The 71790-nt window shown below is 45.7% G+C and overlaps 4 protein-coding genes and 2 pseudogenes across 4 annotated transcripts in view; 4 read left to right on the top strand and 2 right to left on the bottom strand.

The window, feature by feature from the left end:
* Positions 1-17873: 17873 nt before the first annotated feature.
* LOC133898671 (uncharacterized) lies at positions 17874-19776 on the top strand (annotated as a pseudogene).
* A 5943-nt stretch (positions 19777-25719) lies between these two features.
* Positions 25720-27786, top strand: LOC133899585 (thaumatin-like protein 1). The gene is made up of 3 exons (XM_062340584.1): positions 25720-26070; positions 26189-26864; positions 27239-27786. The coding sequence occupies exons 1-3, from the start codon at positions 26001-26003 to the stop codon at positions 27441-27443; spliced, it is 951 nt and encodes a 316-aa protein (XP_062196568.1). The 5' UTR covers positions 25720-26000; the 3' UTR covers positions 27444-27786.
* Positions 27787-32400: 4614 nt separating this feature from the next.
* LOC133898669 (uncharacterized) lies at positions 32401-36633 on the top strand (annotated as a pseudogene).
* Positions 36634-46642: 10009 nt separating this feature from the next.
* Positions 46643-47812, bottom strand: LOC133899468 (myb-related protein Zm38-like). Its single transcript, XM_062340452.1, has 2 exons — positions 47420-47812; positions 46643-47332 (listed from the first exon to the last, which is right to left on the bottom strand). The coding sequence occupies exons 1-2, from the start codon at positions 47680-47682 to the stop codon at positions 46888-46890; spliced, it is 708 nt and encodes a 235-aa protein (XP_062196436.1). The 5' UTR covers positions 47683-47812; the 3' UTR covers positions 46643-46887.
* A 6084-nt stretch (positions 47813-53896) lies between these two features.
* LOC133898787 (probable L-ascorbate peroxidase 4, peroxisomal) lies at positions 53897-57856 on the bottom strand. The gene is made up of 9 exons (XM_062339522.1): positions 57583-57856; positions 56408-56532; positions 55720-55769; positions 55503-55568; positions 55378-55426; positions 54784-54866; positions 54624-54703; positions 54422-54524; positions 53897-54299 (listed from the first exon to the last, which is right to left on the bottom strand). The coding sequence occupies exons 1-9, from the start codon at positions 57693-57695 to the stop codon at positions 54093-54095; spliced, it is 876 nt and encodes a 291-aa protein (XP_062195506.1). The 5' UTR covers positions 57696-57856; the 3' UTR covers positions 53897-54092.
* Positions 57857-71513: 13657 nt separating this feature from the next.
* Positions 71514-71790, top strand: part of LOC133899471 (beta-galactosidase 11-like) — a 4415-nt gene continuing 4138 nt past the window's right edge. The window contains exon 1 of the mRNA XM_062340454.1: positions 71514-71790. This exon is cut by the window's right edge and continues 20 nt beyond it. Coding sequence (XP_062196438.1) covers positions 71514-71790 — 277 coding nt within the window.

The raw sequence follows: 71790 nt of genomic DNA, 5'->3' as shown, positions 1-71790 counted from the left end.
TGCAGATCACTAACTTGATGTCCTAGCACAGTTTTAAGTGAATCAAACCAAGACTAAACTTGAAAACAAGAAATTAATCTAGAAATAACACCGAACACACAAACGCAAAGATCAAGAATTGAACGAGATTGCCAACACATTGATTTGCAAACCTTGACCTTTATTGCGTAGATGTGCTTACAAGATGCTTCTCCAAAGCATCTAAAGTTTCCTCACGAAACCCTAATTTTTCTCTGTTATAATCTCTCTCTCAAAATTGTCTAGCGGCTGTTCTGTTCCGCTCAGTCCCGCACGCTACGGAACACGACTCTTTTTATAAGCCAGCCGACCGACTCCGGATCGAACTCAACTGGGCCAACACAGCAAACGCCTGCGAGCGCGTTGGACTACATCAGCCAGCCCAATCCCATCTTGTCCACGTGGTCTCCTCAGCACTACGCGCTAACCAACTGGCCTGCTACCACTGCAGCTGGGCTGCCCTGCCTCAGGTCGCAGCGCCTGGCCTCCAGCTCACCTGGCCGCAGTCTCCACTAGCGCGCCCGCACCTCCTTGTAGCAGCCTCCTCAGCCTGCCACGCTCGACAGCGTGCCTGTGACCGCTCCACGTGAGCCTCTCTAGTAGCCCACATGCAAGCATCAGCTGCCCACACATCATTGAGCCTCAGGATGCATGCCGTTCCCTGCACACACACAAATAACCACACGCGTACATGCACATGCACACAAAACAATTTTCTTTTTCTTTCACTAAAATTTATATTTCAATGTTCCAATATTTTTAAGCACAAAACCAATGTTCCAATATTTTAATCACACATGATCTCACAATCTCCCCCTTGATGAAAACATTGGCAACACCACATAAATAATGAACATTGGCATTCACATTCACAAGAAAATTGTTGTTGAATCAAAAAAAAAAAAATCTCCTGCTAGAAAAGAAGAAAAATAAAAACACAAATAATGTATGCGTGTGAATACCCAATGTGTGTACAATATTCTCCCCCTTTGACAATGGAGTCATCAAGATCATAAAAGAGAAAAAAAACTTTTTGTTGTTTTCTATGTTTATCAATTTTTATGTAATGAGCATCATAGATAATTCACATATGGGCAAGTTCGCACCCAAGCCATGCTAGAAAATATGTGCACCCTCACATCCATACATATATAATGTAATTTAAGCACAACTAGAAATCAAGTACAATTAACAATTTATTGCATGACATGGTCTCCCTTACTTGACTACCTCAATACATGAAATCATTGAATTTTTTTCACTTAATTGGTGCTGGAAAAACTGATGTATTGATTTATTGCAACGAGATAAAAATTGCAAGGAATTATATGCATCATCAGCCTTATTCTATCCGACCAAGCCAAGCCTATGTCAACAATTACACAATCAGAAGCTTAAGGACAAGGTCACAGTCATACACAACTTCTTCCAAGTTCATATCAAAGTGCAATGATAAGCCGTCTCAAAAGAAGAAGTGCGATAATGCATATTTCCTTGATCTTGTATCTATCATTTATCACTTTTGCACTTAACATTGATATTCAGTTAGCACTCATTTTAAAATAAGATCAAAGCAATCAAGTAAGTTCAACCATGACAAGATTTAATTCAAGTTGTCATTCTATTTAGACAGTTATGACATAAACGACACCATACATGCAAGATATGAAGTTGCATTTACCTTGTAGCATAAATATGGCTTCAAATGTCATATATGTATCACATACAATGCTCATTACTTTTTCACATTTTTCTACAAAAGAAAAATATTTTACAAGAACACAAAATCCCCTTCAAACCAATCCAGTTGGATGAATAACCCCAAGTTCTCCCCGAAGAAAAGCAAAACGAGAAGAATCCAAAGGTTTTGTGAAAATGTCTGCCAACTGATGTTCAGTATCTATATGATGAAGCACAATATTTCCTTTATCTACATGATCTCTAAGAAAATGAAATCTTATATCAATATGCTTAGTTCTAGAATGTTGCACTGGGTTCTTAGCAATACATATAGCACTAGTATTATCACAGAAAAGTGGAACACTATCCAAATTTACCCCATAATCTTTAAGTGTAGCTATTATCCAAAGAATTTGTGAACAACAACTAGCAGCAGCTACATATTCAGATTCAGCAGTAGATTGTGCAACAGAAGATTGTTTTCTAGATGACCATGTAATAAGTGAATTACCCAAAAAGTGACATGACCCAGATGTACTTTTTCTATCAATTCTACAACCTCCAAAATCAGCATCAGAAAAAGCTCTTAAGCTAATACATGAGGAAGCAAGAAGCCATATGCCAAAATTTTGAGTACCATGTAAATACCTGAGAATTCTTTTGACAGCTTGTCGATGTGAAGCACGTGGGGAAGCTTGAAAACGAGCACATAAACACACAGCAAATTGTATATCTGGCCTCGAAGCAGCAAGATATAAAAGTGAACCAATCATACTCCTATACTCCTTTTGATCAACAGGCTCACCATCTTCATCAAGATCAAGTGTCGAAGTAGCTCCCATAGGTGTCATAATAGGCTTGCAGTTTTCCATCCCAAAACGACGTAGAAGATCCTTTGTATACTTACTTTGATGCACAAAAGTACCCTCATTTGTTTGTTTGATTTGCAATCCCAAAAAGTAAGTCAACTCGCCCATCATACTCATCTCAAATTCTTTACTCATTGTAGCTGAAAACTCAGTCACCAAAGCATGAGAAGCACACCCAAAAATGATATCATCAACATAAATCTGAACGAATAATTGATCATTGCCTTGCTTAAGTACAAAGAGAGTTTTATCAACTTTTCCCATGGAAAACCCCTTTTCAATTAAAAAGTTTTTCAACCTATCATACCATGCTCTAGGGGCTTGTTTCAAACCATATAAAGCTTTTGACAATTTGTAAACATGATTAGGAAACTGTGGATTTTCAAAACCGGGCGGTTGCTTAACATAAACCTCCTCATTTATGTAACCGTTTAGAAATGCACTTTTTACATCCATTTGATATAATTTAAAACCTTTAGATGCAGCAAAGGCTAACAAAATTCTAATAGCTTCCAATCTAGCAACAGGAGCAAAAGTTTCATCAAAATCTAAACCTTCTATTTGTGTAAAACCTTGAGCAACCAACCTAGCTTTGTTTCTGACAACAACACCATCCTCACTTTGTTTGTTTTTAAAAACCCATTTAGTGCCAATTAAAGAATGACCAGGAGGAGGTGGAACAAGCTTCCAAACCTTATTACGTTCAAAATTCTCTAATTCCTCATGCATGGCATTGACCCAAGATTCATCAGTTAATGCATGAGATACATCTTTGGGTTCAAAAGAAGCAACAAAAGCTGAATGAGCATGAGAATCAAAATCATTAAACCTGGATCGTGTGACTCGCTCATGAAGATTTCCAATCATTTGTTTAGGTGGATGTCTTCTCTGAATGTGTAATGGAGCAGTAACCTCAGGAGCACTTTCTTGTTCATTTTCAGCAAGTGTAGATGATGCAGTAGGTTGAGGATGACCAGCTGTAGCCGAAGTAGTCGAAGGTGTCAAAGACGCTACAGGTGGTTGTGTAACAGGAGCCAAAACCTCATCGTCATCATCGTCGTCATCATCATCTACAAAGATGCTCTCCCCCTGAATATGTGCACTTGTACCTGCATCACATAGACTAGTGCAAGGACTAGTCTCATCAAAAGTAACTTCACAGGTTTCTATTATTTTGTTAGTCTCCAAAACAAGCACACGATAGCCACGTGAATGAGCAGGGTATCCAAGAAAAATACCATCAGTTGATCTCGCTTCAAATTTATCTAAGTTTCCAGATTTTAATACAAAGCATTTGCACCCAAAAACTCTGAAATGTGATATACTAGGCCTATGTCCAAACCGAAGCTCATATGGAGTTTTACAAAGTTTAGATCTCAAAAACACACGGTTTGAAATATAACATGCCGTAGATATAGCTTCAGCCCAAAACTTCCTAGGAGTATGATATTCATCAAGCATTGTCCTAGCCATCTCAACCAAAGTTCTATTTTTTCTCTCAACTACACCGTTTTGTTGTGGAACATATGGTGATGAAAATTGATGTTCAATTCCTTTTTCAGAACAAAAGTGATCAAAAAATGAATTTTTAAATTCAGTTCCATTATCACTTCTAATAGCTCTAAGAGATCCTGGGTGATCAAGAGATAATCTAAGAACAAGACTTCTAAAATGACTAAAAGCCTCATCTTTAGATGCCATAAAGTAAACCCAAGAATATCTAGAGAGATCATCAACAATCACAAGCACATACCATTTACCTCCAAAAGATTGAACACGAGAAGGTCCAATCGTGTCAAGGTGTAATAGTTGTCCCGGTGCATTTGTCATCACCATGGTAAGAGGTGGATGTGAACCTGCATGCATCTTACCATGTCTACAAGAAGAACATACCAACTCGCAATCACCCTTAAGCTTAGGCAACCCACGTATAAGATCTAAACCACTAACACGAGTGAGATGATCAAAACCAATATGACCAAGTCTACGATGCCAAAAATATAAAACTTTAGAAACATTTGCAACTAGACACCTATGCTTAGAAAAAGGTGATGCATCAAAATCAGCTTTAAAAACTCTTCCAAAGCGTGTAATCCTAAACACAAGATCACCTGAAGCATCTAACACTTTGCATTCATCTTTCTTAAAGCATACCTCAAGATCTTCATCAATCATTTGTGAGACAGAAAGCAAGTTATATTTCAAGTTCTCAACAAGAGCCACATCCTTGAACATAAACTTGTCATTTACCTTCACTATACCTTTTGCCACAATAATAGAAGTAGAAGCATCTCCAAATGTAACAGTTCCAGCACGAGATGCACGTGTGAGGGAGGAGAACCAATTTTTATTACCGGACATATGGCGTGAGCATCCGGAATCCACTAACCATATGTTCTCGTTCCTCGCTCTAGAAACCTACATAGAAACAAAAGATGTCGAGGTCTCAGTACTGGGGTTAGAAATAAAACATTTAGGAATCCAGTACTGAAACACACGACGAGCAACAGTAGGCACAACACGAGTATTCTTAAAAGCAAAATCAGATTTAGCATATCTCGTGTTTCTAGCAACAAAAGGTGTTTGCTTCACCCTAGGCACATAGTGAGAAGTCAAAAAATTATGAGGAATAACACGTGCCTTTTTCAAATTAGACAAAGCTTTAACCCTTTCTTTCCTTTGTTGCTTAGCTAGTCTAAAGCAAAAATCTACTAGATGTCCATCTCTACTACAATGAGTACAAGTGTACTTAACATGATGTTTAGATCTAGAAGTAGAAGCTACATTTGCATTCATAACAGTAGAAGATAAAGTTCCAGCAGACTTAAAAACAACCTTCTTAGGCTCATCAACAGTTTCAAATTTTCCACTACCAAGAGCCTTAACAACAGTGGGAGCATGTGTTTTATTATGAGCATAAGGATCAAAACCTAAACCTTTCTTATGTGTGCTAACCTTTGATTGATCTAAAATCATATTCAAGTTTTTCTTTCCTTTAGTGAAACGCACTAAAGCCCCATTCAAGTAGTCTACCTTTTGAGAAAGAACTAAACAATTATCACAAGTAGCATCTACTTTTCCCTTTTGTTTGCGACAATTAGAGCAAGAAAGAACCTCATGTGTGAGCAAAGCATTTGTCAATTGAGAAACTCTAGCATTAGCATCATGTAACTTCAATTCAAGAATTGAGCATTTATCACAAGAAGTTGAATCATGCAAATCAACAGTGGAGCAACTAGCATCTTTAATAAGTTTCTCATTTTTATCATGTGTAACTTTAACTTGCTCTAATAGGGAAACATGCTCTTTTCTAAGAGAAGTAAGCTCATCATAAATCAATTCACATGATTTACAAGCATCATCATCAGGAATCAATAATCTAAGTCTAGCAATTTCAGCATTCAAAGATTCAACAACAATATCATGTTTTTTGATTTTCTTATCACGTTTCTCAAGCAATGTACCAAGTTTAGCAACAGCTTTAGCTAAATCATCATAAGTAGGTTCTACCTCATTGTAGTCGCTGTCAAGATCATCCTCGGTGGAGCTTTCTTTGTTGCTTGCCATGAGACATAACCCCGTCAAGTCACGCACCGTCTTGCCCTTGGGAGTTGCATCATCCTCGCTGCTCTCTGAGTCCACATCGCTCATGTTGATTTGCTCAAGTGCCGAAAGTACACGATGCACAACCTTTCGGTTCACAAAGCTCTTCTTCTTTTTATTGTCCTTGAGTGTGCGTTTCTTACTTTCTTTTTTATTCTCTTCTTCATTCTCCTTCTTTGATGATTTACCTGAGAGCTTAGGACAATTATAACGAAAATGATTAGTTTCTCCACATTCATAGCATCTTTGAGGACCTCCACTTCCTCTCCTTCTCATTCTCACATTCTGCAGAGCTTTAGAAAAACGAGTAGAGAGTAGTGCCAAATTATCTTCTGGAATTTGCTCTAGCTGTTCATCAGTCAGTGAAGACAAAGAAGACAAAGTATAGCTAAATGAAGAAGTATCGTTATTAGACATGCTAGGTTGTGAGACTAAAGCAATTGATTTACCTCCATGCTTCCTAGCAAGAACATCTAATTCATGAGTTTTCAATTTAGAATAAAGCACATCTAAAGTAAGAGTACTCATGACAGTAGATTCTCTAATAGATGTTACTTTCATCTCCCAAATAGACATGTCTAAAGCTCCAAGTAATTGACGTGCATTTTCAGCATTAGTAAAATTAACATCAACAGCACGTAAATTGCTAAGGATTTTATTAAACCTAGCAAAAAATTCATCAATAGATTCACCAGATTTCATCTCAAATTTCATGTAATCTTTCTTATATAAATCCTGCCGTACTTCCTTAATAGTAGATGAACCTTCATGATAATCACAAAGAGCTTTCCATACCTGGTACGCTGATTTGAGATGAACAACCTTATCAAAGTCACTTCGTCCAAGACCTTGGATGATCAAGTTTCTCGCCTTGCTATTTAGCTCAACATCTGCCAAGTTTAAATTTGTTACTTGTACCGGTACCTCAAAAGGAGTGCACACCTTCTCCCAAATAGCATAGCCTTGTGCTTGAATGTAGGCCTCCATCTTAGCTTTCCAATACTGAAAATCAACACCATCGAAAACACAAGGTTTCGTAGAATAACGTTCCATTGCTGCTAAATCTAATCACCAGTTAAGATCAATTAGATTAAAAAACTAGCTCTGATACCACTTGTAGGATCGAATATGGTAAAAGACCCAATCAGAGGGGGGGTGAATGATTGCGGAAGCTAAATTCAAAATTTAAATTATCCTAAACAAATATTCGATTTATTCACGAAATTCAGTTCGGGACAGACTGGTATCATATCACTAAACGTGATGTACAGAAAGATCCAACCGTTGGATTGTCCTCAAATTTTTACTGTAGAAACTAGATAATCATACGAAACTATTTCCACAAGAATCAGGTCAATCGGACTTCTGGATCTAGAGATATTAACGAAACAAGATCGCTGTCACAGATGGTGACGCAAATTGATTAAGCCCTAATTTCGCGATTAAGCAAAAACCGTAAGGAATTAACCAACCAAACTTTGCAGATCACTAACTTGATGTCCTAGCACAGTTTTAAGTGAATCAAACCAAGACTAAACTTGAAAACAAGAAATTAATCTAGAAATAACACCGAACACACAAACGCAAAGATCAAGAATTGAACGAGATTGCCAACACATTGATTTGCAAACCTTGACCTTTATTGCGTAGATGTGCTTACAAGATGCTTCTCCAAAGCATCTAAAGTTTCCTCACGAAACCCTAATTTTTCTCTGTTATAATCTCTCTCTCAAAATTGTCTAGCGGCTGTTCTGTTCCGCTCAGTCCCGCACGCTACGGAACACGACTCTTTTTATAAGCCAGCCGACCGACTCCGGATCGAACTCAACTGGGCCAACACAGCAAACGCCTGCGAGCGCGTTGGACTACATCAGCCAGCCCAATCCCATCTTGTCCACGTGGTCTCCTCAGCACTACGCGCTAACCAACTGGCCTGCTACCACTGCAGCTGGGCTGCCCTGCCTCAGGTCGCAGCGCCTGGCCTCCAGCTCACCTGGCCGCAGTCTCCACTAGCGCGCCCGCACCTCCTTGTAGCAGCCTCCTCAGCCTGCCACGCTCGACAGCGTGCCTGTGACCGCTCCACGTGAGCCTCTCTAGTAGCCCACATGCAAGCATCAGCTGCCCACACATCATTGAGCCTCAGGATGCATGCCGTTCCCTGCACACACACAAATAACCACACGCGTACATGCACATGCACACAAAACAATTTTCTTTTTCTTTCACTAAAATTTATATTTCAATGTTCCAATATTTTTAAGCACAAAACCAATGTTCCAATATTTTAATCACACATGATCTCACAAACATCATTTTTGTCATATTTACATGAATACATACATATATACATGCATATCACTAGAGAGAGAGAGGAGGAGGAAAAGGACAAGTGGGTTCTCAGATTTCCAACAGGCTCATGTCTCCTTCGGCGTGCTTACGGCCAGCTCCCCATTTCTTCTCGGATCGCCTAACGCCCTCCTCTTTCCTTTTCTTTTCTCCCAGCCCACAGTCTTTCCCTCGGGCCCAAGCCATTGCTTCGCCTCTCAACGCCACAGGCCCAGCCAGCCCCTCCTTCCTCCCCTTACGCAGCAAGCCCAGCTGGCCCACGTTGGCCTTCTCCTTCCTCTAGCCGAGCAGCATAGAAGGTGCCCCCTCTATCTCCATGACCGAAACAAACTGAACGGCAAAATCTGCACGAATCCAGCTCGAGTACGCAGGGAGAACCATCTAGAAGCCTTCAAATGGAATAAATATCGAGTCCTAAACAGAGTCAATATCGAGTCCTAAACAGAATCCCCCTTTCAAATGGAATCAATATTGAGAGAACGATTTTGCTTCAGAAGATTGGAACAAGGTGAAGCCGAGGTACTGGTGGAGAAAGGAGAGAATGCATTCAAAGCCCCCCCCCCCCTTCCCGCGAAGCTGCTGTAATGCCAAAACAACGCCCGAAATCAGCCAGTTATTTAAGAAGAATGCATGGAAGATGTATCAATTGCCTCGCTTCAGATCACAAGGTTGCTTCCTGTCGGGACTCAACAATATGTTGGCTCTCTGATATTGTTGCTCAAGAATAAATATTTTTGGAAAGACACATATTTAAGATAATCCTACAGTTATGCTTATTAAGTCACTCTCTAATACTAAGTGCTTAGCAGCCCTTCGGGTTGTCAACACTAAACACCCAATCGAAATCAGAAATACCTTGGAGAGAGAGAGAAGCATCAGAAACAGTGTCGGTGCCAGCGTCCCTATTAGCAAGTATCAATGATGTCTATCATGAGGATATTTCTTTTCAAGGAGGAACGATTTTATCTTTAAATATGTCTAGTGAACTAACAAAATTCAATGAAACAGTTGCACACGTTTTGAAATGAAAAATTCAGGGTGCAAATTGCTGTCCTTCCCCATAAGGTGAGAGCAGAAGTTCGTAACCATATCTGCAAATTGCACTTGCACTAGAACAGAAGTTCGTAACCATAAGCACACAGTAAGATGAAGCTACATTCTTGACAGACCCAATAGCATTTGAACTTTGTTTCAAGGTAAGCACAGAAATAATCACATGGTTGCACCAATACGATCCATGAACACAGGAAGGATTGTAATATGAGGCCAACTCGCACAGGAACGGCACCGTACCAAGTCATTATCAGCATTCAACGGTGCCGAGAATTATTTGCCCACAGATACGAACTAATCAACAGCATGAGGTGACAGGTCAATCCGACGATGGAGGATGCGATGCATCATCAGTGCGCGTCAAGCGTCGTCGGCGTAGAGGAACTCGCGCACGGTGGCGAACAGCTCCTCGGCCTTCCCCGGCACGAAGAGCTCCACGGCGTGGAACCCAATGAACTCTGTCTTGGCGACGACCTCCACGCCGCGCTCCTGTAGCCACCGGATGAACTCCCTCTGTCTGTCGATTAGCGGGTCGGCGTCGTACCCGGTCACCAGGCACCGCGGCAGGCCACACGCCGCCTCCGGCGGCATCGCCTTCGCGGGGTTGCAGAACTCGTGGTCGCGGTCCGCGCCCACTGGCAGCGCGAGGCTCCAGAGCTTGTCGTTGGCCTCCAGTGGCAGCATGGAGTCGTTCTCCGACTTGGCCTCCGACGGCGTCCGCTCGACGCCGCCGAAGTAGGGTTGGTGCAGCAGGAGCCCAAGCACCACGGCGGGGGTCAGATCGAGGCCCTTGGTCCGGACTCCCGCGTACAACGCCATGTTGCCGCCGGAGCTGCTGCCCATGACGAAGCAACGGGACAGGTCGCCGTGCGCGGCGACCCAGGGGTCCGCGAGCGCCGCGTCGCGGAGCCACCGCACGGCCGCGACGGCGTCGTCGTAGGCGGCGGGCAGGCGGTGCTCGGGTGCGAGGCGGTACTCGAGGGAGGCCTCGAGGGAGGCGACCATGGCCTCGCAGTCGCAGTTGGCCTCGCAGTTAGCCTATGATTATGCGGCTACTCATTCTTGATGAAGACTTGTATGGTCACCACATCTAAACAATGACATACCTTCATAATGTCTTCTCTTCGTATTTTCTTTTGAAGCAACCTCTAGAAACCTAACCAATAAGTTCTCTGAAGATTCCCTTCATCTAGGTTGCGCTTCGCTGCAAGATGTTTCGTTTGGATCATCGAGAGCCCATCTCCTAAAGCTTGATGTCAGCTGCTATTAGGGCATCGAGCGACCATGGTAGCCCTCGGGACTTTGAAAATATCCCCCGGTGCTACCCTTTCTTGAACTGCAGTCTGTGTCTTGACAATAACCTCCTCGACACCAACCAACCTCGGTAGCGCCACCAAAGCCTCAATCATCTCAGTTTTTTATGTTGGTCCTGACCCCATTTTGCTTACAAAGATGTTGCAGCTGTTGTCTTGAGAAAGCCTCAAACACTACCCTCCTGTGATCAATGGTAGCACGCAAGCATGATAATGTAGGTGTTCCTGACTGAATCTCCAATGTTACACAATCACCATTTCCTTCAACTGCATTCTGCACAACCTGGAAATAAGCATCATTGTCAGCCTGGACACAGCATCACCGTGCTTAATCAATGGTGAGTCCTGGACTGCTAGGTAGCACAAATCAATCGGTGTCCCAGCATCCAGCACAACCACCTCGACAGCATCCACATTGCAAACCGCAGACTCACTGTGATCGAATTCAATGGCTACACCATTAGCACATGCAGTCGTCAACTCAACCACTTCTGTCGGCGCTACAACATCACCAACCAAAGCAGCATCAGACACAGATTCAACATCACCCTTTGTCATATGTTGTCGCTAAGTGCCTAGGACCGCCTCCGCATCTTCCATCTCTTGAGTAGAAAGGAGGCATGGAAGTAGCAAACTGCAGGCTACGATTTCCACTACCTGCGCACCGTGCACATCACTGGACAAAGTCACCAAACCACATGCGGCCACTTCCATTGCATCACCCGCAGCTGCAGACACCCCCTCAGGCATTGTTACTGGACAAACTGGCGCTACAAACACTATTGACAACATACACTCCAGCGCACAAGCCTCCTGTGGCATCGGGAAATCCTGCACCCCGCTTTCTTTTGGTTGTAAGCCCTCCTGCACCCATGGCGTGGCAAAGCTAGCTACCACCGCAGCACAGGACTTCGTGCCACACCACTCACGACCCCAAAAGTGGCACTGGACCTCGGCACCATGCCACGGGACAAGACACTAGTGGCAATAGACAAGGAAGCTCCCATGTCAACCTCATCTCCACCTGACCACCACAGAGAAACCTCGCACACCCTGGCAGCCCCATCTGTAGGCATTAAAGGAACGCCTACTGCATGATCAAAAATAGCAGGCATCTCCACCTCTAGTAGCACCAAAGAGCATACCGACAATGTCTGCTTAACCTCGAGACAAAAAATCGTATTAGAAGTGTTGATACCCAGTGAGTCCTTAACCTCCTCCATCTCGTCCTCAGTCTTGTCATCCTTGGCAATGACCTTGTGTACTATCTCCGATAAAAGATTATCCACAGCCAAGTTGATTGCCTCATCAACCAGTTCCTTTACACGATCCTCATCTTTAGTTGCAGGGTCATCAGCCTTAGGGTCTTGTTGCATTGCTTCAACCCTATGTGTATCATCAGATGGAGCATTATTGTCATCCAATGAATCACTTTTAGGTCTTTTAGAGGCTCTGCCTTCCATATCCTCCTCCTCTCCCTGATGGTGATCTTCCTCATCATTATCATTATCAAGGTTATCTTCCCATTTGCCATCACACAAAATCTTGTCAACCTTGAAAAAAAATTCATACATCGCGTCATATACCGCTATATCAGTAGCATCGGGAATGTCTTTGACATCCGGAACCACGACCAATAAATGGACTACCTTTGTTATCTTTGTATATATCATATCTACTTTCTGGGTAGAACCAAGAATGGATCCAACCGCACACAACAGTAGAAAAGATCTTATGTCGAGAGGAACCCCATACACATTAACCCACACCTTCTACAAGTATTGGTGTGGTTCAATCTTCTAATCCCACTCGTGGAAAGTCATGACCCCCTCTCCTTTGTCCGTTCTGACCTCACGGATAGCCACCATTCTTTGTAATTCCACTTTGCATGGAAATGGAACAATGAATCCATCTTCATGTTCCTGGACCAGCCATGTCCACTTCACAGGGATGAGACGAGCCAACTCAGTCTTGATTGATTCGACTAGAACCACACCCCACCTTGATACAAATCAAAGCGGTAGATGTCTCTTTCTTGAGTGTGTTGTTCACTATTTTTCCAGCATTAGGAATTTGGAAAAGGCCCAGATTATCACCTGCAAAACCGCAGAAGGTTGCAGCCGGCTTTGGAGCTCGCAAAAGCGGACATTCAGGGGTAAGATGTGCCTCCTCGCAAATGTGGCAGCACAACACTACTTGCTTCTTCTTTCTAGCCTCACCATGCACTCCGGAGCTTTCACCCTTCTCCACTTGACACTTCTTCGCATGAGTCACTGACAGCACGACCTGTGCAGCGGCTGGATCCGAGGACCCTGAATGATGAAGCCCTTAGTTAGCCATTTCATCTTGCATCAGAGGCGCCTTCTAGAAGCCACAGCCGGCTCCGCAACCACCACCATGTCCATGGCCACCACCGTGCCCCTGACCAACACCTTGTTCGTGAACACGTCCACCTTCATCGTTGCCACGACCCCATCCATTACGGCCATAGCCTCAACGCGCATCACAGCCCTTGCCATTGTTGTGCCCACCATAAACTCCCCGCCTGAAGGTACGTGGGTGCCGAAACCCCATGTTCCCCCGGCTGGAACCCCTGGTGCCAGTAGATCCGCCATGTCTTCCATCAGCATGTCCTCCACCGGCTATCCCGTTTATCGTAGCAGCCACGTATGAGCGATTAGAAGTCAAACGTCTATTGATCACAGTAGTCGCGTAAGAGCAATCAGGAGTCGAACGATGAGGAACAACTGTGTCTCATGGTGGAACAATAGCCCAGCATCGACTAGGGTTATACGAAAAAACCCCCAGTCAGGCTCAAAGGGAGGCCAGACTCGAGTACCACCTGGCCCAAGCTGAGCTCAGCCCATGAATAGGCCCTTCGGAATCACAGTTCAAAATTTGAACACCCGTAGAAACCAGATCGGACTTCAGAGCTAATCTTCGGCAATTGCGCAGATCGTCGTCTGAACAGCTCTGGCAGACAATCACCAAGCGTACGTTGGGGGAGGGGGAGATTCTAGGCCTCGTCAGCAGACCTTTCCAAGAACCAGACGATGGACACCACAACACCACAGAAGCCATGAATTTCTCAGCCACCGTCTCACCTGCATCATCAAAAGATGTGCGTACCTCGTGACCCATCTGAGTTTCCGCCAGGGCCAAGCAATTGACCGTTGAATCGATCTCCCATGTAGAGTAGCTCGCCATGACCACATCAGAGACAAGCTGCGATGTAGTCGGTGTAGGTGTAGAATTCTCCACCGGAACATCTCTGGTCGCCAGAATTGCCGAACGGAAAAATCTATCCTTAACCGCATGCTCTAGGTGCAAACGCGCCTGAAAACGACAATCATCCTCTTCCTTCAATTTGGCCAAGGTGAATTCGTGGATAGCTACGAAGTGATGCCGTCGAGCAGCCCGGATCGCTGGAAGCCATGAGAACTGCCTCATCCAATTTTTCATGGTATGATCTTTATAACTTTCTTAGATAAAAATCTGCAGGAAAGTTTTGGTGCTGGCTGTCCTCTTGGAAATAAGATCCCTGAATTCAATGAATTAGTTCATCAAAACCGATTACGAGATGCTTAGCAGCTGCATGGTTGGCATGATGGCATTGATTTGTTGCTTGAAATCTCAAGGCACCGGAATTGTTATAGATATTAAGATATAGACCAGTGTATGCCTTGAAGTAACTGGAACAACTGAACAATTGCAACCGTGTGCCTGACTTTCTGCATTGATGAGTGAAACAAGTTCACTGTGCAGACTGAAGAGGTGGAACGTATAAAAGTTTATCACTGTGGTTTGTCAGAACAACCTGTGTTTTTCATTTTTTCTTCCGGGAGGGAATTGATGTGGAATATTTGTTATACAGAATGATTTGGCAATGTCAGAGTGATTCATTCAGACTTCAGAGTTCAGAGAGCTGAGATCATGTGCTTGAAGAAACGGGTATAAAAGGTGCAGAGTCAACTTTGGGAGCAGTTAGTTCAAGTGTGCCTTTCGATGACAAAATACTGTACTAAAATAATCGTCATTGTACCGTAGAATACTACCAGTTCATAAAATTCAACGTACGAAGGTACTTCTGCATTCCAAAACCTAGATGACAGAAGGCACGAACACCATTGGTTCTATCAAGTAGTTTACGGTTGACACTTCACAAGTTCCAATATATGACATCGACCAGCTTATTTATCTGAATAACCACCCCATTGGACACTCTAATTAGGAAACATAATAACTACCCATAATCCTCTAATTATAACGGCAAGATATTTTCATACGGATTTATTTGTTTTACCTTAAGATTCTAAAAATCAGTTTTATATTTTAAAATTTGAAAAACTGAATTGTAAAAAACCATAGGTGTAAAAACCGAGGGATGTTTGACATCCTAGATTCTGAAATAGATTAGATATTTGTATTGATTGTGTAATATCTGTAATATTTAGTTTTTCTGAGTGCATATATCTCAAATGCATTGCTTCCATCTCAAATGCATTGCTTTGGTTTGTCTTGTTTATTTTGAGTCGATTAGTTTTAGAATCTCTAATTTCTTCTTATTATCGTGTCACTGGTCCTTAGAGATTTTCTAGATTTTAAAGTCTCCAAAACTTCATATTTTTATGAAAACACAACCTAAGTAGCAATGCCACCAAAATTTAGCTACAGGTTCCTGATCACACCAAGTATTTTAGGAAATTTTCATAGTATATTTTGGCATCATTTGGATGAACAAAAGAAATACAAAAGTTGAATAAAAAAATAAACACACTAGTACAAGTACAACTCTTAACCCGGCAACTCCATTCGTCTGTTCTTCCCAGTGCCCTGCTCCCAAACTTCTGTCGTATCTGCATCCTCTGACTCAAAGTCAGGAGCGCTACAGTAATTGTAGTTCAGGTATTTCAGCGGTGCAACACTGTTACAATACCCTTTTTCAACAGTAACTGATACAATATTTTTTGACACAGTACCAAACTGCATTTACTATTCATACGCTCGTGAATTACTGTAGCACAGGCAAAGTTAGAGGATGCGAATCCACTTCTGCTTACTCGCGCATGCGCGATGCCGTCACAGACATGTGCCCAGCCTTCCCTGTGCCGCCACCACCGCTAGTCTCGCAGCCACTCCCGCTCGCCGTGGTCGCAGCCGGCCTCATGCCGTCCTGCGTGCCAATGAGCCGTGTGCGGTGTGCCTCCGCTCGTCGTGGCGCGGCCGGCCTCCTGCGCTCCGCTGTGCCGCGAGCCTCCAATCGTCGCAAGTGCATTCAGCCTGCACGCCGCCCCTTGTTGTGGCCAAGGCCGGCCTCCTGCGTGCCTCGTCGGCACGTAACGGCTGAGGCTGGCATCCAGCGCGCCGAACCGCGTGCCTCTTCCAATCCCTTTCCGCCTGTGATTAGTCAGGACTCGGGAACAACGGATCGGACAAAAAAAAAAGAAAGACGTTGTGCGTCGAGGGCGGCAGGGATCTGGGCAGCATCGACGTCGCGTGCTGTGTGGGGAGGGGGTGCAGGAACTCACGAATAGAATAGAGGATAGGGAAAAGAAAAATAACGGTGGGGGGCATAGAATAATAACGGTTTGAGTATATTAATAAGTATTGGCAAGTAATTATAGAAGGTTCATGTGAGTATTTTATTTTACTTACAGTCATAATTTAGAAAAATTAGTCGGAGTTGCTCGTAGATTGTAGCTAGGGGTGATATTTTGAAAAATAGATTGTAAAAGTAGTTTATTTATTTTAGCTTCAATTTTTAAAAATTATTTTTTAAAATTTAAAGCTAAAATGAACAAGACAGTACAAGAACACATGTATGGAGCGCATGTCACGTATATGGGCCCTTGACGTTGGTCTCATAGCTATACAAGGAGGGCTGGCCTTTGGCCCAACTGACTAAGACGTGAAGGACTGAGCGAGATGGTAGTGCTAGGGATCAAGAATCACACAGAACATCTCCTTCTATCTCTGGCTCTGTTCCTCCCTTGTGCTTGCTTCATCTGTCCTCTCTCTATAAGTCTTCCCTATCTCATTCTATATTTCTCTATTCCTAACCCCAATTCTCTCAATTTCTACCTTGAGTACTTGTATATGATTTGGTTATTGGAGAGTTTACATGAATTTATGCTGATTTGGAGAGCCAATCAACTTTGAACGTGACATTTGGCATCAGAGTTGTTGCTATCCTAAGAGGTTCATGATTACAAGCACAAGAAAGTTAAGACGGAGAAGTAGATAGCGGAGATTACCAAGCTGTTGGCGGCGTTGCAAGCCTCCAACATGGTAGGTAAATCTCACTGGGTAAAGGATACAACTGCTACTTTGAAGACCCTAGGAGCTCCGACATCCTGTCTGACTTTCCGACGGCCTCTCTCGTCGTTGCTACGGACTGCACCGTGGGTGCTGCTGAGCTAAGTGTAGATAAAAGCTGTCCAGCCGACACTTGCGCATGGTGTTTGACTAAATGCCTTGGCGGCGAGCCGATGTCTATGGATGTTCCAGCCATGGCTCCGGCCTTTGCCATGCTCGCCTTGACACTCGACATCGTTGTCAACCATCCTACTTCGTCAGTTGTTGTTGTATCGGTGATCGTCGATGTCGGCGTTCCCATGGCGCCATCGCGGATCTTGTTGTTGCTATGGACTACACCATGGGTGCTGCTGAGCTAAGTGTAGATGAAAGCTACCCAACCGACACTTGCGCAAGGTGTTTGACTAAATGCCTCGGTAATGTGGAGAAGCAATGTATAGGCTGTGGTTTGTATGTTTCTAACCGAACCCTCGTTAAGTCGGGGAATTTGCCCAATTACTACTAATTTAACTGCGTTCTAATAAAATGCCATCTTTCTCCTTAACGCATAAAATTACCTACATCAATAAGATATGAGTCGTAATAATAAATCTCCAAAACGCAGCTAAATTAGCAATATAAGCAATTTTCTCTGTTTAGTGGCGGAGGGTTCCTCATTCCTCGCGGGAGCCATTGATGGATCCCGTCGACCGATCGGCAGGGTCTCGCGGGGGCGGGGATTGACGGCCTCAAGGCGAGACTCGCGCAGCCGATCCAGCTCGCGGAGCAGGTGATCAAGTGGGCGGAGGAGGTGCAGACGTGCCGGCAGGAGTGCCAGGACCTCAAGGCCAAGGTCGAGCGCCTCGCCACCCTGTTCCGCCAGGCCGCGCGCGCCGACCTCTACGAGCGTCCTGCGCGCCGCATCCTTGAGGACACGGACAGGGCGCTCGACAAGGCCGCCGCGCTCCACGAACGCTTCCGCGACCACGGCCTCGTCCGCCGCATCTTCACCATCATCCCCGCAGGCTCGTTCAAGAAGGCCTCCTGCTAGCTCAACAACTCCCTCGGAGACCTCACCTGGATCCTCCGCGTCTCCAACTACGCTGCCTCTGAGGACGATCTCGACGACCACATCGGCCTGCCCCCCATGGCGCAGAACGAGCCCATTCTCTTCCTCATATGGGAGCAGATCGCCGTGCTCCAGACCGGCGGCCTCGAGGCCCGCGCGGATGCCTCCGCCAGCGTCGTCTCTCTCGCACGCGACAACGACCGCTATGGCAGGCTCATTATCGAGGAGGACGGCATCCCGCCGCTGCTGCGGCTCATCAAGTAGGGCCGCGCCGACGCCCAGGAGAGCGCCGCGCTCGCCATCAGGCTCCTCGGACGCGACCCCGAGTGCGTCGACCTCATGATCCTCGCTGGGGTCTGCACCTCCTTCGCCAAGATCCTCAAGGACGCGCCCATGAAGGTGCAGGGCATGGTGGCGTGGGCCGTATCCGAGCTCGCCGCCAACCACCCCAAATGCCAGGACGCGTTCATGCAGCACAACATCATCCGCCTACTCGTCTCCCACCTCGTGCTCGAGACGGCGCAGGAGCACTCCAAGTACGCCATCCACTCCGTGGTCATGGACAAGAAGAACAGTGACAGCTCGCAGAACACGTCTGACGCGGGGGAGCAAGCCACCACCACCACCATGGCGGCGAGGCTCATCATAGGCGGTGTCGGTGGCGCCAGTTCGAGTGGGACAGGCGCCGGGACAAGGGGTGCTGCCAGTGTCGCCGGGACGAAGCAGCACAACGCATCCCTGTCCGGGAAGAGCACGAGAGGGAAGGAGTTCAAGGACCCGGAGATCAAAGCGTACCTGAAATCCCACGCCGCCAGGGCACTGTGCACGCTCGCCACGGGCAATGCCGCCATCTGCAAGAACATCACCGAGTCGAGGCCTCGAGGGCGCTGCTCTGCCTGTCCGTTCTCCTCGAGAAAAGCACGGGCGACGTGCAGTACAACTCCGTGATGGCTCTCATGGAGATCTGTCGTGCCGCCTAGCAGAACGCCGACCTCCGGCAGTCGGCGTTCAAGCCCACCTCCCTCGCGGCCCGCGCCGTGGTGGACCAGCTCCTCCCGTCGTGGAGAAGGCCGACTACGACGACCTTCTCATCACCTGCATCACCTGCTTGGGCTGCCTGTCAAGAACGTTCCGGGCGACGGAGACAAGAATCATCGGGCGCTCGTCAGGCTTCTCGACGAGCCGGAAGTGGCCGTGCTGACCAAGTTCGCGTGCACGGAGAACTACCTGCAAGTGGACCACTCCAAGGCGATCATCGACCACGGCGGCGCCAAGCACCTGGTCCAGCTCGTCTACTTCGGCGAGCAAGATGCCCAGACCGCAGCGCTGATCCTCGTGTGTTACCTCGCGCACAACGTCCCCGACAGCGAGGAGCTCGGGCAGGCCGAGATTCTGACGGTGCTTGAGTGGGCGTGGAAGCAAAGGCACAAGTCGCTCGACCCGTTGATCTAGAGCTTGCTGCCCGAGGCCAAGATTAGGATGGAACTCTACCAGTCCAAACTAGTTGGTCTATTTGTTGTGCTTTGCTAATTCTGGGAAGTCCAGATACCTTTTTTTTTATCAAATCAGGAACTTCTTACTTCTAGGAAGTCCATATATACTGTTCTATTATAATTCTATTGATTTTGTCATCCACATGATTAGTATGATATGGCCCTTGCTACTGCTGGAACAGACTGCCCTTTCTCAGTCCAGAAAGGCAGAAAGGTTTCAGGCTTGCACTAGTATGAATCTTGGAGCTAGCTCTGTTGTGTGCGTTATCTGTTACTATTAATCCTCCTCCTTGATTTCTTGGATGACATAAAATTCGTCACTTTCATGCTTTGACATAATCTCTCCTGCACATGCATCGTCCGAGTTGGATCCAATTCAGACATGCAATCAACATCTTATCTTCAAATCCACAGCAGATTCCGTCCATTCCTAGCAGTAGAAAATTGTTCCTACGAATTGATGAATCTGTCGTGTTAAATTGAAGTAGCTGAATTTTCTTTTTTCGCCATCCCTCGTTTTCTTTTCCATCTTCGTCTCTGAGCGACGATCTTTATACACTCTTCTTTTCAAGCAATGAGAAAATTCAGGTGGGAAACCCCCACCGTAGTTTCCTAAAAAAAAGATCTTGGGGCGAAAAAGGTCTCTGATCATCCGTGTTTAACAAAAATGGATTTTTGGACGTGCTGTATGTAGTGTAGCAGCCATGCTCGGTCGGTTTGCTACCTTGCGAAGAACAGAAGAATCGCCCAAAACCACGGGGCACCGACGAAAATGGCATTTGGATTTTTAAGCTGGCTGTTGCTGTCGCGTCTCACCCTCGGATTGCTCATTGGATACGATACATGAGCTCTTCCTGATAACACAGAAACACTGCACCGTAGGAGCAGCTTGCTCCGAACAAAGTCAAGTCAAACTAATAATCGCCTCCCATTCGTGTACCAACCATCCAATTAGGTACGTTGCTGGTACGTGACAGCACAAATGCACAAGCAAACGACAAGAGCGTCGAAATCAGGCAGCGTGGCGTATCACACGCAGCTAAATCTCTACTACTTAAAAAACACCTAAATCATCCTGTTTCGCTACATGCGTTCCACTCCCATTAAACTCGCGTGTTCCGCCACCTCATGGTCCCTCCCATCCGCCGATTCCGCTCCCATCCAAAATCGCTCGCGATTCACGTGCTGATCCACTCGTTCTGTCCCTCCCTCCCTGTGCGCGATCAAAGCCAGGCCGACGGATCGATCTCCCTCCCCCTGCAGCGGTCAATGGCCCATCTCCAGTCCCATCCCCGAATCCCCCCTACGGCAGACCGGCATCACACTCGGTGGCTCGGGCGGCGCACTCAGTGGCTCGAGCGCTCGACCGGCGGATCGATCCCCCCTTGCAGCGGCGTGCTCGTTGACGAGGTCACCGTCATCCATGACAGGGCCACCTGGGTCTCACGAGGTCCGGATCCACACACTCTCCCCCTTTCCTTATGCCCTCTTCGCGCGTCGAATTCCTGGTCCTCGTTGCAATGCAATGCGATGCCCACGTGGGAGCGGGAGCCTTAGGTTCTCTCGGTTCAGGATCTAGGTCGCTCGGGTCACTCTGAGGAGGGAAGATGGAGGCAGGCTCCCTGCTCCGTCCATCGCTGGGATGGTTTCATTGCTTTGGAGGGCTCGATTTCATGGGTTCTGAGCTTGGTTCCAGGCAATACCGCCGCCAAGCTCCAGTTGCCACCTTCCTGTTCTTGGGTGTTTCGGTGGGGTTGAAAGGTCTCATGCTTCGCTGGGAATTGATTTGCTTAACTAGCGATTCATGTGCAATGCGGTGGGGAATTTTGGTCTTCGTGGGTATTTTCGCGTATGTGCTGCGTGGGATTGGTGGTAGCTCTTGTTCTCTATGGAAGGAGCACACATACAGTGTTGTGATGCAAGCTCCATGCGGTGGGGGAAAGCTTTGAACTTTGTCAATTTTTTATCCAGACCGCCCCCAGTATTCATGAGTTTTTTTTATCTTATGGCCGTTGATATGTAAGAAGTTGTTGTTTCTGCTTGAAATTCTCTGGTTTACTGGGACTTAGGCTCAGGGCATGGCTCTCTTTGATATTTGTTTGGTTGAATTACTAGGGCTTGACCCAAAGCTGGGGTACGATATTGCATTATTCTGTGTGCTCATATTCAATATCCATCTTTTGATTTCTTTGTATGAATAGAATATGATCATTGATATGTAAGAAGTTGTTATTTTTGCTTGAAATTCTCTGGTTTACTGGGACTTGAGCTCAGGGCATGGCTCTCTTTCGTATTTGTTTGGTTGAATTACTAGGGCTTGACCCAAAGCTAGGGTATGATTTTGCATCATTCTGTGTGCTCATATTCAATGTATATCTTTTGATTTCTTTGTATGGTTAGAATTTGTGTGGAGGGACTGATTCAGTATGCTTCTGCCTTGTAGCTGTGTTTGTATTCTCCCATGAAGGAGTCGTATGTGGAAATGATAGTCAACGTTGTTCTTCATTACTTCATGTGCAAATTCAACTAGAATGCCCTTTGCCACAACCCGCAAAATTAGAAATTTGTTTATTTTCCTTAAAGATTCTTTGTTACTTTAGGTGTTTGTTTCCTTTTCTTTTTGGTTCAATAGTTGCTGGAATATAGTGTAAATATGTAATATATAGATGGGCTACATGCTACCCTTTTGTTCCATAATTTGATCTTTGATTTATGTGTATTGAACCTTTGTAGGCTGCTGCTTCCTGATCTGCCCATTAAGGGTGGAGGCTGACAAGGCAGTGACGGCATATCACAACAAGTGCACACTACCTGGGGTATGTGGATGGAACCTGCTTGTTTCACCTATATTTCCTTAGGTACAATATAGTGATTGATCCCTATGTAGGTTCTTTGGGATATCACAACAAGTGCAATATTTTGAATATTGCTTAATATATTAGGAGGTAGTATTGTCTACATTCAAAGTTGTCTCTAAATTATTTCACCGCTTGTATAGTAAGCTTAGAGATCTGATCTCAATACTAGCATTCATATATAATAAGCTTATGTGGTCTCTTAATTGTTTTTTCCTTTTTGCCATAAGTCTTTTAATTGTTGGAATAGAGCAATGTTTTCATTTAATGTTACATGCAATGTGCATCCAATTACTTTGTGTGTCGAAGGTCACTATCATAAGTTACATTTTAGATGGAGAAGAATATAATGAGTCCAATTACTAAGCCTTTTCATTCCATATGAAACAAGTGCGTGGATACGACTACCTTAAAGATGATTGATCGTTTTCGGGGGGACGAGATAGTGTATCATAGCATTGATTGTGCTGAAGATCATCACCACAACTACTACCTCTCGGAATTCCTTAACTCTTTAACCCCAAACGGGCTGCTTCCGCATGTGCTGAAGCTTAAGGTTAATTGTCCTGTAATACTGCTAAGAAATATTGACCCTGCCAATTGACTTTGCAATGGGACAAGGCTTGTAGTCCAGGGTTCCAAAGAAATACTATTGATGTAGAGAACATGATCGGACAACATGCTGGGAAGAGGATTTTCCTGCCTCGTATCCCTCTATGTCCCTCTGATGACGAGATGTTCCCTTTTTGGTTCAAGCGAAAGCAGTTTCCTATTAGGCTCAGTTGCCATGAAAATTAACAAGGTACAGGGACAAACCATCCCAAATGTCGGCGTATACCTCCCTCAGGTATTGTTCTCTCATGGCCAGCTATACATCGTGTTATCTAGAGCCACTGCTACAAGGAACATCAAGATCCTCGTCGTCCCGGATGACGATAAGAAAAAGGAGAAGCACTCAAAGCAGAGTGAGATGTGCACTAAGAACATCATCTACAGAGAGGTCCTCACACCATATTCAAGATATTTTATTGCTTATTTATCGATTTGTGGCTACTGGTTATACTTCGTTTATCTTTGATGTGATGCATATAATATTTTTTTTTCTTTTGAGTAGGTTCAATGGTATGAGGTGCCCAATTGATATGATGTAAAGAGGAAGGGTAAAAGCAAGAGTAACAACCCATGAAGTTAGTGTACAATGCGCAGGCTCAATGTACATGCATGTTATTCTTCTACTAAGCATGGGTTAATGTATTTTTACACATACATATCATAACTCAATAACGTATGATGATACAAAGTATGTAAACTTGAATGTATGTATTTTTTGCATTGTATTTTAGAACCGTAGCAACGCACGGGCACTCAACTAGTCAAACAGAAATGTCACCACCAGTTTCCCACCAACACCAGCTACAAGCCAACTACACTTAATCGATCAACCGTTGGTCCCACCGGATTCTGTCCCGTGCACCATGAAATAAGTTTTCAAAACACAACATCCTCTCCGCAACATGAAAAAAACCAAAAGTTTACTCCCACAACTGGAAAATCAATGCGTTATCTTCTCCGTAATCGGGAAAAATCGGAATTTTACTCCCACAACCGAAAAATCAACACACAATCTGCTCCGCATCTGGAAAAAACCAGAAATTTACTCCTGTAACTAGAAAAAGTCATCTCGTTAGCCTTTAAATAGAGATTATCTCTCTCCCTCTCTCTCCTGTAATCCCCTATGAACCGTCGAAGATCTTCAGATCCAGATTTATAGCTAATATTGGTGGGGCGATTTGAGAGGGACGTGAATCACTCTGTCTCATTGTGCTCGCTCTCTGACGCTCACTGATGAGCGAGACGCTGCCCATTGGTGCAAGCGTAGTTTTGCATGCAGAATCTCCATCAGCACATCTGTCCATTATTCATGCATCTCTAGTCTTCACCGTCGATTCAATCGACATACTCGGTGATGGTAGCGTGGGTTTTAGTCCAAGAATTGAGTTTCCTTTTGTGTAAATTTTGATCTTGAGTTATTGTGATTTGTTATGATATTTTGAAATTTTCTCTAGTGCAAAAAGAAATATGCTGAATCTATATTGTGACAATTATTTTCTCTTTGTTTGGTTCAATTTTATGTGCACAGATCATTCGGTCATGTACTCCTCGTATTTTTATCTTTATGTTCTGTGCTCAACCAGAAACGATAATGGTTAGAATTGGAAAGGTAACGAGAAAATGATAAAATATTTCTGTTGAACACGGAAGTCGTCTTTTATTCAACCAGAAAAAGATAATCATTAAAACAAAAATAATAATATAAATAGCAATAAAACAAGTGATTTCACGAGATTAAAATAATAAAAAGGTGACTTCACGCATCACATATATGACCACAACAATAAAATAATAAATGTCATCAGGAAAGCATGACATATACGGTTACTTGATCATTTTACTTATTTTTCTTTAATTACTTGAAAATTGTTTCCCTGATTACATGATTAGTTTACTTGTTTAGAGAGAGAATCTCATATGCTGTTATCTTTTTCTTTGATTAGCTTAAGATCATTTTTTGGATTAGGTGATTGGTTTTCTTGTTTAGAGAGAAAATCTCGTATGTTATTATTTTTTTCTTAATTAGCTAAAGATTTTTTTTTAAATTACGTGATTAGTTTTCTCATTTAAAGAGGAAATCTCGTTGACCATTTTCCAATTTCTTAAAACGTGTTTTCTTATTTTATAACATGTGTTTTCTAGCTTTTCTATTTTATAATAATAATTTTTGGGTTACAATGTGAAAATTTCTACTTTTCCCACTACGACATAAATTTTTCTGTTTCATAATATATGTTTTTCTATCTTTTTCTAACACGATATGTCCGGTCGGTCCGACGAGTTGAATTGGCACGTGAAATATTAGTAGCACGTTAAATAACATGGTTATATATATTTATGTGAACGAAGAATATCTTATTTTTAAAGGACAAATTTGGTAAAGAATCCATGCAGGGTGGGACACAGGGGCGCATGGTGGGCCCCACCCCCTAGCCACGGCGACCGGCCTCCCACGCCGAGTCGGCCTCCCCTGGCCCGGCTTCACAACAAAGCCCACTGACCAGTTGAGGGGTCGGCGGCCGGTCACGCCGGCCGACCGGCTTGGCGGCTATAAAACCGGCAAGAGCCAGTGGAGTCTGGGAGGTTTACACGGCCGCGCAAGCACGCACGCTTCCCACCTCGCCATTCCCCGTTCCCCAAGCGAGGTGGGGTTATGGGCCGTGCCGGTCGCGCCCACTTCCCCGTCCACCTTCACTCCCCAACCGCCGCCGCCTCCGCCTCCGCCTCTCCCTAGCTAGTTAGTTCAGTCAAATCGAGCTCCCCAACCACCAGCACCTCCGAAGAGCGTAGCTTCCATGGCTTCTCTGTTGCGCCTGCTCGGCACCCCTACCTCGATCGCCTTCCTCATCCTCTCGTTCTTCCAAGGTACGTGGTGACCGATTCATTGCTGCTCACTTGGATCGATCTTCTCGTGATAAATCGTATTGTATTGATTAGCTTTCGATCGGTGAAGCGTTTTTGGATTTGGATTTGTGGTGGGCAGGGTCGGTGCGCGGCATCACGTTCACGTTCACCAACCGGTGCGGAGACACGGTGTGGCCGGGGGTGCTGTCGGGCTCCGGCACGGCGCCGCTCGAGACCACCGGCTTCGCGCTCTCGCCGGGGCAGTCGCGCTTGCTGTACGCGCCGCAGGGGTGGTCGGGCCGCTTCTGGGGCCGCTCCGGCTGCGACTTCGACGCCTCCGGGAAGGGCTCCTGCGCCACGGGGGACTGCGGGTCGGGCCAGGTGGAGTGCAACGGCTCGGGGGCCTCCCCGCCCGCCACGCTCGCCGAGTTCACCCTCGACGGTGCCGGCGGGAAGGACTTCTACGACGTCAGCCTCGTCGACGGCTACAACCTGCCCATGCTCGTCCAGCCGGCCTCGCCGGATTGCCCCGACACAGGGTGCCTCGTCGACCTCAACGAGCGCTGCCCCGACGAGCTCCGCGCCGACGACGGCCGCGCGTGCCGCAGCGCCTGCGAGGCGTTCGGCCGCCCCGAGTACTGCTGCAACGGCGCCTACGGCAACCCAGACACCTGCCACCCATCCCAGTACTCGCAGCTCTTCAAGTCGGCGTGCCCCAAGTCCTACAGCTACGCCTACGACGACGCCACCTCCACCTTCACCTGCAACCACACAGACTACACCATAACCTTTTGCCCGAAATCTACTCCATCAAGGTATGCGCCTGGCCTTACCTTGCCCAGATTTTGATCTAGATTGTCCATTGCAATTTCGAGCTGCAGATTTTCAACTATACGATTCTTTGAGATAGATTACTTGGGGGAAATGGGGGAAAGAGTTAGGCTTGGAGCCAAGCAAAGAAGCTCTGAGTTGTATTCTTCTCTTGACATCTTTTCTTTTCTTCTGCCCCCACTTCCAACCTTGAGTGTCGGTCTTGACCGGAAAGTTGCACTTGCCCAGTTGGACCAAGGACAAACATATAAAACTGGCGTATTATATCATTTTTTTTGTTCAAATTAACTTTACATCTTGATAGTATTAATCTTTGGGTACAAATTACTTATGAGTTATTTTCTTTCTCAATTTGTAGTGGTAAGTCTAACAAGAACTCATCGCGGAGGCCGAGCCACGAGCAGCTGGAAGACGAAGTGTGGTTGGCGTCCTTGAAGGCCAGCGACGCTGATGCACTAACAATAGTGTCATGGTCGACATCCATTGCCCTCCAATCGGTCCTGTCAATTGCGGTGATGATCATGCTGGTTGCATTGGATCATCCTCTCTTTAGCTTGCTATGATTCGGTAAGGTTGTGGTTCGTGACTCATAGGAGTGATGTAAGCTGTTTTTAGACGAAAAATGATTAGAGCATTAGAGAGGAGAAATGGAGAGAACATTGTTTAGGACTTTTTGTTTGTGGATAGGAGTTACGGATTACGAGACATTTACAAGTTGGCAATTGCAGTTCTAGGAATGCATTGCATTGGTTCATATTCATTGCCTTACAGAAAATTTGCTCTTTGAATTATATTCTTATTTGTGCATACTTTTTTTTTGTTTGGGGGTGGATCAATGTTACCTGCTGATGTAGTAATTTGAAAAGAGATGAATATGAAATTTGATAGTCCGCTATCATTAGCTTATTCTTTTCTTTCTAATAAGTTTTGAGCTGCAGAGGTACACATATCAATGTAATGCAGGTTAGAACCCTGGAGATTATGATTAAGCTGTCACTTTGCTTTCTCCTCTGATGTACCCCTCTCCTTGTGCATGATGAGTGAGCTAGAGAGAGAGATATATTTTCATCTAGATGAAAAGTTCGATATTCTATTGGCAGTGTGATAGCTATATATTTTGTTGAGAAATTAGTGTTCCTAACCTCTACACCGACTCCTGAGAAATGGTACTGGAGTGATACCACTTATCCTTCTCTCCTATACCAGCTACCCTAATAGGTTACCCTCTCCTTCTCATTAATTAGTAATTTTTCTTATACCTAGGCGATAATGCCAGCTTTAGGTATCTTTGAGGCAGAGCCAGCCTTCTTGCTTCCAAGTGGCAAAGCCTACATTTGATGAAGCCAAGACCGTTAAGCATAAGTACTACAAACATGCTGCTTAATTTAGGAGACTGACTGTTACATAACAAGATGACTCAACTCTTTATTCAATACTAAAACCTCAATACAACAAAAAAAAACTCTTTTATTTTCTTAGTAGCTACCCTATTACTGACTAGTTCTATCTAGGACTCACCATGACCACACTAAGACCCTAAGACACACTGTGACAACCTTATGGTGCATCTCACCTATGGCTCATATGCCACTTTTTGTCATGGTATGGCAAGGGGGGAGGGCACTCCTATTTATAGGACTCCTACACCATTGGATGAGTGACATTTGTCACCATCCAACTATTCTATTACACAAACATCTAGGTTTTGCATTCTTCTTTACTTTGTCATGAAGAAAGAGTTATAACGATGAGTAGTATAAAACTATCGTATACAATATGTATATGAATCCCTAAGGTACCATAGATACCTGTAGTATGGAGTCGTATTTAAGAAATAAATCCCTTGATATATGAAAACCTTTTGCAGTTGTCAAGATATCCTACTTAGAATAGTTGGATAAAAAAAATCCTATTTAAAAAGGAGTCTGGATGCTATATGACAACCCCCTATATATGGAGCTAGGAGACCCTACGAAGGATACAAGTCCATCCAGAAGCCAATACACAACCACAATCACGATCTACATCGACAACTCGCTAGACAACGTGCAAAAAGCTTTCGACTAGTATTAGATCCTATCTAGGCTAGTCACGACCCCACTTATAATCTATCTTGAAGATCAATACAAGAATACAGGGCGTAGGGTTATTATCATTTAGGAGGTCTGAACCTATATAAAATCTCTGTCTTTCGACGTTTGATTCGACAAGAGAGAGTATTACCTACATTCATCACGTATTTGTAAGATTGTTGGTTTACTAATCGTCGACAATTCCACCATCTTCCATGGCAAATATCTACTTCATATGATTTCCCAATTCTAGAAGAGTCCTCAAGTACGCATTGCATATTTCAACATATTTTTTCTGACCATGAGTCAACAGATATATGAGAAGAAAAGAAGGAAAACTGATGACTTCTTTTGAAAAGAAGGAAAAGGTGAAGATAGGGAGGCAAATAGACAAAGACGTTGATAGTGCTAATCAAAGGGAGAACAGCGCCCGGCTGTGTTAATCTATTAAACTAGTAAACTAACACCACATTAGAAGCAAAATAGCTTGCTTTCACATAATACTGACAAAGTATACGCACTAGATTTACTCCTAGCCCTTCTGTCTTTTAATATGAGCAGAGCTAAGCATAGCTTGTGAAATGAGCATAGCTCAATCGGTTAGGTTTCTTGTAATAGAACCCGCACACCTAGATACGGATGTTCATATTTACAAAATAGCTATATATTCTTGACGTCCTGTTGGTATAGAAGTCAGAAGTTATGCTTCCTTCGTCTTTTAACATAGACCCAGTAGCCATGGAGTAAGATTTTTTTTTTATAGCCAGACAAGATTACTCCCAAGAAAATATATAAATAAACAAATTGAGCTCCTTCCCTTTCAACTTTCGTTTGTGGTGCTTCAGAAGGCCATTTGTGTATGCCATCATTTGATCTCCTTCCTTGATGCTACGCCTGATCATTGGTCATATCTGGCCAAGATTTCACTAACGTAACCATCTGCATTAATAAAATGAAAAATAAGTACCATCTTACATTATAGTGATGCGGCAATGCATTTCATTTGCTGCAAAAATACTCAAAAACGCACCTGGAAGAAACAGATTCTATTTCTACCCTTGCTTTGCATTTCGAACGACAATTTGCGGCCCAACTAAGATGCTGAGATTCGTTAAGCCCGTAAGGCCCAACTTGGGACCAAAATGAGCTTCCGGTCCGGCCCATAATCAATTGGAAGCATCACTCAACCTGCGACTGCAGTACACATGGGAATCACTCGCAAATATCTTTTCAAGATTGGAACAACACAGTAAACCTTATAAAACACCTAGTCATGTTATAATTTCTTAAGCGTTCGATAGAAATCCTTAGAATATTTTCAGCTAAAAAAAAACCTTAGAATAGTTTCCTTTTCTTTTCCAAAGTCTTATCTTACCATATAATTCCGACTGTGACCTCGAAAATCTTCATCTTGTAAAGAAAAAGTTCTAGAATGTTATTAAGATCAAATAAATGTATAATTATTTTACAATACTCTAATATTGCAAGATAATATAGATATAATTTGAAGCCTTATAGATAAGTGAGAATTACTACTATTTCATAGTATTTTACGTTTGCTTTGCTTTTTATGACCTTTAGGGCATGAGTTGGCGGGAATGCTTTTGTGATGCCTTATAGAGAAGTGGAAAATTCATGGGAAGGTAGCGTTGGAATCCCTTGAAGATGTGGTAATAACTGGCTTCACAGGAGCAGACGAGGAGATGCAACTTGTGAGCTTGTTATTTGAGAGCTCGAATTCAATCAAACGCATGGACGATCTAAGTGACACCGCAAAGAAGCTGGCCGGGCGCTGTTTCTTTGAAACCGGAGATTGGGGAAGAAGACGATTGTCATGATATGCAGACGATTTATCAGGAACTGATGAAGATCCCTTGTGCTGATTGAGGCCACCAGCAATATGCAGAAAAAGCATTCAACTGGACGTGCAACGCAACAGAGAGCGCAACGTTGTCGGCGAAAGGCAGATCCGGATATAAACATGACATGAGTAATGTTCGTTGCCTCAACCTTGGTCAGCGATTTGCGGAAGAGGTATTCACTTGGACGTGTTGTTGCACAACATTCGTTGGCTAAAGGCAGATCTCTGCAAATTCAACGAAGAATTGTACGTCTGCATATCCAATTGACGGTTTGCACCTGCTAAGGCCGGGATCTTATTTCAGTATCGGAATAAATCTTCCTATCTAAAAACACATTTCGCTAAGTGAATCAAACATGATTTGACGTCAATTGCATGCCCATTTCCAGCGCGTCTCGCTGTTCTGGCAACTTAATTCTGTGTACCGTGGACTGAAGCTGGGACTTGTGTTTAGTGTTATCTAGATACTTTTCATTTTTTTTTCAAATCAGATATCTCAAATCGAACTCTTCGTCCGTGTCAGGTAATACTGCAAATTCGCGCAAGTATTTGACTAACCTCTCACCCATTTCTTGGGAATCCAACCTGGAATTGAACCGGCCACCGGCTCTGTCAGTTTCTTGACCGTGACTGCAAGCAGCAAACCAGACGCGGAAACCACATGCTAGTTCGTCGTGAACTGATTGCTGCAATTGACTTCCTCTTGCGTCCCCTTGTGCTACATTGTTTTACTAATACTCCATTTTTTTACTTATCATTTAGCATATAGACATAGTCTCTACGATTTTAACAAACACGCTTGATTGCTACTTGTCACAAGTACTTTTAAGTAAAAGTTGAAAAAAATTTATGATGTGAAAGTGTTTTTATGACAAATGCATTAGTATCATTCTTATGTGCCAAACAATAATAGTTTTGTATTTTTGAGTGGTCAAAGTTTGTAAAATTTAAATGTACATATTTATAACGATATCTATAATACCCTTGATTTGAACTAGCTAGTGAGTGCTCGTTGCCCGTTGGGACCTGGACGGCAAGCTATCTTCTCTCTGGGAAAGTTTTCAGTCTTGTGAGAAACGAGTCAAGCTGCTAGCCCTGCATGTAGGGAACGGCAGGAGAAACCCTATGCTGCCGTGTAGAATAAGTCCAAAGAATTACGGCAAATACAATTTTGCGTGTCTTTGTGTACACACCAAACATTTATCTATTTCTTTCACCAAATATTCATCTATCTATTGATTCTCTTAACTATCTTATGATTTTTTCATCTAACACTTCAATACAAATTTTAACATACATAAACAGTTTCACACGGCGAAGAAACACAAGAGCATTCACACGGCGAAGCAGTAAACTTGGTTGCTACGAAAACACGACGGTTCAGATTGCATTGGGCTCTGGGCTGTTGATGGATTGGTCGTTGAATATCTCATTTACAAATAGCCGGGATGCTAATTTTGTCGATTCTTGATTGGTTCAACGGGGTAAATGCATGGGCTGTCGGCCAGCTCCCGCCCGGCCCGAAGCCGTCGAGGAATAGAAGCGAGGAGGTTGTTTTTTCACGGCGACTGCTTGGCCGCGCCGGCAATGTCCGCGGAGGAAGATCACCACCGTGGCGATGGCGGACTACCTGAGGACCAGGTGTTCGAGATGCTCACCCGCGTCTCCCTCGATGACCTCGACGCTTGCCGCCGGGTTTCCAGCCGGTGGCGCCGCCTCACCTACGACCCGGGGTTCGCGCCCCTGCACTGCCGCCGCGCCAACGCCGTCTCGGGCTACTCCGTCCAGAGCATGGCGCGCAACCGCTACAACGCCGACTTCGTCTCCATGCACTCCTCCCCGGCGCCGCCAGCGAAGATCTCGCTGGACTTCCTGCCGTCTGCGCACGTCCGCGTCGTGGCCGTCGCCGCGCACCGGGGGCTCGTGTGCTGCGTGGAGGCCAACAAGAGGCGGAAGGCGTGCTACTACGTCTGCAAGCCCGCCACGCGGCAGTGGCGGGCGCTGCCCAACCCGCGGGTGCGGTTCCGCGCGGCTTCCACGGCCATGGTGGCGCGGCCGTCCGGCGCCACGGCGGAGTTCAAGATCGTCCGGCCCTCGGTCCCGGCGCTGAGGGACCGCCTGCGCTGCGAGGTGTTCGACTTCCGGAGCTTCACGTGGCGCCGGTCCGCAGGCGTGACGCTCTGTCCGGACTCTCTCGACCCCGCGCCCACGGCGCCATGCATTGGCTCCGGTGGCCGGACCAGTTCACCGGAGCGCAGGGCATCTTCTCGTTCGACATGAGGAGCGAGATCGACGTGGAGGCTCAACCGGCTGCTGCCGGAGGTGGAGGAGGTAGAGGTCCAGTGGGCGCGGAAGAGAAGATAGTGGTCGTCGAGGGGAAGCTGTGCCCTGCTTGTGATCATGGAGGCCGCCATGGACGAGGAGGTGCTGGAGATGTGGGAGATAGATTGCCAACTACGTGGACGAGAAGTGGGAGAAGAAGATGACAGTGAGCTTGAAGAGCGTCCACATGCAGGAAGGGCGCGCGGTTATACTCCGAGATCTCTATTCCTCGGATGTCGCCTTCTTGGATAGCTTCTGCACAGTGATGTGTGGTAAGGCACATGCATGCATGCGTCGATCCTTTTACATCCATGAACAGCTGAATTTTCAGGCTTTTGACCTGCAATTTTGTGTTCAAAGTTTGCAAATGATCCATCACTAACTAGTTTTAATTTGCATTATGTGTGATCATTCACAGGTACGATTTTTGGAGGGGGAAAGATGGCTGAAGTCCAAGTAAATCACCTATGCATACAAGAAGTCTTCGCGAATCAGACTTGGTTCCTTGCGAGATAGGAACAGGATGCCTGTCACCAGCTCGCATGCCTTCAAAGGAGCTCCTAAAATAAGGGGACTCCATGTTTTGATGATGTCAGACAAATTTGATTAGTTAGGAACCGAGCCTAGGTTGAGGGTGTGGATATAACATCAAGTTCGAGTTCTCGTCCTAGCGAATTTGAGTGACTATGTGACTATTTTTTTTAATATAAAGCCATATAGTTCATCCTAGTTGGTTTAGTTTTTTTTTTCCAGCAAATTCGACAAATATTAGCCAGTCTCCGTCAGGTGTCCATTTTGAGGACAAAAAAACATGGAGGTTATCATTGGATGCATGCAGCATGCTTTTAGCTGAGGTCAATGACGATGCAGGTTACTGAAGTTATGTAGCAATACCGAGCGTTGCTCGTGACGGCGCTGACAAAACTTCCACTCTAGTACTCCGATCAGGGGCCTTGCATTGCGTCGCTGGATGCAACAGCTGAGCTCGCTTGCTCGGCCGACGGCCCCGGCGCCGAAGGGTGTTAGTTAGGCCGTGTTTGGTACAACTACATTTTAGTTTTTTCAGCTCCGTTTCATAAATTTATAATGGAACATATCTTTCGTAGAGCTGAAGCTGACAATAAAATTGTTTGACTAGCAGGATTACTCCAAATCTAAAAATGAGATGTTTTGGGGGAGAACTGTCAATGATATCCTTGTGATGTTATATGTATATTATTTTTAATATATAAGCATTTGATATTGTTTGGTTATACTAAATACGATACATAGAATTTTTGTAAGTTTTTCAACATAGAAAAATATTAATTTTCCTAGTGATTATAATAATAAAATATAAGTGATTATAAAATAAATCGATTACAAATATTATATCATAATCGAATATTACATGTAACATTGTATTTTCACACTTGCACTGAAAGAGGGGCTAATCATACATAAGCAAGATGTAAATCTGCTACTCGTCAGAATGAGACATCCTGAAAGTATATCCATTGCAATGAGCAAACATATCCACATCATAGTCTCGAGTCTTCAAGAAATTGCTTTAGGGTCACAACATATGAGTCTTCAAGAAATTGCTTCAAGGTCACAGGACATGGTCGACGTGACAGGGGCGGATCCAGCCCAGATTTGAGCGGAGGCCTGCTAACTATTAGACTTCTATAGCTACAGTAAACTTAGTCTACAGTAAACTAAACGAATAAAAATGAGTAGGGGCCCGTGCCCCCGCTCAATATATGCTGGATCCGCCCCTCGACGAAGCAGTCACTCTCATGCCAGTGCTTACAAGAATCAGCCGACTTGAGAGAAGAACCACTGCAAAATCCAAGTATTACCTTAGAACTTTCAGACAATACTACGAAATCCAAGTGCTAGCTTAGAACTTTCAGATAATATTACCCATCATACTTGGAACTTTGCAACTTGCCAGTCATACATTATTATGTTGTTCTGCACTTCGACCACTGTGATGATAAAGTAACAGCAAGCATCAACTGCATGTGTATAAATATTTTTTCTCTTGATTTCTTCCATTATCTTTCCAACAAATCAAACAACAACAGCAGCATTATCACCCGAAATACCTGAGAATGATAAAAGATGTTGGTGGAAGAGAAGATGTCTTTTATTTTATAATGCCCGCTCAGGATATGGCTTGGCTGATGCATGGTCCTTTACTGATGTATCACCTGCTTGTTGGTTATAATAAATGTTTTGCATTTTGGATTTATGACTTTTAAACGACCATATTTTCTAAACCATGCCTCTGGTTTATGATCCGTTTGAACTTATGCAGTCCCTACGATTTAATCTATAAAATAAGACCATGTTGTCTATATTTGAAAATAAAAAAATAGTGACATATGATTTGTTATAAACCAAACGCCATTTTCAAGACCAAATATGGACACTGCTATAGTATGAGGTATATTTGGTCCAACTTTCTATGTGATAAACCAAACAGGGACAAAGTCGTGAGGTAACATGGCTTCCCCTCTTACGAGACGTATTGTTTGGGCCGTAGGGATAACATAGAGTTGGGTTAGAATTAGTGGAGTAAAATCATACCCGATCTAAAACCTGACAGACCCGTGAACAAAAAATTATACCTAATCTAGACCTATTAGATACAAAAATCGTAGATATCCAGACCCACAGGTCCGATTGCAGGTTCAGGATATCCCACCAAACTCCTCTCGTTTCTTCTTCTTCTTCTTCTCTCCTAAGAAAGGAGAGATGATACAGAGCGAGCCAGCCTGCCGTAACAAAGAAGGCAGCGCAGCCCTGAAGCGGACGGACTTGACAAGTAGTCACAAATGCACTGAAACCCCAAAGCAAACCCATCCACTGGAAGCTAGCTCTTGCCGGCCGGCCGGCGGCGACTACAGGAATTCAGGATGGTCCGCTATGACCGCGCGATCACCGTCTTCTCCCCTGACGACCACCTCTTCCAGGTCGATCACCGGCTTTGGCTGTAAATGATTATCACATATGCACATTCACTATGGTAATCCATGTTTGTCTGTCTTCTTTGTGCCCCTCAGTACCTCGATAAGAATTTTACATGGCATTGAACATGATGTAGTTGTCATAAAATGTGAATACATGTACAAGCTTTCATGTCATAGTTGTTTCAGTGAAAGAAATTAGCTATTTCTTATTGGCAGGAAGAGATGCCTATCTTTATTCAGCGCAGTTGTTATGCTGAAATCGCCTTACCCACTCACTATTTTTATCATTGATTTGTTTGATATTCAGCAATACTTAAACCTTCAATCGTCTTACATTCTGCTATTGTCTTTATGGCACTGACTGACCCTCGATATATCTAGGTTGTTGAGAGTGGCGGCAAGAACATAGAGATCGCAATGATGACACACGAATGGTCTTTGCCAGCTCGAAGAGGCTGAAATCAACAAATATGTCGCCGAGATTGAAGCAGAGAAGGCCGCTGCGGAGGCTGCAAAGAAGGGAGTGCCAAAAGAAACCTGATTCAGCATGATTTTGGCTCCTGATTCCTGTTCCACAGCATGTCTTGTTTTCCTCTTGTTCTCGAGGAATGACGGGTTGTTTGGATGAAGCGGATGTTTATTTACGATGAAGGTGCTTGGATTAAACTCTCATGTTTATTTACGATGAAGTAGTGCATCTTGAATTTATTTGAGTTCAAATTGAATTAAAAAGAGAATATCAAATTGAATTAAAAAAGAGAATATCACTTGAAATGAAAAAAAATGCAAATAAATGAAGCATTACAGGGTAACTCATTTTTTCACCAAATAATATAAGGTTGAAAATATTTTTATAAATTAGTACATCATATGATAAGAATATTAGTGATTTTTTTATTTTTAGGAATTTACTCAAGGTATTAAAAATTTCTATAAGTTATAAAAGTAGGATGCTTTGGAGAATTTTAATTAAATATTAGCTTAGTCTTTTTGGATCGAATCAAAATAGGTTACTAGTGAGCTCTAAATTTCTCATAAAAACGTTTAAAAATTTTAGACTACTCATATACTATTAGATAAAATCGAGATTTAAATGAAAAATATGGAAACACACAAACGTACACACACTTAGACATAGCTAGGTCAATAGTGCACGTGAAAAAGTACTCGTTCGATCAGTGAACCATATGTTTGGGTCTACTAGCGTAAGATCTCGCCTGTTCAGTAAGCGAGATTAAAGTTTAGGTTCTGTATGTTCATTGATTTTTTATTACCTGACATGTAAGGTCTATAAGGTGTCGTTTATTCATCGGGTGATAGTAGCCTACTTCTGCCATTTTTATAAATAGGTGTATATTTTTGCAAATATTAAAGAAAAAATATAAAAAAAATCCGAAGATTGCTTCGTTGCGTATAGCATCGTGTCTTGGGCTCCGCACATTCTGGCCTGGCCATGGAGTGGAGGTGAGCCGAGCCGCCAATGCCAGGCCCAACCACCCATGGTGAAGCAGCCCCCACCTTCCAATCCATGCGGTGCACCAGTTTTCTTTCCTATTTGGCCAATAGAAAACATGGACGCCGCCACGTTGGTCCGACGTGGCCACCTACCACACCAACTGTGGGCCCCACATGTGTGCGCCTGGAAGGGGCCCACGGTGACCAACTAACCATCACCCACTCTCATTACCTGGGGCCCACTCCCGCAAGACACGTGCACACAGAAGCACGAACACACTCGCATAAAACACTTAGGGAGCAAACGTGTGATTTTATCCTTGATAGATAGATGATACATCCACTTCATTGATCACTCAAGCTAAGATTGATTCTCACCGGGTAGCTACCTAATCCAGCTGATTGGTACATGATGACAATACTGTCAGTCTCACTTGCCAACAAATTATATATCAGAGGACAAGATTAGAGCCGGGACTTAGACCGTGTCATTCCTAGCTCATTTATGACATGAGTTTTGACACCATATAAAGTATGATATGGTACGAAATATTTTGGACTGAATTGGTATAATACGAACATAAGGGTCGTGCCGTGCATAGGATATTGGTACGGTGGGTATGCTAATAGAGCATGATAGTTTGAATCATGAAAAAGATATAACACAATCTGCATGATTATTTTCACGTGTTTGTTCTCTAATATCTTTGATACAAAACGCGAGACATTAATAAAGATATGTAAGCATAAGAGATACAATTATAAGATGGTAAAAGATAAGTATGAAAGTATTGTTAAACGATATAGAGTATGTATGAGCATAAAAGATATAAATATAAGGTAATAAACGATAAATATATAAGTATTATCAGATGATATAAAATAAGATCATATTTAAACTGACATGGCGTGACGACGATATGGCGTGTCAAGCGCTATGCTTAGAACCTCCTAAGTATGGAACGGCACAATAGACTAATTGTGACTACTGAGCATGACACTATGTGACAGAAGGAAACAACGGAGCCGGGCCGTTGGTTGATCTGATCGCATAGCGCACAAGCTCGTAATTTCACACCCTATTATATATGAGAAAGTAATGATTGATCATTCTCACCGGTCAAATCAAAGTTTTTAGGGACAAACCAAACAAAAGCATGCCACCTACTTCTCCAATGGATACGTCATGGATCAGATCGATGCCCAAGTTAGTAAGGGTTGTTGGTAGAACTGTTTTTAATTTAATTTTTTTTTATGAAGAGTAATTTTTTAAGCGATTATGTAATAGAAAGTAGTTCTCTAGCTATTATTTAGAATAAATTATACGGAGGAAGTGGTTCTTTACGAGAAATGAATAGGAGAAAACTACTTTTTTTTTAGCTTCTAGTTTTCACGAATTCCACTCAAAAAACTAAAAGCTAAAATTTACTATTTAATAGAGCTCCTCTAATTCTAACCAGAAAATTACTTTAGCTGCCAAACAGATCCTAAAGCTCCTCAATTAGTCTAAGCAACAAGTTGTTAACATGACAGGAAGCAGAAAAGGCCAAATGTTTGTGCCCACTGGATGCAGATAGCATCGTCTGTGATCACAAACGGAAATGGAGGAGATAAGGCAGAGATAAGCTTGCAGGTCACTTTCGCTGCTGCTCTTCCTCTCTAATCTCTACCACTGCCATGTACTCACTGCCAGAGAGGATAAGGAGGAGAAGACCATCACTTGAGCTGCTTGTGCCCAAACATCTCCTTCCTCCGGATTTCCAGATGAGTGCCTGGAGATCGATCCAACCAAGTGGTTGCCATCGTTAGAAAGTCCTCGTCTGCGTCGCCAATGGATTGGAGCTGGAGACCTATGTGTTTTAGTTGCTGGAGATGAGTGTCAAGTGAACTTACTTGCCAACATAGAAAGTTGGACTGGGCTCCCCATGGAGCACTAAACTTGTCAAACAAAGAACACGGCCATAGATATTATTCCATCCATTCTATGGTTTCGCTGCATATAGACTATGGTTTTTAGTACGACGACCAAAATTTCAAATTAGCAGTCCAGTTTTATTCAAAGAAAGAGTAAGGCAAGCATCACCCAGACGTTTGTCTCGCCGCCATGGTACCTGAATATCAGTCGCGAGGTCAAGACTGAAATAGCTGATGCCTGCTGCGTATACGCTCCCCGCAAACCACCCAATTCTGAATCCTTGCATGTTTCCATCACCTTCTACTCTTACCGAACGACAGATGGCAATGGAGAATGCCCTTGTCTCTTGTGAGCGCTGGACCTTTGCTAGCTCCAACGACAGCTGCATCTATGGTCCATCTGATTTCGTCTGCTATCCATTTCCGAATTGATGGTTACTTCTCTCGCTTTTCTTTTTATGTGATCAAGGTGCCTTTTTTAGTCGCCCTACCACTGTTGCCATCAGCTACTAGCCCATTATCACATTTTCTGATCACAGATTTGTTTGAGTGCAAAATGCAGTTGGGCAGTCCAATCGAACTAATGAATTATGTCAGCTAACTACTTCCTGTTCTACAGTAGTGTCGCATCCCAAAATTTCAATTTTGGAATGCAGACGTTTCCAAATAATATAATATCATTTTATTATTTATTTAAAAGTCTTCTTAATTTTACAATGAGTTTTATTTTCTGTGATAAAATATTTTATTTGTTTTCAAGGCTTTCCAAAATACCTCTCTGAAATTTTCCTAGATTTATTTGAGTGTATTTACTATTTATTTAGATTTTACTTTTACTTTGTTTGTCTGAAAATATTTTGATTCCTAAAACCCTAAAATCCTCTTGAGCCCGAACCCTAATTCTATGCCTAGCCCAAACTCTAAACCCAGCCCACCTAAATCTAACCTAACCCAACACTCACTCCTCACCCCTCTCTCTACTTGGGCTGAAGCCCAACCTCTCTCTAGGCCCGCACTCTCTCCCTCCTCTCTCTGCCATGCCGGGACCACCCGTCATCCCCTCTTCCTGCCTCTCCCCAACTGTCGGAGGATGAACTCGTGTCGCAGGGATCCCGAGAGACCTCTTTTTAAAGATTCGGTCGGGGGGATGATCCTGAACGAGTTCGTCGTAGAAATAAATGGAAGTGAAAATAAATGCAACGACCGGTGGTGGGGGATGATCGACCTAGTGCAAAGAGAAATAAATTGCACCGGAGTTTAGACAGGTTCAGGCCGCACGGGGGCGTAATACCCTACTCCTGTGTGGATGCAATATCCTTCCTTGAAGGGAATTCTTCAAGGATGTATCTGGTTACAAGGGTATATTGTCTAAAAGAGAGCTTGAGACTCCCTTGCTCTAGCTCTACTCGAGCTTGCTTGTGGTGTTCTTCGGATGCTTCAGGGGAGCTTCAGGGGCGATAGCTTCTTTTTTTGGAGAGATAGCTTGATCCCCGTTGATCCAGGTTGATCCCTTCCTTCTATACACTCGCCGACCACGACTTACCCCAAATGGGAAAGAGGGGGCACAAGTTCCAAGACGCCACGGAGAAAGGCGTCATCATTCCCTCTGGGCGAAGCGACAGGGGCGGTGGAAAAACGCAGCGTGCATCCGACCACCCGTCACTGTGGACGTCCTGGCGCCTTTGAGAGGGCCCACCGGGCGGCCACAGAGGCACCCGGCGCGCCCACCCTGTCTTGTTCTTCTACCAGGGCAGGGTGGCAGGCGGAACGCTTTGATCCTAGCAACGTTATCCCGAGATACCCCGAATGATACAGGACGGGACCCGTGCAATTAATGGACCCACGCCCCTCTGCCAAAGCATGGCAGGGACTGACATTGCGGCGTGGGCAGTTGGGAATGTCAGGATGTCAGGATGTCAGGCCGCGCATGCCCATTAAATGCGGCTTCGGACCTTTGACTGGTTGACACCTCGCCGACGGGTCCTTCCGGGTCGTCAGGGCGTCGGGTGATCTTGCGCGAACCTTCGGGGAACCGGGTGCTTCGGGGGCTGCCACGTGCAGCCCCGAGCACTCTCTCCCGAGCACTTCTGCAGAACCTTCGGGGAACCGAGTGCTCGGGGGCTGCCACGTGCAGCCCCGAGCACTCTCTCCCGAGCCCTTCTGTAGAACCTTCGGGGAACCGAGTGCTCGGGGGCTGCCACGTGCAGCCCCGAGCACTCTCTCCCGAGTACTTGGCTGTTCGGCCCATCGGGGGACTATGGTACTCGGGGGCGAGCGGGCACCTCCCCGAGCACTTTCTTCCCGGCACTTGGACTCTGCGGGTCATCGGGGAACTGGGGTGCTCGGGAACCAGAGGCTGTGGCCCCGAGCACCTTCTCCCGGAACTTAGATTTTCCTCATCCTGCAGGGGGGACCTCGCGGGATGGTGACACGTGGCGGCCGGCCGGCCTGTTCTCGGGACTCAGGGACCCCCGGTTCCTGATACACCGACACCAACCGTTGTCGAGAACGATCTCCGCGCGCACGCCTTATGTCGCCCGCTCCCTCTCCCCTCTATTTAGGCGAGCTTCGCTCATAGCCATGCGGTTCCCCACCTCATCCCACCGCTCTCGTCGTCCCTCAAAACCCAAAGCGACTAGTGCCGATCCCCGTCTCGGTCGCGCACGACCGCGCCCGATCCTTGCCTATGGTGAGTCCCGCACCGTACCCTTGCGTCTAGAGCACCGCGTCGATGTCAGGAGCTCGTCCACCTGGTCGCCTACGCCCCTTCTCCAGCAGAACGCCACCGCAACAACCATCTCTATCGACCACCACCGAGCTCTATCACGTCGCCTCTTCGCTACACCTCCGACCAAGCCGAACTCGGCTATGGCTTCCTCGAGGCCGTGCGGTGCTGAGGTGCCTCCTCCCTGACAACCCCGACCACAACAACCCCGTTACCATCGGTCACAATGTGCCACCGCCCACCATCCTCGCCAGCATGGTCATCTGTATGCACCACCGCCAAGGGAGAGCACATCCATGAGTCTACCACGATGCAGGGATCCCTGTTTGTGTCACCACCTCGAACCCCCAAGCCTGAATCGCCGGCGACACCGAGAGCCCACACAGATTTGGAGGCGCTTTGTGAAGGCCTTGTAGTGAGACACCAACTCTATACCCTGGAAATGTGAAGCAACACAGGAATCATGACTCGTTGGTAAATTGTGTGGCCTCTGTAGAGTGTAAAACTAATATATCAGTCGTGCTCATAGTCAAGAGTAGGCTTAGACTTCTTTATGATTAGTGGGGATCTTGGGTGGTTGGTTCTGGTAGTCGGGTGGTGTTAACCCGATGAGTTGATAGCCAAAAATGTAATATCTAGTCGGATAGAATTCGATGAACTATATCTTATAAAGTCTTGGTCACACATAGTAAATAGGACTGCTAAATCTTTTTGATTCTTAGGATATGATGGCATAGATACAGTAAACCTGAGTCAAGCTTTCTTATCTTAAGCCATAATGTTATACTTTTTCATACTTACGGAGTATGATATATACTCATACTTGCTATTTTTAATAATAAATCTTGCTTAGTTGAAGAAGGCTACGTAAAGATCAAAGAAGTTGAAAACTATAAAGAAGATGGAGCGTCCTAAGTTGCGTTGCCCCCCAGTTGATTGCATGTGGTGCGCTTTGAAGCTTTCGTTGACTGTTTAAAACTTTAGTATTTGTTTTAATAAAGTTGTTTTTATACGATATAATATTATTTATTATTAATAATATCACTATATATATGATGAAACTGATCCTAATACACATATAGTTTACATTCGATTTGATCTTGTAAAATCGGGTGAAATAAGTATTATTTCTCAGAATTAGCTGGGAGCTAGTGTCCTTATCTCTATATGTTATCATGAGAAAAACGTGAGCTAATCAATCTGGGTTAAGTTCTTTTGGCTCTATGTATTTATTGGTGCTCGATGTTATATTAGCATACTCTAGATACAGGTTAGGCAGAATTGACCGAATGATAGTGTTGTTTCACCGATGACAAGATACAGAAAACCTTCAATAACCACTCAAATCCAGGAAGAAGAGACGTAGCAAACATGCAACTTAATCAAATGGTAAATAGTCCAGAAATGAAGATCACTATTGAGAGATTTGTTGATACCTACCAAGAATACGTGGGAATCAAGATTCAAGAAGCCTCACTGTCTCCATCGCACTTACCCACCAGCAACACAGGAAACACTGCTATCTCGACCGATTTGCAACTAGAAAAATCAACTGTGAATTATGCTGTCCCGAGATGTAAGTTCTTATTTTGGAAAAAAGAAGAGGAAAAACTGAGCTGCAAGTTTGAAACTGCATGCATTTTGTAAACTGCACGACACCCTTCTGAATAACGCGAGCAACAGGGCAACCGAAAGTAACATGTGAAGAGGAAGAAATCTGAGCGACGAAGCACCGGGGAGGACGTGGAAGCCTCTGCTGCCTACCAAACTAGTCGGAATCATGGCGATTAGACTGATGTGCACAGGTTCCTAGCTAGTCACTGCTCACGAGTTAAGATAAGAGAGAAAGACACGTCCTCTTATACTCCATCCATCTTGGATCATCGCTGATCTCTTGGACACTATCATAGTCTTAGCCTCTAAGGGGTCACTGAATACCTGCACAAATTTCATCCGTGGAATTGAGAACAGTGATGAGCCAGATTAAGCAATGGAGGAAAAAAAAGAGGCAAATAGCCAAGAAATGAAGACCACATGAATCCATGGTTGAACACACTACAGCATTAATCTGGTATCAATATTATATATTAAAGCTCCAAGAATTAGAATGATTCTAGAGACCTATGGTATTGTAGCTACTGTTTATATGGGTCATACATATGTATATATAGATACAGATATATATATGTATATATATATGTACATATACGTGTATATATGTATATATATATATATCCATATATTTACATGTATAATATATATTTTTTGCAAATTCTAGAAAAATAGTGAATGGTATAATAGTTATATTGATAAATCGGTTGAAATAATCTAAAATGTACAGAAAAATATCTAAAACTAAAAAAATATAAAACAAATTTTGTTAGGTTTGTATTACTGTCGTCACATATTAAAATTATGTGCATATATAAAAATAATACTATTTCTCCATAATTAAATAAATATGTTAAATATTAATAAATTTATAAATAAATATTGAGATGCTCAAAATTGGTGAACATAATTTTTTAATTTATTTTATCATGTTATATGAAAAAATGAGAGTGATATAGGCGCGCCAATCCACCTAATTTGATAGGTGGGCTACACGAACAAGATCACTCGCCTACCATTTCTTTTTTAAAGCATGCTGCATCGAAGGGACAAAGGCTTCGCCTTTCCCTTCCATGCACCCCTTCAAGCCATCCATTTACCCGCATCTAAGCTGCTTGTCCTTTGAATATAATTTCCAGTAGCATGTCGTTTCAGTCTTTCAGAGGAATAATTCCAATAGCATACCACACTAGGTATGCCTACAAAAACAAGCACATGTAGGTAGTACTGGTAAATACTGAAGAAACCAGCGGCGGTGATCGTCAGCAGCCGAAATCGGTAACCACTGGTGTATAAACTATGATTAGATCTATCGGTTAGCTAATAATAAAGATGTGAAAGTTGCGCACCAATTCGGCAAGGGACTGTTGAGAATTGGGCAGGTTCAGCGTAGCAGAATCAGGGTGAGCGAACAGAAGTGGAAACCACCGTTGAGAATTCCGGAGCAGCTGGCTTGGCTCGCAGAAAGACAGAATCGTCGTCGAGATGGAACACTGAATCATTGACGTGATGTCGTCTGATTTTTCCTACCTTGTAGCTTCTTTCGACCTAAATTTTTCCGTGAAAAGATCACGATTCAGAATTTCATATTCATTGAAGGGACCACATATTCTTTGCGTCAAATTGTAGATGATAAGGTCATGATATCAGTGTGACTGAATAATGGACTTAGAACCCTTTGCACTTAGTAGGGATTCGCACTGAACAAATAATGTGTTACAACATGTATACGCTGATGCGCTGCTGATGAGTAATTGAGTACTACTACTACTATCATCAGGTTATCATCGACACGTTAGATGGTACAGCTCCAAGAGCCATCGGGATATCAAGAGAACCGATGAGACCATGCCTCCCAAGTCCTCGTGTAGTGCCAAACAGAATGTACTCCAGGGGAAGTTCACATGTCCTACCTAGCCTAGCCTTACAGGTTACAGGACAAAAACATGTCGATCTTCTTAGGAAGGTGCACGTCAGTGCGTCATGTCGGCAACCATCTGAATTCATGACGGGTGTCGATCCATCTAATCCATCGGGTACCTGCCTGCTTGATCGTCATGGTCCGGCCGCCACGAGATCCCTGTGCATTCCCATGCATCACCCGCATTGCATCGATCTCATCCTCGAACACACCTGCTTAGACAGTTGCATGGGATCTCTGATATCATATTAAGTTGTACTATGAACCAGGTGACCTTAAAAGCTTAAGTTACGAGAGAGGCTCTGATGATTAGCACTGTCGTTAGTGCCATTTTGTTTGCAAGGATTACGTCGTCGGTGAGACGGAGTTCTCGGCTTTCCTCCCGAAATTCTTCGGACGTCTTCACTGCTCGAGCTTTAGCTAAAAAGCAGCAACAGATTCTATAAATGCAGTCCTATCTGTGCATTCATGGCAGGGACTGCGACGCAAAGCGGTGGCGGCTGCCTGCCTCCAGCAACTTGAGCCCGTTTGGCCGTCCAAGGCCGCTGCTTTTAGCGGCAGCATCTCACCTGCAACTTGCCACCGCCCTCCCCGGCTGGCTGGCTGGCCGGCCAAGACAGAGAACGACTCGTCGTCTGCAGCTGGGCTGCCGAAACGATGGCGACGTCAGAAAGAGGTGAGCTTTACCGAACTAGCCGGAGATGTTCTGTTCTGTTCTGTTCTGTTGTTCTCTCTCTCTCTCATGACCAATAGCAACAGCTCAGTTTAGCAATAGAAAACGCGGGCGAGTTCCCTACGATTAACGGCTCAACCAATCTGGAGAGATCGACAAGCACATGACGCAAACGTACACGCTCTGGATCTTGGTCTTCAGAGAACAGAGTTCAGGAGAACGTTGAGACTGAAAATTTGCAAGGACCTAGCTAGCATCAGAGATTGAGAGTATTATTCCTGGCCATCATCAGTCAAACAGTAATTTACACAAAATGGAAGACAAGGGAGCAGAGAGGATTATCTGCTAACACGAGTTACAAATCCTCACCGTTTTCGCTCTCCTTCTCATCCTCTACTGTATTAACCTCCTAAAAACTAGTAACCAACTATCCAAGAGCCCAAGCAACAATGGCGAAGAACACAAGAAAACAAAAGGCTGCTCATTTCATTTGGTTTCACTTCATCTCGAGGCTTCTGCTGAAATCAAGCATGCCGGCCCTGAGCCCCAAGAAGTGGTTGTTGCTGCAGCTGCACCCTGCCGCTCCTTTCTGGAGGCCCAGGCTGCAGCCGAAGCAGAGGCCGCGGTCGTGGCCATAGCCGCCCTGTATCAGCTCCCGCTTGACGGGCTTGAGCTCCTGCTCTTCTTGGCACGGCGACGGCGGGCTGATGCAGAGGTCCAGGTTGAGATCGGGGCACCTGGGCGGCTTGATCGTCGGCGCCTGGGTAGGCTGGAAGGAGATGGTGGCGTTGCCGGCGGGCGCGTGGCCGGGGTCGCCGATGGGGCGGTGCGTGACGGGGTCGATGCCCCGGCCCAGCAGCTTCCGCCGGATGTGCGTGTTCCAGTAGTTCTTGATCTCGTTGTCCGTCCGGCCCGGCAGCCTCGCGGCGATCAGCGACCACCTGCAAGTTGTATCGGTTGTTAGCTTGGAGCTCATCGAATCGATGAAACGTATCGATGAGAGCAGGGCGGCATGGATGGGCACGCACTTGTTCCCGAGGTGGCTGTGGAGCTTGATGATGAGGTCGTCCTCGTCGCGGGTGAAGTTGCCGCGCTTGAGGTCTGGGCGGAGGTAGTTGATCCACCGCAGGCGGCAGCTCTTGCCGCAGCGCAGCAGTCCGGCCGCCTTGGGCAGCGAGCGCCAGCACCCCTCCCCGTGCGCGCGGATGTAGGCGACCAGGCGGTCGTCCTCCTCCTTGGTCCACGCGCCCTTGTTCGTGTGCGCCTTCTCGCAGCACGGCGACCTCCCCATCGTCGATCTCCTCCTCCCCTCGGTTGCCACCGTTCGTTCTTGCGTTGCAGAGAGCCGAGAGAGAGCCGATCTCCTCCCCTCCCCTGTCTCGCGTGTGGTGTGGTTGGATTGGAGGCGGAGGAACTGAATGTAAGGGGGCGGGGTTTTATAGGCGGTTGGTTGGGGGCGCGAGGAGATGCTGAGTTTGGTGGGTGGGAGAGAGGTGGTTAGCCGGAGCCGGAGCCGGAGCCGGAGGCGGCCTGGTTTGGGTTGCTGGTGGTGCAGGGAGCTGGGCATGAGGTCAGTTCCAAGCGCGCGCGTTTCCCGTGGGGTTTCACCGTGCACGCCCGGCCCACGTCCGTCCGCATCGGCGACATCGCGATGGTTGCTGCCACGCGCCAAGCTATGTTTGGGTGGTGCACTTGATAGCAGAGTAAAAAAAAATAGTAACATGTTCATATCGATTATATAAATGTTTATATATTACTAGATATACTCTGAAGTTGTATCAGAGTTATTTCTACTCAGAGTCTGATTACTAGTGTTTGTGTTACGATTCAATAGAGTGGTGTTCGATGGGGAAAAATGCCGTGATCAAAACCAGTGCACTGTTCCTCCCTTTGACAAGGTATCCTAGGTATGTGCTAGAGTCTTGTGACGTCCGTTTTCAGTCCGCTCGGGCTCTAGGTCTAGCCCATTTCTTCAGTTTAGCTCGACTCATCTCCCCCCTCTCTCTATGATAATTGGGTCCCGCTGATCAGCATCGTCATCGCGCTCACGCCTGTGCCCGTGCCCGCAACCACCGAACCATGTCGCCCGAATTCGCGGGCGCACGTCCAGCCCCTGCACCCATGTTCCCCACAACGGCACGCACACCTCTACGCTTTAAGTTGCGCCCGTAGCCCCACGCTTCCCCCCACCTTACACTCCCTCTCTGGTGCACCTGAAACCGTCATCAGCTTCGTCGAAGCACGGGGATCCCTTTTGACCACTTATCGTTGCCGTTTTGCCGCCGCACACGTCTTCCCACCGAGCGCCGGTAAGTCCCGCCGCCACCTCGCCGTCGACGGCCCTAACCAATGCATCCCGCGGGCAATTGAACATCTCTCTGGCACTACAGAACCTTGTGGAAGCTTCCTCGCCAGCCAACCCCTTTGTTGCCGTACCCGAGATCCCTTCGAGCTCCGACCTCCGCTGCCGCTCTTCTCCGTCGCCGACCACCGCAGAGACCTCTCTGGCCGTCGGAAGACCCTCAGTGAGACTCCTTGCCTGCATCTCGTTCGATTGAGCCTTTTTCCGTCTCATTTGGTAGACTGTAGCTCGGTATTGCGCTTCTCCGGTGATGCTCCGGCTAGACCCGAGGAGGCGCCGTCGTCCTTCTGTCGCTGCCGGCCGTTAAACCTCCCCAACCGCCGAGAGCCTTAGATCATCTACTGACAGCCCAGATTAGATCGGCCAAACCCCGTACCCTTTCAGTCTACCATGGACCAATGGACTCATCCCATGCCACCGGTCCACCGTCCCAGTCAGCAGCCCTGTAGGCACCACGTCAGCTACTGGGCCGAGTCAGCAGCCGCGTAAGCTGCCACGTCAGCCCACCCGAGCCCAGTTAGTCTGTTGACGCAATAAATAGGTTTTTCGGTAAAAAATAATTCCCTTATTCCCTGAAATTAGGTAATTTTACATTTAAGCCCCTAAACTTTTCTATTTTCACAAATATGCCCCTGGTTATTACTGTATTTTACCTTTAGCCCCTGAACTTTTGTATAATTACAAATAGGTCTCTAAATTTTACATATAGGTCCATGGAACTTTCTATTTTTAAATTTAGCCCCTGTAGATTAAAATCATCACAACTTTTTCATACGAGCTCCGATTTGGACGATTCTTACGCTCCCGCGATCGTAACAGCGTGTACTAACCATTAGTGACCTTTTTATAGTTCTTTGCTGTTATTTTGTGTACTATTCTTAGATGTTTTGTTTATTTATTTAGGAGACGAGCGATGTGTGAGCTTGCAGGACCAGACGTTCGAGGAATTTGATCAACCCGCATTCGAAGGCAAGTGTCTTTGATCACTTTGACACCATTGTAGGATAATGTAGCTTTTATTTTTTTAGATGCATGCTTGTTTAATATGGAATCCTATGATTAGGGTTTTACTAAATTTTGTGTGACATTCTTTGTAGCCATTGATGAGTCATGGGAAATAGAAGGTAGATTTGTTAGTGTTGTTACAGTAGAGGTAAAGATTAATCTGCACTAATGTTTATACAACAAAAATTTGAGTATGGTAATCTTGTAGTAACATGGTATAGGGATCTCAATTGGATGGTTAGTTTGAGATGGTGCTGCACAGCAGGTTTGTGGTTGTTCCTTTGAGGGATCCTAAGGACCAGTTTGTGAAGCCTATTACTTGGCATAACAGCACAACCACGAGGTTTATATGAGTATGATCTGACCAAATAATTAGTTGTCATTCATATTCTGCACGCACCAGTGGACAGTTAAGTGGCACAAGAGAGTGCCTTTGCAGTAGATGGAATCCCTGTTAGCGGTGAAATCTTAGTGGATGCATATAGATTTGGAGGCGCTTTGTAAAGATCTTGTAGTGAGACTCCGGCTCTACACCCCGGAAGTGTATAGCAAAACGGGAATCACGACTCGTGGGTAAAGTGTGTAAACTCTGCAGAGTGTAAAACTGATCGATCAGTCGTGCTTATAGTTAAGAGCGGACTTGGGCTTCTTTATAATTAGTAGGGATCTTGAATGGTTGGTTTTGAGTAGTCGGGTGGTGGGACCCCGATGAGTCGGTAGCCGGATAGCCGGATATGTGATATCTGGTGAGTCTAATAGTCAGATGGAATCCGATAAGTTGTCTCCTTTAATATTGGAGTCATAACCTAATAAATAGGTTGCTATGTTATTTGAGTTCTAGATTAGTTTAGCATAGTTGTAGTCAACCCGAGTTAAGTTTTTCCTTGTCTTAAAGTTTACATGTCATATTTTTCTATACTTACTGAGTACTCTATGTACGAATGCTTGCCTTCTCCCAACTTCTGGATGCTACTCAGAAGGCGAAGTTTTCAAAGACCTTCTGGATGATGGAGCCGAGTTCTAGGCGAAGGAAGATATCGAGCTGAAGACCATGTCATAGGTTGGCGCTCTCCTGGACAACACCTGTAGATGGATGAAAGTCCTATTGCCGCTAGAAGCTATCTTAATGTTTTCTTTTAATATGCGGGTCCTTTTGTAATAAATATTATCGTTATTTAATGACATAATTATGTTATCACTGATGATATCACTATATGTATGAAAACTTGATGTTAACATACATGTAGAATACATCTAATTTGTTCTGTTGAAAATCGAGTGCGACATCTTTCAATGTGCCAATGCAAATCCATGTGCCCCTGACGTGGAGAACAGCAGGAATACCACACCCCAAGCTACAATCCTGGACTTCCTGCTTTGTTTATTTCATACAAAATGACTGGTGTAAAATAATCAGGAACAACGACATACTAGTAAACAAAATAGCATTTGGAATTGGAACTAGATTTATAATCGGACATAGATTCTAGCTAGGTTTCATATCTATTTGGTCAATACTAGATTAAAAGGCCCACCAAATCCCTTCTCATCAAGGGATTTCACCAAACCCAGCACTCAATTCCACACGTTTAGTTTCCTAGTCTTTCAAGCTTTGCCTTGCAACGTGCCAGTACAAAGTTAATCTCTTCTGGACGATGGGTAGACCAGCAGCTGATTCTTTTCCACTTGCCCATATGACACATGTCTTATCAACGCCGTTCATTTACAATCGAGTTCTCTATTACTTGATAAGAGCACTCACCAACTATTGCTAGGAATATACTTGACAGTGTGAAAAAAAAAGCTTAGTTAGCATTTAATTTGGACATACCATGCGTTGCTAGGGACTCACCATAGGCATGATCAGACACTGTTAGTGAATGAACAGACAAGACTCCACTTCTCTTGACATGGATAGGGTGTACCACGTCTAGCTCGTTAGATTATCTCCAAGGGATTTCTGTCAGAGATTAAAATCTCTTTATGAAAGAATTTTCGTTTTCTTTAGTGTTCTAACGATTTTCTTTCACGATTTCTATCATAAAGTGATTCTCTTTACAATGAGATTCTTTCTCATTTTACTTCACAAATCTTTCGAAGAGAAGCTGTTGGAGATGAGAGAAAATAAAAAAAATAAAAATAGAGAAGAGAATTGGAAAGAGAAGAGAAGAGAATGGGATTCTTTCTTATTTTACTTTACGAATCTTTCGAATGGAAGTTGTTGGAGATGAGAGAAAATAAAAATAGAGAAGAGAATTGAAAAGAGAACGAAATTAAGAAAATATAGTTAGATACGGTCTTAGGAGGAATTAACTGCCAAATCCAACGTGCAATCCTCCATCCGGTACCAAACAACGGACCTGATCCTACCAAACAGCGGTCCATTTCGATCGCTACACGTCGTCAGGGACGGCGACAAGGCCGACCAGGTCGCCGCTCCACCGCCTCGAACGGCAGACGCAGTGCACCGGTGTGGCTCCACCCGGCGATCACATCCCTGCACCGGCAGAACGCTCCACCAAAGCTTCACTTGCTGTGCCGGCAACGGAGGATCCGGTGTCACACGGTGTTTGACTACCAGACACATTAATTCTCCCCAGGCAGCAATAGTCTTTGGACCATCGATCGATCAAGATCATGTGCTAGTTTCGTGGAAAGAAATTTTATGAGATGTTTATTGAAAGATTTCTATAAGATACTGATATATACTGTTTTTTTCTGATTTAATATCTGATATGTACAATTGAGAGAAATAAAATAACACATAGCATACACAAGATAAATCTTTACGTGAGACTAACCTCATATAATTTTCTCCCAGGTTCGATACGGTCCTCGCCTCCAGGACTTGAAAACCCCAACCGTTTTATGATATCGTCCACGCATTCCAATTCATGACCTTGAATTCAGCCTCACATCGTTGGTAAACTGGTGTCCGTGTCCTCACCATGAACGACGTGCACTTGCAGTGGGCGATTGCTGGTGGTGGCCAGCCTCCTGCTTGACTTCCAGAAACCAGAGACTTCGACAGTCTCTGAAACGAACGTTTTGGGTGGTTCCAAAACAGAGGTTAATTCCAAAATCAACGTAAACATACTTGCTGTTTATCGCATGTTCTTGACTCGGTACTCAAACAGCGAGAGAGAACCTAGCCGCCAGTTTAAGTTCATCCACGCACGGCCAGATTTTTGGACAGGGACTCAGGTTAGTCCATCTGCAACCGCAAGCTCATGTGTTTCTGATGGGAAAATGCATGCGACGAACTAGAATATTATCTGTCGGCTGTCGTTGGTGTAACTCCCCCAGACCAACTCCTCATCAGTTGCTTACAGACATGAAACATCCTTCAAGAATAGAGGACATTATCAGACCTGTATTCCCTTTCAGTTGCATCATACGACCGGCGCTCGAAATATAAAAAAGGGAAACCTCTGGACATAGTATGGCATGATGTAACCTCTTGGATTGTTCACCCTGAAAATAGTTTCAGACATGTTAATCCAACTTGGTTTCTCTATCGGCTATTATTGTATCCATAAGATTTGACCATTATAGCAGATACGACACCCCTTTAGTTCAGCCCCAGATAAAACCAGCTGCAGCCGCAGTGTGCATCGCTGTCAGCGTAACATTTCAGATTTTTTTGTCTTCCGTAAGATCCATTCATTGCATATTCTTGCTACCATTCCATTCTGAATTAGGCTTTTGTACAGAAACAAACTACATCTGATTCCTTCAGAGCTGCAAAAATGGAGCAGTCAAGGTTTGGTTCCAACAACTTACGCTTTGAATGCACAAGATATGTGCAACTTCTGTTGCAAAGATAGAGCATGGAAGTAGAACTCAACAAACAATCCTAAGGCAAGTCATTTTTACTTCAGAATCGATTGCATACCTTCATTTCTCTACAAATAAATCCAAACATGCTGCGCCACCTACATCACCACTATCCGCTAGTATATAAAGCACCTTGCTGGTACGCTCCCTCTACATGATATTGTAAACGTTGTCTTCACGAAAACAGATTATGCCCATACCACGAAAACAGACAGCAGCAAAATGCAGATTTTGTGAAGGCGCAACAGTAAACAGAGCTGTTCGAAATCAATCGAAGTACAGATTACGCATAGACTGCAAGTGGTTTCAACAATAGGCTATCCATCTCCATATAGTTGTCATTGAAATATTCATGACTCATGAGTACGGTGTAAACATGAAGGGAATGTCCGTAAGAATTTTCAAGTATTTTGAGATAACGCTGCTGGACCTCATTACTAGGATTCTGTTATTTCACTTGATACTAAGTGAAGCCATGCGATCAAGAACTTAGCAATTTACTTGCTCTTCTTGGAAGCCTCGTACAAGTAGCCCACAATGACTACGGCTGCAGCAACGGCTACCCCAAAAGCACTCTGTGCAAGTACAGCAGCAGTTGGAAGATCTGATTTAGTGGATGCTGCACCACTGCTACGGGGAGTGAAGCCAAGCTCAGAGAGTTTCTTGTGTGATTCAGCATAGTCTTTGAAGAAGACATCTTCATCCTGTGGTTTGAATGAAGAAATGTTTCTGAATCAGGGGGTCTGAAGCTTGTATTATGAAACAAAAGCACTAATATACAAAGGATCAAGTGCACTGTAATCAAGAATATCACAAGTCCGAGTACCTTTGCATAAAGCTCCACATAGTACCTAAATTCAGGATCTGACAATAGTGCCTTGTCAGTAGGGAGCTGTAAAAGCCCCTCAGATTCCCCCTTCAACAGCTCACTGCAGAGATATAAATAATTAATCTACACTGGCACAAGGTTACTGTATCAAATCTAGCCTCCAGAACAAGTAGAAATTTTGCCTTTAGGATCCACTTACAGAAAGTAGGAGTTATCAAACTTAAGAGGCTCCTTTGTCCAGGCACCTTCGAATCCAGACCTCTCAGGATGAGCCCTTCCCTAAAGGAACAAAAAAAGGGATTAAATAATGTGCCAACAAATGAGTACTTCTTCAGTGAATGACTGAATGTAATAATTACCAGAGTGTGGCCCCCAGATAGAGCTATAATATCTTTGTCTGTTAGGCCCATCCGGTAGAAGATGTCCCTTAGATGTGGTGCACCTATTCATGAAAAGTAGAAAAACCAAGAGATGAACATCAGCAACAGATATGATTAGATAACAACCATAAACTACCAGAATAATAATATCAAAGCGAGATCCTTATGGCTCACGCCTGTTAATCTGTTATATGGAGAAAGAAAAAAACAGCAAAACAGCTCCTGAATAGAAAATGTTGTTCATGTTGCTAAATAAAACAGCTCCTGAATAGATAATATGGTGCCCAGATACACGTAATAGTTCGATGCTGAGAAGCAGGAAGAAGGTTTTACACACGAAAATAGTCTCCATGACAAAATTGCGCAACATGTGAAAGAAGGAAAAGTAGGGCCATACAACTGTGTCGCGTCAAAGGGGCTTTCTGAGACAAAAACCAAATGCACAGGCCAGACCATGAACATGAGCAGTGCAGTAAAAACTCAAAATTCCACGTGACAGAAACTTGCCTGTAGCTTCCAAACCAAATGATGGAAAAACATTGACCAACATGAGAAACAATGTTTAGTAACTACCTTTCTTAGCATCCGGTAGACGCCCTTCGCGGGGGCACACTGACGAATCCTGATTCATGTCAAGCAGTTAAACAGTGAGCGTCAGGAAGGTGCATCCATTTATATAGAAATGTTATTTCACATACACGTCTGCCAGGAACAAACTCAACGGTTGGGCCCCCGGTCACTTCAACTGCAACCACTCCAGCAAGCTGTGAGTAACTTCTAGCACGTTAGTATCTATATCAAATTCACAGTTTCACACTTCTCGACAGGATAAAAAAGCTCAAATGCAACACGAAAAAAAAAACAAGACAGATATCTTAACCTATACAACAGTGAATTCAAGCAATCCCAAATTACCTGATAAAGGTCTGCGTATGTTATCCTTGGATTCTTAGCTTTGATAGGCTCTAGTGGAATACAAAACACAGTTGGATAAGCAATAGTAACGATATAATTTATTTCAGCAGTAAATAAAGAAAGAAAATAACAATAAACAGGCAAATTGAAACAGGTAAATCACCATCATTCATGAAGTACAATTTACACACAAAGTAGCAATATCATAAGGTGTAGTTACTCTAAGACTCACGATTTTACATGTGATGATGTGAACAAATCAGCACATTTAAGGATTTATGGTGTACAAGTAACCATTGTCATGAATACATCATGTAACCGCATGACAGGGCATAGAACTACAAATTATTAATTCTGATCAAGCAGGTATTTTATAGGGAGGATCTCTTCCATGTGTAGCTAATAGGGAACTATGTAATTTTCCCCAACAAATAATCCCAAATTATTGGGATGAGAAATCCAATATTTTGTAGTCAGATCTTGAAGATATATCAGAAATCCACAATCACAGAAAAGTAGTTTCAATTTATGATAAATAAAGTAGAAATAGTGCAAATTGATATTTTTCAAATTTATGAGTTATCTAACTCATACTTGGTTTAAAGGATGCTGTTGAGACATTTTCATGAGGGAAAAATAGTCTTGCATAGAAAACCACTATCATATTGAGTATAAAGGATATACATACCGAGGAGATCGATAGCAATTTTTAAACCAGCATTTGAACCATGGGTGTACTCTTCCTCGTATCTAATCGAACCATTTGCGCCACCAGTTTTTGTGTTCACATCATAAGTTCCAGCATCATGCCATCTGCAGGGGAGAGCAAAGGAGCTAAGTCTTTGATATCAAAAACAGGGTACAATAGTCTAAGGCTAATCCATAATAAGCAGAACACATCCCTAGATCATGCAGAAAATGGAGGTCAAAATGCAGAATTTAACTAGTTATCAGATCTAAACCGTACAGAGGAACCTCATGTATCCAAAAAACATAAATGGGAACTCCAATGTATAAAGTAGTCACCGTATCTGTCGAAATGGTCATTAACAAAAGAGTGCTTTACTGAAGTTCCTCAAGAGTCGTTCACAAGTATGCAACACTTACTATATTCTATTAGAGGATCAAATATTCTGTGCTACCTCCTAAGAGTATGTAGAAGTACCCTACCCGTCTCTCAGCAGCTCCACACAAGCAAAACAAGGCTCAAGTAGTGGATCAAATACATTTGTCCTGACTCCTAAGAGTATACAGAACTATAGAAGCACCCTATCCATCTCTTAGCAACTCTAAAGGGGCGAAGGGGGGTCCCTGTAGAGCTACAACAGGAAATTAGTGGGCTTTATTCAAACTTTTCTAATGCACATGGGACTGAAAAACAACGGTTGCGGCTTTGCACACTGCCACTGTATATCACGCAGGGTTGGGTTATGTTTTTATTTTAATGAGCACTCTATGTTCACGATCCTAACAAGACCAATCAGCCGAACAAGATGTGAATCAAACACAATCCCTTCCTGGTCAATTCGACACCGCACAACTGAAATTAGGAGCCGTTTAAGCACTAGGGCACGCACGCACGCAAGGTGTTCGACAAATTGTGTCTCTCCCAAAAGCGAAACCAAGCATGATACCGGAAGCACAAAACCAGACGCGCAAATCTCACACGCGATTAGGCCCCGTGGTCAATCAAGCACCAGACCAGCAAGTTGAAATTGCAAGCACGCCACAGCACCAAAGCACCCGGAGTCCAACCAAGCACGGAACCCCTTGTCGGTTAGAGCTCAGAGGCAACGGAGCAAACGAAAGCAGTAGTAGACGGGAGAGCCAGGAAGCGTGAGGAGAGGAGGTGGGCGAACGTACGCGAGGCGGAGCATGATGGGGGCGCATCCTTTGGAGGAGATGAGGGCGCGGAGGGCGCGGCGCGCCTTGTCGACCTGGCGCAGGTACTCCGCGTCCACCACAGGAGCCGCCATCGCCGAGGAAGCCGCGAGATCGGGGGCCGGAGAGGAGGACTCAGGCGTGTGGGTGGGGGATGGGCGGAGGCGACAAGGAAGATAATGCGAGCGAGGGAGCGATTGGCCTTGGATCGCCGGCGCCAACGGACCACTGGTGTCCTCGCCTCTGGGTTGTTACGGCTGGCTTTTTTATGTGTATATATATATATATATTTAATATTTGCCAAATTATACGGTCACTTTAAAAATTACAATAATATGCTACCATCACATGTTTATCGGACGAGACTTTATAGGTCATAACGATTAGATAATATTAAATACGGTGATATGAGATCTCATCTGTTCAGCGGACAAGACGATCTTCCTCGCTACGACGCCGAGTGAACCCAACTAAAAGGTGTTGCTCGAATAGTAGGTGAGACCTTTTGGGTATTTAAATCGATAGCGTTGGCCCTTCCGACATCAGCCGATCATTTGCTTCCAACCTAGCTGAGAGGGGAGGAGAGGAGGAGGGATGGAGGAGAAATTGGAGACGAAGCTCTGTCAGGGGAAAATATATGTTTTCATTATATGTTTTTTTTTTACAAATTCGGTAGAATAATCAGTAGTGCTAGATTTTAATATAGATTAAATATTAGATATAGGATATTTTTACAAACCTGATAGGATACTCACTATATTTAGGTTCGAATACAGATTTAGATTTAGAATTAGGGTTAGACATAATTTAGGAACTTAATCATGTGTGTAGTCATATTTTAGTAATTAGATGTAGTATTTAGATATATGCTAGGTATTAGAGGTAAGAGTTAGACGTAGTATAGGCATAATAGAGGTAGTAGATGTAGGATTTAGATGTGTTTGATGTAGCGACCTGAGGATATTTTGTTGCAGTATATATTACTTGTTGGCCCATATTTAAATGACTTTTGCATTACGGTAGATGTAGTTTTATGTAATTTTGTATGTTCAGTCACAATAATGTTAGGGTTTTTTTCATGATTACCAAGTATGCCATATTAGTGGTGGTTTAGGATTTTTTTTATGGGGATAATGAAATATTATATGATTCGGAAGGTGTAGTTCTGTCCATATTTTAGTTAATAGATAAGAGTATCTCTAAACCTATGGACAAAAGTGTTAGACACTTATACGCCTGGTTGATATAGGGTTTTAAAATAGACTCCGAGGTTCAAGAGATGGCCATCAGCATTTTGAGCAACCGTTTGAGAGATAGTGTGTATTGAAAAGTGTACTTGCTTAGGAAATATTAAGTCTAGAGGAGGTACTACAGGATATTGTGCACAGAGGTTGGTCTCCTATATTGCTTGTGCAATAGAAAAATAAGGAGGTAGTTGGGAGATGCAGGGTGGTGATACGTGGATGAGGAAGAGTATGATGAGGATGTTGATTTGGATGGTGCATATTCATCGTGTAATACCTGAGTTTTGGGCAATGTAACGAGAAAAGTGTAATGCGAAAGTTATGATTTTTTTTATAATAATAGGATGTTTATCGTGTGAAATTCTAAATGGGCGAAAAGTGGGTTTTTGATCCGCAGCTTGGATAAACGATCAGAGACCGTGGATGTATATCTTGTTGAAATGAATTAGTTTGACTATTGAAACGCCCCGTTTGGACACCCCGTGATCCGTAGCGAGCCTAATATATTTAGACTGTTGGATAAAAGAAAAACTATATAATATCTCAACCGACTGACTTGGTCAGTCAGTCGGTCGCCGCATAAAAAGGGGCCACGTGCCGACCCGTCCAATGCCTGAGCCTAGACTACTCAAATCCTAACCTTAGCATGTCCGCCACCGCTTCGCCAGTTGTCGACCGCCGCAGTCACCGTCATCCGAGTCGGTAGCCACCGACCCCAGTCCTTGGTCTTGTGCCAGCCATCACCCCACTGTGATGTTGGCCAGTCGTGTTGCCTTCCACGTCGCGTCATCACCCTGTGATGCCGTTGTAGCGAAAATAGCCATATTAGGCTATGATTATGATTTTAGTGATTAATGATAATATAGTCATTGGGACTAATATGTTTGTCAAGAATATATGTTAGTATATCTCATGGATGCAATACACAAAGAAGTCGGAACAAAGAGAGGAATGAATTGGACTTGTTCCATAAATTTTGATGTGATCAAATGGAATGTATTTCTGTATAATCTTGTAGTGCTCTTCACAAGCTTTTCATAGAGCACAAGATCATCAAAATCGGAGTTCAGAGCGAAAAGTTATGCCCAAAATACATAACGCTGTTCTACTGAAAATTTGTTTGACACGATAGTCCAGTGCTCACATAAAAAATAGTCTGGTGCTACATAGGATAATCCGGTGAGAACCATGAAAAATAGTCTGGTGTTTACAGAAAGTTTGAAGAAGAGTCTTTTGCCTCACCAGATGATCCGGTGTTCACAAAATGAACATACCGGACTATTATTTTCAGAGAGCACCAAAATGAACATATACATATAGGATAATCCGGTGTATTTGTCTGGTGTTCAGTGAGTCATCATAGGATAATCTGGTATTCACATAGGCTTAAGTGGGGTTACAACGGCTAGTTTGTGAGAGTGTACTCATCGGATGATCTGATGTTAGTACTATTATTTTCACCGGATCATCCGATGTTAACAGCTTTTTAGTTAACAGCTAGTGCACGAGTTTGAGGCTATAAATACCTCTACACTCAGTCATTTGAGCCGTCTGGAATCCAGAGAAGTTCATATACACCTGAGAAGACATCCAAGCCACCAAAGTGCTTAAAGTGATCATCCAAGGTGATTAAACACAAGATTAGTTAGTGATTAGTACTTATAGATCTAGAGAGTGAGTTGCTAGGTGATTGCTGCCTAGAGAGTGGATTAATGAGTGATCCAATAGTGTACCTCTTGGTACGCTGGCACCTTAGAGTCTTGGTGACTCGCGGTAAGCTTGTTGACCCTCCGACTTGGTGTGGAGTGGCGGCAAGGCGATTGTGCGGGGACGTGGAGACACTTGCCTTTATGGCTCAAGCTCCAAAGTGATCATGGCAATAAGGAACCGGAAGAAAGGCTAGTGGTGAGATCTTGCCTTAGTGTCTCATCCGGGTGGATGTCTTGTCTTTATGATTCGGTGGCTCAAAGGCCTTGACCAGGTGCCAACCGAGAGCATATCCTTTGTGAAGCTCCAACGTGAACTAGGGGTGGCATTCATGGCATCGATACCACGGGAAAAAAAATCTTGTGCCGAGTTTGCTCTCTCTACGTTATTTACGTTTACACATTTACTTACTTGCGATTTACCTTCTTAGATATGTTGTAATCGCTTTGATTGGTAGAGTAGACGCACTAGATAAACCTAAAACACATTTAGATAGAAATTGATATAGGTTTATTTTATGTTGTTTGGAGTTGAAATAGTTTTAAGTGTCCTAATTCACCCCCTTCTTAGGACGTCACCGATCCCTTCAGCCGCCCCACCGGCAAGCGCCGCCCATCCGCCGCCGCCACCAACTAGCTGTCGTCGTCATGCCATCTTGGCTCAAATATCATGCCGCTATTCGTCCAGCCACCATGCTGCAAGCAGCAGCCGCCCTCTGCGATGTTCACCATTGATCATTGCCGTTTGTGCCATGTCACCTCTTGCTCTTGCGTCGGCTGCCACATCGCCCTTGTTGCTCACCGGTGCTCCGCCAGCAGCTACCGAGGTCACCCTCCTCTCTACGTGCACTACCGTCATCTAGTGCATCGGCTGTACTATTGCATCGTGCTGTTGTGAGAGAAGGAGGCAAGCAACAGAAGAGGGAAAAAGGAAAATAAAGAAAAGAAAGGAGAAAGATGAAAGAGAGAAAAAAGAGAAAGGAGAAGAGGAAAAGAGGAAGAAAGTGTTTTTGGGGATTTTGTCGGATCTATCATCAGTTCGTGATTCACGCAATGAGGGTAATATCTTTGTAATCCCTAGATGCTTATAGATAGCTTGGCGGTTAATTTTGTTATTGGATGCATGATTGGAAGCTTGAAAATCTAGCAACAAGAGTAAATTTGGAAGCTAAAGATGTTTGGTGCTAGATTCAGCTTTGTGATTAAAGCATACGTCATAGTCTTATCAAGATCGTTCTAGTGGCACTGGTCCCATTTGATTTGGATAAGAAGTTCAGTAGAAACGATCATATTAGTGTGATGTCCGATACTATTTCTTCGATATAGTAATTTAATTATCTGTTTCGGCTAGGTTAGAGTGAGATGTCGTGTAAAGCCATGAAGCGAAGTCATAGGGAATTCCTTGTAGATGCTCTAGTCGTATTTACTAGCATTCATTAGTCAAGTGGAATTAAAGATATGTCTCGATCAGCAAGCGACTTGATGGATTGGCTGAGTTTCCGGAGATGATAGAATCGGGAATTTTTGGGTTCGGCTAGAGAGAGTAGTTCAAACATCCAATGTTTAGTCACATGGACATTTTGGGATAGATTCTGAGTATGATATTGTTCCACATGTCTTGGAAGTTTCAATGCTATTGGCGTGAAGCCAACTTCTCATCGCGAGTAAGGCAAGTGCATGATGAACCTATGCTTTGGCATAAATTGTTCATTGGATGTTTTATTGATTCCTTTTCAATTGTGCTTACCCAATGTTCCTATTTTCTTGAGTTTCTTAGATTCAAGTTTCATGAATTATGTCATGTCACGATTCTAGTTTCAAGTTGTTCCTTTACATATCATTCAAGTCCTGGTGATACCGATGTGAAATTCAAGCCCAAGTAAAAGGCATTTTGGAGTCATCGGTCGCTGACACCGCTTCCCAAGGTCTAGCCATCGGGCCTCTCCTCGATCGATTGTAGCGATGTCTGGTGCGCTCAGTAAGTGCCCTCATGTGCAATTTCAAGGAATACATACGTGCGAAGGAGTTGCTTCGTAGGGAGACTGTGTGTATCACTATGACCCCCTGCGTCGAGCCCGAGAATCCCACCTCTCAAGCAGGGTCCTCGGATGCCCCACCACCTCCATTGGTAAGAAGGGGCTCCGAGGAAGCCGAGGGCTTCTGGGCACGTAGGCCTCGGCAAAAACAACAGTGCAGTGTGCAGAACATCGCTCAAGACCGAGGGGCTCTGAGCTCATCCTATTTTAAGAGGCGCAGCCAAGGGCACTCTGAAGCCTTCCTCGAGCGGCAGCGCGCCCAGGGCAGATAGCCAAAAGAAGGATACTGGTGCACTTTGCATGGGGCGGGACAAGCCCACAATACCGAAGAACACCAGACCCTTATCACCTATCGAGGGGAGTAATTCGAGAGGCAAGTGGCATACATGGCGGGGGATCAGGCCAACGACGAGCAACACGGAGACCGTAGGCTAGAACCAGGCTACTAGATTGATCACCTGGCCTTCCAGAACCCTCCCACGTTGGCTCTACCTCCGGCATCGCCACTTCCCGACGTGCAACACATCGACGAAGGGGACCATGCTAGGCAGGTGGTCTTGGCCATAATAGGAGGAGGACCCTCCGATGGCTCCTCAAAGTGGTAGCAGTGGGATTATGCACGTGGGATCAACCACGTCGGGGCCACCAGCATCCACCACCGAGTCCCTAGATGGGCCGAAGCCCCTGTAACATTCTCCCACGATGACACTATGGGAGTAACCTTCCCCAATACCGACACACTGGTCATCACTACCAACATCGCCGAAACTGAAGTCTGAAGGGTGCTGGTCGACAGAGGAAGCTCCGTAGATATCCTTTTCGTACATGCCTTCGACCAGCTCCGCATTGCGTGGAGTCGACTCTCTCTAGCCCGAAGGCCCCTTCAAGGGTTCAATGAGGCTCCCCTCGATGCCCTGGGCCCGATAGGGCTACATGTGGCCTTCGGTGAAGGTCCCACTATTCAGACCGAGATGATCACCTTCGACGTTGTGAACGTGCCATACACATACAATGTCGTCCTAGTTCGAGGAACTCTGAACAAGTTCGAAGCAGTCTCCTATCACAATTACCTCTACATGAAGGTACTTGAACCTCAAGGGCTGATCTCCATACACAACGATCAAAAATTGGCTAGGCGCATAGAGTATGGGTACCTCACCCCTCTTGATAGCCGTCACATGCATAACGTGACTGAAGGCCCCCTTAAAGATTCTTCTCCGGCATGCCTCAAACGTCGGTCCCTCTGAAGCCCCAGCCATAGGGTGACATCAAGCACGTCCTGTTGGGAGTAGGGAACCCTGATCGAGTGTTTCGAATCGGGGCAAACCTCACTTCAGAGCAGGAATCCTAACTCATAGCCATCCTGTGAGATAACTCTGATGTATTTGCATAGTCTCTGCTGGACCTCCCCGGAGTCAACCGCCACATCATTGAGCATGTCGTTCGAGTCAACCCGCAGACTCGGTATTTACGACAGGGGCTTCGCAAGTTGTCCATCAACCGAGTGGAGGCCGCAAAGGAGGAGGTCTAGAAGCTACTGGAGGTCAACGTCATTTGGGAGGTCATCCATCTAGAGTGGCTGTCAAATCTGGTCCTGGTCAAGAAGTCTAATGGGAAATGGTGCATGTGCATCGATTTCACAGCACTTAACAAAGCCTGCCCACGAGACCCATACCCGCTCCCTCGCATAGACCACCTGGTGGACTCCACTGCTGGTTGTGAGGTCCTTGGCTTCCTGGACACGTACTCCGGATATCACCAGATTTGGATGGTCACTGAGGACTAGGGCAAGACCTACTTCATTACCTCCTTTGGAGTGTACTGCTACGTTCGGATGCCTTTTGGCCTCCGAAATACCGGATCTACCTTCTCCCACCTGGTATAGAAGATCCTGGAACAACAGTTAGGCTACAACATGGAGGCCTATGTCGATAACATAGTCGTTAAAAGCAAGCTTAAAGCTGACCATGTTGCGGACCTACATGAATCTTTCAACAACCTTCGGGTCGCTGGCGTGCGGCTTAAACCAAAGAAGTGCTTCTTTAGTGCTAAAGCTGGAAATTAATGGGGTACCTCGTTTCCAAGCGTGGCATCGAGGCTAACCCTGGTAAAATCCGTGCCATCACAGAGATGGCACTACGCACCACATCAAAGGGGGTCCAGTGTCTGGTCGGTCGCCTGGCATCCCTCAACCGTTTGCTTGCCAACTCTGTCAAGAACAACCTTCCGGTCTTCAAAATGTTGAGGGGCTCTGGGCCATTCACGTGGACAAAGGAGTGTCAGGACGCCTTCAAGGCCCTCAAGGCCTACCTGCCCAACCTCAAGACGCTCGTTATACCCCTTCTTGGCGAGGGACTCCTCCCATACCTAACATACAGGAGGAAGAGAAGGAAGGTTGCTCCAATCAGAGGGTGGTTTATTATGTTTCGGAGGCCCTAGCCAAGACCAAGACATGCTACACATAGCTCGAAAAGGTGGCATATGCACTTTTGATGACCTCCCACATGCTCCGGCACTATTTTCTCACCCATGACATCACCGTACCAACCTTATACCCACTGGGCGACATGTTCCGCAATTGAGAGGCGACCGAACGCATAGGCAAATGGGAATTGGAGGTTGCACCCTTCGCGGTGTAGTTCGTGGCCTGTATGGCCATCAAGTCGTAGATCCTGATTGACTTCGTTATCGAATGGACTCCTCCATCAATAGGACCCCCGGAGAACCCTCCCCAAGATATATGGACGGTTTACACCGACGAAGCATACGGGTCCAGCGACGCGAGGGCCGAAGTCATCCTCATCTCCCCGGCTGGCCAGCAAGCGGCATTCGTAGCTCACTTGGAGTTCATGTCAACCAACAACATTACTAAGTACGAGACCGTCCTCTTGGGGCTCTGCAAGGCTCGGGCCTTAGAGGCCACTGTTGGTGTGTCAGGAACCGGGGGTCCCCGAATCCCGAGGCCAGGCCAGCCATCCGCCACATGGCGCCATCTCGCGGAGTCTCTCCCGCAAGGTGAGAAAGATCGAGTCCCGGGAAGGGGCGCTCAGGGCCACAGTCAGTGGCCCCCGAGTACTCCAGTTCCCCGATGATCCACGAAATCTAAGTACCGGGAAGAACGTGCTCGGGAAGATGTACGGCGACCCCCGAGCACCCTAGTCCCCCGGCGACCAGGAGAGCTAAGTACTGGGAGAAACATGCCCGGGGCCGCTAGCGGAGGCCCCTGGGCACCCAAGTATCCCGAGGACCTACCGAAGGAAGTTCCGGGAGAGAGTGCTCGGGGTTGCGTGCAGCAGCCCCCGAGCACTCGGTTCCCCGAGGATCCGTACAAGAGTGCCCGGGAGAGAGTGCTCGGGGAGGCGAACAGTACCCCCGAGCACTCGATCCCCCAAGGACAAGAAAGGGCGCTCTCGGGAGAGAGTGCTCGGGGAGGTGAACAGTGCCCCCGAGCACTCGGTACCCCGACGACTCAGAAAGGCTCCCGAGGGGCCCACCGATGAGGTGTCAGCCGGTCAAAGGCCCGAGGCCGCATTTAAAGAGCGTGTGTGGCCTGTCCCCTCCAACTGCTCCCGCCGCGCTCAGCGTCAGTTCCTACCACGTTCTGGCAGAGAGGCATGGGGTTATTAATTGCATAGGTCCCGTCCCGTGCCATCCGGCCCGTCTCAGGATAACGTCGTGAGGGCCGAGGCGTTCCGTCTGCCGCGCTGCTGTGGCAGGGGAACAAGACAGGGCGGGCACGTCGGGCCTCTCTGCGGCTGCCCGATGGGCCCACTCCACGGCGCCCGTTGCCAGGACATTTATTGTGACGGGCGACCGGGCGTGCGACGTATTTTCCACCCCCGGTCACGTCACCCAGAGGAAATGATGACGCCCTTTCCATTTATGGTGTCTCGAAACTCGTGCCCCCTCTCTCCCGATTGGGGCACGTTGCTGCCGGCGGGTACTTAAAGCAGCCGGCGGCACAGAAGCAGACAGATCAAGAGGCAACGGATAGGAGGAACACCCAAAAAACGGAGATCAGAGAACATCTAAGATCTGAGAAGTGAGCAGCACGAGACAGACCGAAGAACTTAGAGCCCCAGGCTCTGAGATAGACCAACATTCTTGTAACCAGCAACATCCTTGAGGGACTTCCTCAGGGCATTTATAGTATCCATACAGGAGTAGGGTGTTACGCCCCCGTGCAGCCCGAACCTGTCTAAATTTCGGTGCATTTACTTCTTCTTGCGCTAGGTCACTCCACCACCACCGGCAGTTGCATTCATTTCCATTTATTTCAACGATGAACATATTCAGGATCATCCCCCCGGCCGAATCTCTAAAAAGGGGTCTCTCGGGATCCCTACGACTAGAGTTAATCCTCCGACAGCCACTAGGTTAATTCTCAAAACAGACTCACAGGTTGTTACCGGGCATATTGATAAGAGCTTCTAGGTTCGACATCCGGAGTTGTTGAAATACCTCGAAGCCATTCGCAAGGCTGAAAGAATCCAAGGCATCTCAGTATGAAGCATACCCCCACACGGACAACCACCAGGCAGACACCCTGGCGAAGGCTGCCACCGGAAGCAGAGTCCTCCCTTTGGGGGCCGTCTTTGAAATCCTCCACAAGTCTGCAAGGGGTACCTCCGACGAGGCCGCCTCCACTGTCCTACCCATCGGGCCTTCTAACTGGAGGGACCCTCTCTCCTCCTTCCTAAAGGGAATAGAGCAACCCGATGATCCGGTCAAGCTCTGTCGTATTAAATAGCATGCCAGGGGCTACCTCTTGCTTGACGGAGCCCTTTACAAGATCGGAGTCTGTAGCCCCCTCCTCTGTTGTGTCACCAAGGAGCAGGGGGGGCGACCTCTTAAGAGAGGTTCTATGGCAGCCATCTTGCGTCCTGGTCCCTCGAAGGCAAAGTGCTCTTCTAGGGGCTATATTGGCCTACTATCAGGACCAACGTCGAGGAACTCGTCCGCACCTGCCAAGAATTCCAGTGGATGGGGCACTAGAGACACCATCCTCCGACCCCTTTGCAGCCAATTGCTCATGTCTAGCCCCTGTCCTACTGGGGGATGGACTTAATCGGGCCATTCCCTTGTGCTAACAGAAAACTTAGGTATGCGGTATTGGCCTTGGAGTACTTCTCCAAATGGATCGAGGTTGAGCCCCTCACGGTAATCCCATCCAAGAATATCCAAAAATCTATCTAGAAAAATATCATATGCCGCTTGGGCGTCCCATGGCACCTCATCGTAGACAACGGGACGCAGTTTGACTCCGGCCCATTCCGGGAGTTCTGCGATGACCTTAACATCAAGATGTGCTACGCCATAGTTCGTCACCTGCAATCCAATGGGGCAGTCGAGCGCGCCAATGACAACATCCTCTACGAACAAAACCTATGTCTTGTCGGCCTCGCTAAAGGCCTATGGGTCGAAAAGCTCCCAAAAGTATTGTGATCCCTCTGCACTACGGTCACCCATCCCACAGGGTTTACTCCCTTTCATCTATTGTTCAACAATGAAGCCATGACTCTGGCAGAAATCAAGTGATGCTCCCTCCGGAACTTGGTAGAGACTACCGGAGAAAGAGAGGTATCCCTCAACCTTGCAGAGGGTACAAGGCTTCATGCCATCCAGAACATCGACCACTACATCGTTGAAACTAAGGCTTAGTACAATCCTAAGGTCACCACGAACTTTCAAACCCGAAGACAAATTGGAAAAACTCCAAAACAAATGGGAAGGCCCTTCCTCGTCCTCACGTCCAAAAGGTCAGGCTTCTATCGCTTGGCAAACACAAACGGGGCCCCCTCGGCCACACATGGAATGCAGAATTGCTCCGTAAATACTACATGTAAAATGGAGAGCTAATGGAGCCTTGCCAAGGTATCAGTTAGGGGAAGAGCGTCTGAAAAAAAGAAAAAGAAAAAAGACACAACAATGATCACTATGAGATAACCAAAGTTCCATTACATTCATTCAATCGACGGGTCTTACATCCAAAAGGGGCTCACACACGAAGGGTACACTCCAAGCTCCAGGCCTCACAAGCAACCTAGAAGACAAAATACACAAAAAAATCCCGACAAATTATGAGGCCCTAGGGCTGGCGCAGGAGCAGGCGCTTCAGACATGACGCCTCACCTTAGAGGCTGATGCAGTAGTGGGCACCATCGGAGGACGAGGAAGAACTGGGGGACACCTCGTTTGCCTCCTCCTCTTCCCTCTCCTCGTCAATCTCCTTCTCTAGGAGATCCTAGTTAATCTTCTCTTCATCATCTGAGATGTTGATGATCTTAACTGGAGCAACCGCTCGGGCCGAAGATCGAGCTGGAGCAACGGGAAGTAGTCCCCATTGTAGTGATGGCAGCACGATGCTAGCTAGCTCCAGTCTGGCAAGCAGGACCCTAAAGAACATGTATCTCTATCAGCCTTTGTCGGAGGATGAACTCCTGTCGCAGGGATCCCGAGAGACCTCTTTTTAGAGATTCGGCTGGGGGGATGATTCTGAACGAGCTTGTCGGGGAAATAAATGGGAACGGAAATAAATGCAGTGGCTGGTGGTGGGAGATGATCGACCTAGTGCAAGAAAGATGGGTGCACCGGGGTTTAGACAGGTTCGGGCCGCACGGAGGTGTAACACCCTACTCCTGTGTGAGTGCTATACCTTTCCTTGAAGGGAATTCTTCAAGGATGTATCTGGTTATAGGGGTGAGCTGTTTACAGAGAGCTTGAGGCTCTCTGTTCTAGCTTGGCTTGAGCTTGCTTGTGATGTTCTTCGCCTTTTGATCTGGGCTTCCTTGCCTTGTTCACCTTATTTTCCCGTCTGTCTCCTCCTTGCTTCTTGAGTTCTCCATCCTTTCCTTTTATAGGCGCGCCAACCTCGACTTATCCAGAATGGGAAAGAGGGGGCGCAAATACCAAAGCGCCACGGAGAAAGGCGTCATCATTCCGTCTTGGTGAAGTGACAGGGGCGGTGGAAAATTGCGGCGTGCATCCGACCACCCGCCACTGCGGAGGTCCTCCGGCGCCATTAAGAGGGCCCACCGGGCAGCCGCAGAGGTGCCCGGTGCGCCCACCCTGTCTTGTCCTTCTGCCGGGGCAGGGTGGCAGGCAGAGCGCTTCGATTCTGGCAATGTTATCCCGAGGCACCCGGGTGAAACCGGACGGGACCCGTGCATTTAATGGACTCACGCCCCCCTGCCAGAGTATGGCAGGGTCTGACACTAGGGCGTGGGCAGCTGAGATTGTCAGGATGTCAGGATGTCAGGCCGCGCGTGCCTATTAAATGCGGCATTGGGCCCTTGACTGGCTGACACCCCGACGACGGGACCCTTCGGGTCGTCGGACGATCTTGCGCGAACCTTCGGGGAACCGAGTCCTCGGGGGCTGCCACGTGCAGCCCCGAGCACTCTCTCCTGAGCACTGGGGGAAAACTTTGGGGAACCGAGTCCTCGGGGGCTGCCACGTGCAGCCCCGAGCACTCTCTCCCGAGCACTGGGGGAAACCTTCGGGGAACCGAGTCCTCGGGGGCTGCCACGTGCAGCCCCGAGCACTCTCTCCCGAGCACTGGGGGAAACCTTCGGGGAACCGAGTCCTCGGGGGCTACCACGTGCAGCCCCGAGCACTCTCTCCCGAGCACTGGGGAAAACCTTCGGGGAACCGAGTCCTCGGGGGCTGCCACGTGCAGCCCCGAGCACTCTCTCCCGAGCACTGGGGGGAAATCTTCGGGGAACCGAGTCCTTGGGGGCTGCCACGTGCAGCCCCGAGCACTCTCTCCCGAGCACTTCCTTCCCGGTACTTGGACTCAGCGGATCATCGGGGAACTGGGGTGCTCGGGAACCAGAGGCGGCGGCCCCGAGCACCTTCTCCCGGGACTTAACTTCTTCTTATCTCGCAGGGCGGACCTCGCGGGATGGTGACGCATGACGGATGGCCGGCCCGGTCTCGGGACTCAGGGACCCCTGGTTCCTGATACACCGACAGCCTCGTATAGGAATATTTGTATATTCACACTAGGAATATCAGTATAAATAAATATTTTGGCCACCAAATCAAAGGGATAGATTTATCTCGAAAAGTGTGATGTTCTATTAATCTCTACTTCTCCTCTAAGTTTGAATCATTCCAATAAATTAGCTCCCACGATACTTTATTCATGAAAGATTTTTTTTCCGGAACAAGCCTCTTAGAGCATCTCCAACCGAGCCCTCTTCTCACCCCCTATCCTATATTTGAGGAAAAAACGATAAAAATCAGTCTCCAACCGACCCCCTTTATTTGAGGAGCCCTCAAATCTCCTCCCTCACCCCCTACATCTAGGGACTCCTCATCCAACCTCTTATTTGGGAGAGAGAGGAGAGAGAGGGGGAGAGAGGGGAGAGAGTTACCAGATATTAATAAAATAGAGGTGATTCGAATATAGAGGGTCAAATATGAGAGGTCGGTTGAAACGCGTTGAAAAATAAGGGATGCAATCTGAATAAAAAACCCCTAAATAAGAGAAATATGAGATCAAATATAAGTAGTCGGTTGAAGATGCTCTTATGTCCTGCCATTAGTTGTTCTTGGTTGCACACTTGCACCTGCATGCAGCCTCTTATCGATGGATGGATGGATGGATGGATGGAGGATTCAGTCAACAGCATGAAAACCACCGGGAAACACTGCACCCCCGTACGTCCGTCGTGCACGCGCACAGCAACCGCCTGCCTGTCCGCCTGGTGTGGTGGTGGTGGATGGTCTCCTCAACCCCGCGCGCGGCGCCGGCCCTGCGTTCCCGCGCGGCCACTCCTCCGCAACTCACCCCCCGCTGCTTCCTCCGAGCCCCTCCTCGTCCGTCTCCCTCCTATTTCAGGATCACTAGGACCGCCACCTCGTAGCCCTTAGTCTCTCTCACCTCCGGTCGCGCGCGCCACCCCTCTCTGCCCGTCCCCGGCATGCACGACATGTCCCTCCGCGTCCGGCTCGCCGCGGCCGCGGCGCTCGTCGTGTTTGCTCTCGCCTCCGGCGCCGCCGCGGCGCACGAGCTGACCAAGAACGGCACCGTGATCACCTACGACCGCCGCTCGCTCATGATCGACGGCCGGCGGGAGATCTTCTTCTCGGGTTCCATCCACTACCCGCGGAGCCCACCCGACATGTGGCCGGACCTCATTGCCAAGGCCAAAGAGGGAGGCCTGAACGTCATCGAGACCTACGTCTTCTGGAACATCC

This window comes from Phragmites australis, chromosome 18 (genome assembly GCF_958298935.1).
Source record: "Phragmites australis chromosome 18, lpPhrAust1.1, whole genome shotgun sequence".
NCBI classification, from domain to species: Eukaryota; Viridiplantae; Streptophyta; class Magnoliopsida; order Poales; family Poaceae; genus Phragmites; species Phragmites australis.
This window is presented reverse-complemented; position numbering and strand designations above follow the sequence as displayed.

What these genes read in the sequence shown, in the direction of transcription:
- LOC133899585 (XM_062340584.1), top strand. Translation starts at nt 26,001, where the DNA reads ATGGCTTCTCTGTTGCGCCTGCTCGGCACCCCTACCTCGATCGCCTTC. An exon ending in CATCCTCTCGTTCTTCCAAG is followed by an intron (nt 26,071 to 26,188) that starts GTACGTGGTGAC and finishes TGTGGTGGGCAG; the next exon opens with GGTCGGTGCGCGGCATCACG. An exon ending in CCGAAATCTACTCCATCAAG is followed by an intron (nt 26,865 to 27,238) that starts GTATGCGCCTGG and finishes CTCAATTTGTAG; the next exon opens with TGGTAAGTCTAACAAGAACT.
- LOC133899468 (XM_062340452.1), bottom strand. Translation starts at nt 47,682, where the DNA reads ATGGGGAGGTCGCCGTGCTGCGAGAAGGCGCACACGAACAAGGGCGCG. An exon ending in CACAGCCACCTCGGGAACAA is followed by an intron (nt 47,333 to 47,419) that starts GTGCGTGCCCAT and finishes TACAACTTGCAG; the next exon opens with GTGGTCGCTGATCGCCGCGA.
- LOC133898787 (XM_062339522.1), bottom strand. Translation starts at nt 57,695, where the DNA reads ATGGCGGCTCCTGTGGTGGACGCGGAGTACCTGCGCCAGGTCGACAAG. An exon ending in AATTGCTATCGATCTCCTCG is followed by an intron (nt 55,770 to 56,407) that starts GTATGTATATCC and finishes GTATTCCACTAG; the next exon opens with AGCCTATCAAAGCTAAGAAT. An exon ending in AGTTTGTTCCTGGCAGACGT is followed by an intron (nt 55,427 to 55,502) that starts GTATGTGAAATA and finishes GACATGAATCAG; the next exon opens with GATTCGTCAGTGTGCCCCCG.